This window comes from Mus caroli, unplaced genomic scaffold (assembly GCF_978045245.1).
Source record: "Mus caroli unplaced genomic scaffold, Mus_caroli_1 scaffold_12, whole genome shotgun sequence".
Lineage (NCBI taxonomy): Eukaryota > Metazoa > Chordata > Mammalia > Rodentia > Muridae > Mus > Mus caroli.
In genome coordinates, this window is record NW_028227267.1 from 33,848,178 (window position 1) to 33,920,266 (window position 72,089).

At 47.5% G+C, this 72,089-nt stretch overlaps 1 protein-coding gene across 2 annotated transcripts; it reads right to left on the bottom strand.

Moving 5' to 3' along the window:
• Positions 1-698: 698 nt before the first annotated feature.
• On the bottom strand, positions 699-59,581 carry Tspan14 (tetraspanin 14). 2 transcript variants are annotated; one of them, XM_021181719.3, is made up of 9 exons: positions 59,460-59,581; positions 27,845-27,942; positions 12,071-12,121; positions 10,236-10,382; positions 8,807-8,977; positions 6,805-6,930; positions 5,234-5,278; positions 3,775-3,894; positions 699-2,308 (listed from the first exon to the last, which is right to left on the bottom strand). In XM_021181719.3, the coding sequence occupies exons 2-9, from the start codon at positions 27,923-27,925 to the stop codon at positions 2,237-2,239; spliced, it is 813 nt and encodes a 270-aa protein (XP_021037378.1). In that variant the 5' UTR covers positions 27,926-27,942; positions 59,460-59,581; the 3' UTR covers positions 699-2,236. The 2 variants fall into 2 exon arrangements, with proteins under 2 accessions (XP_021037378.1, XP_021037379.1); XM_021181720.3 differs by lacking the exon at positions 59,460-59,581 and adding an exon at positions 58,672-59,406.
• Positions 59,582-72,089: the final 12,508 nt, after the last annotated feature.

Consider the following 72,089-nt stretch of genomic DNA (forward strand, 5'->3'; position numbering starts at 1 on the left):
CAGGGTATGCCAGGAAATGTTGCGGACACCGTTCCCCTCATCTTCCACTTCTGTTCATTTAGCCAGAGGAGATCACTGAAGTGGTCTCCTTGTTTTAAAAAATTAGCTGGGAAAGAAACCCAACCCTGAAAGCCATGAGTCCTAAACAGGGATATGTGACACAGGGCAAGACTCCAAATGGGCCAGTTTGCAAGTCTACAGGAACAGTAAGAGCTGCCCAAAGCCATTGGTGTCAACACACCAGCAGGGAATGTCTACTCACCATGGCCTCCAGCAGGGCCAATGACCATCCACCCTGCCTACTATAGATCACCAGCAAGTCCGCAGCTCGTGTAAGCAACAGTGTCCTGTCTGGAACCATGAACTTTTGCCTGAATAGGCAGTACTGCCAAGGCTAGACCGAATTTAACTGAGAATAATCATTCCTTGAGTCCTGGAGAGGAAAGTTACGCAGCTGATGCTTACAGTCAGGAATGGCAAAGCTGTAAGCCACCTAGTTTCAACTGCAGGGAGAATGTGGAGGATACATGGAATCTGTCGGAATGTGCAAATGATGGCTTGCCTCAACCACTGGGTTCCTGTACACCAGTCACACCTGACTCAGTGGCTCAATTTATCACCAAAATGCTTAATGCTTTTTTTTTTTAATAGTGATTGCAAACCAGAAAGGGAAAAAAAAAAAGACCCAAACAACAGCATTAATATAAAGATATATTCCATAAAAGAGTTTGGCAGGTCAAAGAGAAGCTGCACACTTCCTAAAAACACAAGCATTCTTCTTCCTCTAGTCTATAGAGAATTATTTAAAAAATTATAACATCATCATCATGAACACACACCCACCAGTATCACCAGTATACACCACACTAGAATGTACACTTCGGCAAGTAACTGAAGGTAGCACTCAATCCCTGAACGGTAAGGACAGATACAAGTTATAAAGAAGCATTAGAGAGTAGCCCAGCCCAAGGTGGACAGACGCCAGCATGCCTCGGAGTATCCAGTACGTAAGACAGACATCATTTTCAAGAGCAGCCTCAGAACAGTGCTGACAGTGAACACGGCATGTGGGTGGGGGAGTCACCATGGAAGTTAGAGATAAGATGCACTGAGCATTCCACACAGCACCTGCTGTCTGTGCTTGCCAGGGCCTGGCTGCAGGAGCGTTGCCCTCCAGGGACAGCACACTTTGGGCCACTAGCTGTATGTGGTCGTGAGAGGAGCCCAGTTTCCAGCTGGCAATCAGGAGCTGGGGCTCCCTGGAGGGCGGCAGGGAAGGAGAAAGGGTCAATCAGGATTCAAGTTCTGGTGGCCATTTCAGTAGCACCGAGACCAGAAGACAGTGAAGCCAAGCAGGGGCGCATGGAGGGAATGTGAACCAGAGGGAGAAGCTGTCACAGCTGGTTCTTAAGACACTCGGGGAACTGAAAAGGACAGCTTGGTCCCAGACACTGGGTAAGGCTGCTGAGAAAAGAATGCCAGACAGAAGAGGCTATGAAGATACGGTGAAGGAACACTCTTACCCCTATAAATAAACTATTTACACACTATAAGAACAGGAGAGCTGGCCCTCAGTAGGGCTTAATGCTATGGAGAAACGAGGCTGTTCTACCCTGGGAGAGCAGTGTAGGCTTGGAAGGCAGTGGTGATGTGCTCCCCAAGACTGGTTATGGCTGGCTCAGGCATAATTCACTTGGACATGGCTGAGGATTCTGCAAACCCCTGGCATGTTTGCACCACCATGAACCCTGCTGGCACAAGGGTACCACTAGACCACTCATCCCTCCTCATCCTTCTTGATCAGATGGAACCAGAAGCCTTGTCCTCAATGCTGGTCCCATACTGATGCTATACCCACAGAAGATACTAGCTGAGCATCTACCTAAGCCTTACTGAGGAGGTAGAGGCCTGCAGATGCTCTTGGGCTCCATAAGGGCCATCAAGCCTTTCCGGCAGCCATGGGAGCCATCTGTCCTCAGAGTTACTACTCCACATAAAAACACATTCTCTGTCTCTGGGCAAGCCCCTTCAGAGATGCCATGTCAAGTGTGGGCAGATGAGAAGGGGCCTTGGTCTTCAGCACCAGCAAGAAGAAACTGAGAGGTCATATCACGCTGATGCCGAAGACTGGGGTCTGGTTGTGGGTGGCTAATGTCGACTTCTGCTGCTGCTGCTGCTGGACAGTGAAAGGCTTGACCTCTACATGTGGCTCAACTCCATTTGCTGCATCTGCTTCTCAGAAGTGATGGCCTGCCTTCACTGCCTCGATGTCTGAGATCAGGGTCCTCGCCAGGAAGATGCCAAAAATCTGAAACCAAAGCCAAAGATCAGCGGTTCAAAATGAAGGCAGGGAACAGAGGTGAGCAGGTGGACACTACCTCCCCTCTCTTACCAGGTCAAGGGCAAGGTGGGAGCAAAGCTTGAACAAACCACAAAGATGACCCACCCCATGGAAAATGAACACTGGGGTAAGCTGTAGCATCCCTCAAGCATGGAAGAGGTCAGAAAAAGCATCACAGAGTGAAACAGATGCTCGCCCTGACCCCAGGGAGTAAAAATGCCACATACCAGGCGGGACCCACATACTTGAGCTCTAGGTCAAACTGTAAAATAACACCAACTATTCAGAGCCAGTCACCCTGTCGGCCCAATTCCCAAGAGAGTAATTCCCGGCCATGGCCCTGATATCTGCAGACACATCCTGACCTTAGCAGACAGGCATGTCATGAGGGAAGGGTGCGGTTTTCTGTCTACACAGACAACCATAAACATGGTAAGCTTGGGTGTGTGTGCTTGTCTGTCTCCCCACCCCTGAAGCTCTTGGCTTCATAACTGAGCGCAGTCTCACTTCACGCAATTCCTCTTTGCTTTTCCACAAGCTTTTCTCTAGTGTTCTGTTGTCATTCAATACAATGACACAGTGAATAGAGAAATATGGTGTGGCTGTACCCAAGTCCAGCTCTTGAAGGCAGAGCTGCCTAGCGTGTACTCTCCATGAAATCGCAGCCTTCACTGTGCCATAAGATGCGCAAAGGGAGGCAGTGCCTCGTATACATGAGCCCTAAGAAAACTGACAGTTTCCCTGATATAACTGAACTCTTGACTTTTTTCTAGATTTTCCTGTGGGCAGCAGCCACTCCACTCACCCCTGGGCCAGGCAGTGAGCCAAGGGGAGAGTCTGTGGTGAGGAAAGACTCCTGGAAGTCCAGCCAGGGGACAGGGACAAGGAAGTTCTGGGATAACTGCCCCAGTTAATAGTAAGAGACCTCCCACTCTATAGATTCCTGACACCTCCTTAATTCCTGCTACTTCCATCTGCCAAAAGGGAGGGACCTCAAAGTGGGCCAGTTCCAGGTCATGCATCCCAACCCCCTGACTACTACACAGGCAATACCATATAAAGATGTGGGCCCTAAAGAGAAGGACACAGCTGTCCCATTTGTCTGCCCTAAAAAGGTCTCCCTTCAGGTAGCAGACTGTGGGGACATAGGGACTATGACCTATCCTAGGCACAGCCTCTAACAACAAACATGTACAGGTGCCACCACACACTGTGTGTGTGTGCGCGCGCGCGCGCGCGCGCGCGCGTATGTGGGGATGCCTGTCCCAGTACACATCCCACTCTTACTACCTCATGTGTATGTACATACACACACACACACACACACACACGTTGTGTATATGCACCTGACCTTGGACATCCTATTTCCTAGGTCAGATTCCTTTACAGCATGCCACGTGTTAAGGGCCCAGTGCTTGAATTCTGGGTCATACCTGCAGCAGTGAGATGGCAATGAAGACACCAGCCACAATGTAGATGTTCCTGGGCAGCCAGCCTTCCAGAGCCTGGATGCATCCTTTTGTAAAGATGAACTCATCCCACTTGCTCTTCAGCTGTAGAGAAACAGCACAGTGGCTTCAGCCTGAGCACACACAATCCCTGCCCTGCCCCAAGACAGCCTAGCTCTGTATGGGGCAGCATGTAGATGATGGTCTAAGGGGGCTGGACGAGGACCACAGGAGAAACCCTGCCTGAGAAACACCCCAGTTCATATTCAGTCTGGGCCCCTCCCAGGGCAAGCAGCCATCCTGCCTATCTAACTAAAGGTTCTCAGCACCAAAGATGAATTCACTCTGAATCTCCACATCTGGAAGGAAAAATGTGTCTCTCAAGGTAGGAAAGGGGAGTCCATACTTTCGAAGTCACAGAAGGTGGAAGAAGGAAGGGCAGTGGCTCTTTAGAGTCTGTCTCCTACTGGTAAGCTTGGCTCTGGGAGACAGAGTCAGGCAGCTCCCTCTCTGTCAATCCCCCTAAGAAATCTGTCAGTGTATGGGGACACTGTCCCAGGACCCACCCCACTCTTTCTACCTCATAAGTGCAATCAACCCCAGTTTCTTTCCCATCATCTCCCTCCACATTAACAGAGATGTTAGAGGTATGATGGAATACACTGTGCCATCATGCTCCCACACTGAAATTCCAAACCTCTGAACCTCAGGTTGTGACTGTATTTGAAGGCGGGTCTTTACAGAGCTAGGTTTAAATGAGGCTACCAGGATAAGGTCTGATCAACTGACCTCTGTCCATACAAGAGGAGATTAGGACAGTGGTACACACAGAAGGAGTCATGTGAGGAGGGGAGATGTCCAAGCCAGGAAGACATGCCTGCAACAGATCCTTCCTAAGAAGCCTCAGAAGGACTCAACTCAGGTGACAGCTTGATCTTGAACTACTAAGTTCCAGAATTGTGACAAAATAAGTGTCATGTAAGCCTGCCAGTCTCTACATTTTGTTATGGCTGCCCCAAGTGGTGATGACATTCTTAACAGGACACTAGGTTTCATACAGATGCATCTCTCTGGTCTTTTGAGATGCTACAACAAAGTACCATACTGGCCTAACGTGGCAGGAACTTCTTTCTCACCACTATGGAGGCTTAAGCCTAACACCAAGGCACTGGCAGATTCAGTGTCCGGTGCTACATTCTGGTTAAACAGTGTCTGACTGCTGAATTCTCATATGCTAGAAGTACACGTGTATATGCACGTGCACACATGCACAGTAGGCCACCCAGACTCAGCTCACTTCTGGCTTAGATGGCACCTTCTAATCACACCTTCCTGTTTCTTCCCTCCAATCTGCACTTGTTCTAAAGCAAGAGATTAGACTATAATACTAAAGCGTAAGAAACGGTTCCTCAGATCCTTTAAGAGTGTGTGTTGGTATTCTTACCTGAATCCGGACATCATAGCCACACTGTGTGTTCACGACTTTTTGCTGTAGGAAAAGCAGAAAACTTAGTCACTCCAAAGACCTGTCAAAAACCCGGTGGTAGGAGGCACTAGAACAATCACAACTGAGCACCAAGAAACATGTGCAAAAATTACACAGAAATTACATCACAGCTCACACCCTGAGGTCAACTGCCTGATCCCCTTCTAGGCTAGCACAGGGGTCAGTGAGCCACATCTGTGTTGTTTCAGCAGTAAATTTTGTAGATGCAAGCTGTAGACCCAGGACTTATTGTACCTCATCAGCAAGAACACAGACTTGGACAGCACATAAGCTAGACTTGGACAACCATGAACTATCAAGCTTGGCTATAGTGCCGGAAAACGAAGGGTACTGGAATCTGAATTTCATACCAAATTCTCAGACATCACAAAATATTATCCTTCTTTTTCCCTTCAGCCATGTTTGAGTTTAGATGCAGAAAATCCCCAAAGTCTTAGTCCCAAATGCTGCTGTTGGGAGGCAGTAGAACCTTTGGGAAATAGAGTCTAGGTGGAAGGAAACAGTGGTCTTCTGTTTTGCTCTTTAGCCACAGAGCTGGCAGCCCATGTGCTCCTTGCTGTCTCCAACAGGTACCACAGCTCTGAAAGCATCCAGCACTGAGAGCCAGCTGACTCTTTTTAAATTCTAGGGATTAGTGTTAGGACTCCTTGCATAGTAAGCATGCATTCTTCCCCTGAGCCCACAAGCCTCTCCTCAGAGGGTTTGTTATAGTGATGCAAAACTGGACTACAATAACCACCAAAAAGTAATGGAAAGTATTTTGCCTCATTGGGCCTTGGGCCACAGTTTGTCAACCTTTCTGCTAGTAGATGACATCGCACTCAATACACTGGCTACACTGGTGTTTTTCAAACATTCCTGGACACCTCAGACACCACTGCACAACCTCAGCAAATAGGCCTCTCCCAGACCAAGGATCCTGCCCAGGTCCTAACAGTGAAGGCTTGCTTCTGGGGGGCTGTGACTAGGCACCACAGGGCTGTGCAGAGGCCTGCGCAGGGCAGATCTCTGCTCGGGTGAAACACAGTGTTTCTTCCCAGGTTACCCAAAGGGCTCAACTTCCAGAAGCTCAAGGATTTAGGCCTAAGGTTAGGACTGAAAGCAAGTGAAGAAAAGGCTAGAAAAGGATTAACCATGGAGCTGTTGCCTCCCAGCCCCAGCCCCACCACGTGTGATGTGCAACCTCACAATTCCTGAGAGCCTCTGAGCAATGAGGACACTGTGCGGAGAAGTTACGAAAGCAGGCAGGACTGAGCACACCGCCCTCGCGGTAAGGCAGAGCCACCTGAGGAAAGGTGATCTTTCCTTTTAGCTAGCGCAGAGCCTCGGTGCACCACAGAGAAGGGTTCCAGAATGTATGCACAGGATTTCAGAGTTGCAAGGACCCAGGGCGGTAGGAGGAAGCCAAAGGGCATGTACCATACAGCATCAGTGTGCTGAAAAGTAGCAGCCTGGAAGGCATTGGAAGTGGCAGGAGCTGCGGGGCTGCAGAAGCGGCATATACTCACTGCAGGATCTGGCACGCAGCAGGAGAAGGGTACCCCACATTTCTCTCGGCTGTAGCTGGCACCACTGCAGTTGAAGTAGACATTGAGGTCCCAGTCTTCAGGGCCGTAAGCCCCGCAGCACTGATTCTGAAATTATAAGTATTGCCAAAAATCACATATTGCCAGGATCTCTGACTCGACACAGGTGTTCTTATGTTCCCATTTACAGACAGTAAGGCTCAGATACTGAATGACACCCACAAATGGTAATGCTTTAAGAGGGAAACTGCAGCCATGCTGACTCCCATGGGGACCAAGTCTAGCTAGTCTAGCTAGCATGCTAACTCCCAGGCACTCCTTGGCAGAGCCCATGCAAGCTACACCCCTTCTCCATTAACACCCATTGATATGCCCCTCTCCTACCCCAGAGAACATGGCCGAAGTGAGGAACAGGCCTTTCTCCACAATAAAAGGCCATGCTGGCCCTAGTTACCTTCTTGGCCATTTTATATAAAGCAGCTGCTGATCATTTACAACAGGGATGAATTACAACTAAAGTGAAAGCAGCAGCACGCATTAACCACTCATTAACCATCTGCCTTGACCAGAGTCCCACCCTCCACTCCTCATTACCTAGGGCAGCTGACAAAAGCCCTCATCGGCCTACAAGTGTGCGGCACCCAGCACACTAAGAACGTCATCAATGTGACAGAATCACTCACCAGAGATCTATGATCTCTGCCGCCAAAACAAAGGCCAGCAGGAATCTCTGCCTCCCTCACACCCAACTTTCCAGTGGAAATCCAATCTTCGCCATTCCTACTCCTCCACTATGCAGGATGCTTTAATGACTTAATGACCACCTAATGTTTTATCACAAGCCCTAGAACTAAGTGGGTGCCTCTTACATTTTAGAAGATAGGAAGCTAGGCACGGTAGAGCACATTCCTCCAATTCCAACAGTCATGAGGTTGAGGCCTACAAGCTTGAGGGCAGCCTAAGCTACATAACAAGATCCTGTCTCACCTGTCTCAAAACAGACTGGGACAGACCGGTGGCAGGGATGACTTCTCTTAGGAAAGAGCAGGGGAAAGTTCGAGAAACTAGCAGACCCAAGGTCATTTGAACACAAAAGAAAAGAAAAAACTGAACAGACAAGGCGTAGCGAGGTCACTAGGATTCGGGATTCTCCCAAGTCAATAACAACACACAGGAGTCTCTCTGCTTATGTAAACAGATTTTCCTGGACCCCCATGCTACATGCAACAGGGTAAACAAGTTTTGGTTAATAATAGTGGGTCAGTTATTTTTAGTGCTTGCTGGTTTATTTTCTCTTTGGAACCAAGTGTTCCTTGGAAAAGGCATTTCAGAGGCCGGGCTTCTGGGAGAGGCAGATCAAAAAGGCCACGGTACCAGGGAGTAGTTTGCCCCAGGGGCTGGAGCAACCAGAGATTCAAGTTTCCAGGTGCAGCTGCAAGCAAGGGGAAGGGGCAGGAAGACTGAGGGACACCGCCCAAGCCTGCTTAGTCAGCTCCCTGGGGAAAGTTCCAGAGAGGTCACATCCCTCCATGGAGAAGGCTTCCCCAAGGCAGTTTGTTCTTCTCAAACAGGAAGGAGAAAAGGTCCCAGAGAGGAAGAATACAGGAATAGCTCTACAGTGAGTCACAGTCCTAGGGGGAGGAGCTCTGTCCTCTGTATCCCCTCTATATCCACAGGGCCAAGATCCTGGGGACGCCTCCGGCTAGCAACATGGCTACCATGAAAGGCTAGGGAAGACAGGACCCAAAAGGAAGGAATGGGAGATAGAGTTGTCTGGCTAGTCCAAAACGCTGGCTGAGAGGGAGCCCGAACTGCCATGCCAGCAGCTGAGCACAACGAGGCTGACCAGAGGCTGGGGCATGCTCCATACCTCCCTGCCATGCTGTGGCAGAAAAGCCATCTCAGCTGCAGGGCATCCCAGACTAAGCAGAGGTGGGAAGGGCGTGCTCTAGCAGGAGGCCTGTTGGGTGGGGGCAGAGCTTACGGCTTTCTGAAGGGAGTCAATGAGGTTCTGCAGGTCGATGTCATCCCGATAGGACCTGATGTTGCTCTCGAAGAATTCCCGGAACCGGTCTCTCACCCAGTCTTGGAATAAAAAGGCCAACACGGCCACTGCCAGTTCCAGGAAGAAGATGAGCACAATGGCCCCACAGAACTGTGAGGGCAAAGGAGAAAGGTAGTCATCATCCCCAGCCTGGCAGACGCTCAGACGCAGAGGACCACCTACTGCAGCGCGCCACCTCCTCAGTGCATGGGACTCACCACTACCCGTGCACATTGGCACAGCAGGTAGCTGAGAGAAGTGAGGAAGGAGGACAAAGCTCTGAACCATCACTGCCTAGGAGGTGGCCCTCCCCCACCTCCACCTGATGAGAAAAAAGTCAGTTGTTTTCCGTGTAGAGCCCTACCCCGGCACTGTCTGCCCCACCCTCCACTCAACCATCCTAGACATCGAGTCTTTCACTCCCACTTTACGGATGTGAAAACTAAGACTTGGACATAGAGCTTGTCTGAAACAACTTACACAGGACACCTAAGTTCCCTGCAGAGTTCATTACCACTCTGGAGGGACTAGTGCTATCAGTACCCACTCTGCTTGGGCAAGCAGGATTGTCAGCTACATACAGACCTCTCTAGAAATATGGCTGCCAGCTACAGGCCATGGTGACATGCTATTGGGAGCCTTGAAGCTTTGACACAGCTTGGAAATGTGAAGGAAGCTTTCCAAGAAAAGCAGATAAGAGTCCCAAGCATACGCAAGTGCGCACACAGCCTGCTCATGTGGAAAGGAGATACAAAACACAGTATTATTAAGGAGGAGGAGATCTAGGGAGAAGTGGGTGCTTTGCTCTCCAAATGAAGAAAGACTGACCTAATAAGCTCAACAAATAATAGACCATAAAGAAAACAAAAGTGTTTTCCTCACCAGGTGCTATTTAATTTTAACTGAATACATTTAAATATGAAGTTGTATCTAAATATAAAACTAAACTCTTAGTAATTTGTGATTCTGCCAGAAAATTAAGAACTACACTGCGCATCCAACAGATTCACACCCAGGAGGAGGGAAAAGATTTCTTAAAGCCATTGGCAACGTTGTTTGATCTTAGCCAGGAAGGACAAAGGTGAACAGCAGATAAACAATTCCTTTAGAACTTCTCAGGAGAGCCATAAAGCCAAGGAGGTGAGCAGAACCCCCACCCCCAACCCCCGCAATTAGCTGGCAACTCCAGGAGACCCCACTTCCCTATGGTGAGGAACCATCAGCTGGGCTTTTCTCCTTAAAATCTTCCTTCTTAGCGAGGCAGCAAGTTCAAAGAACTGTTCCCGCCTCTTGTGGCCAGAAAACAGATGTGAGCCGGTATTGGTATCTCTAGCATACATAGACTACGTCCCACTGCAGCATTACTTACAAACTTGAGCAGGCAGATGTTCTCTCGGAGGGCCCCGACACAGCCTGCGAATCCCAGTGTGAACATCACCACGCCCACCATCAAGACCAGCACGACGGGGTCTATTCCGTGCAACCGGGTCACCTTGGTGAGGTCGGACAGCACACCCTGAGAGAAGCAGAGGATAAAAGGTAGCAGTGTCCTTAGAATGGAGTCAAGGCCCTAGGGGCAAGTTATGTCAGCCAGCTGCTGAAGCCAGGGGTCTGCTTCACACAGCTCAGCTCTGTCATCAAGAGCCAGGCCAGAGTGTGTTCCTGCCCACTCCCTGGAGCCCCTGAGTATACAGTCCTTGTCCACTACAGCTCTTAGACAGTCTACATGAAGTTCCTGGTCCATACCGAGGCTGGGGGCTCCTGTGAGCACAGACCCAGCTTCCTCAGTGGCCTGCGAGGTGCCTTGGCCAGGCCTCGGAGAAGGGGAGTCCTAGGCTACGGTCCAACTGGCTATAAGCAGCTTCACAATGGACATTTTTGAGGAAACCGACCCAGCAAGGGCACATGAAGAGAGAGTGTTGCCCATAAACGTGTCTATGATCCTGTTAGCACCACCCAAAGAGAATCATTGGCTGTACGTGTAATAAAAACACTTGGAAAGAGGCTAGGGACAACAAGAATTGGTTTATCATTTTTATTTAAACACATATAGTCAGGGGCTGGTGAGATGGCTCTCAACAGGTGAAGGCACTTGCTGCCTTGCCTGGCAACCCGAGTTCAATCCCCAGGACCCACATGGTGGAAGGAAAACACCAAACCTAGGTAGGTTGTTTTTTACTTCTACTAAGCATATACATACCCCACCCACCCCACCCCCACCCAAAAAAAATCAGTAAAATTTTTAAAATACATATAGTTATAAGTGACCAGTGGCAGCTACAAAGGACAGATAGATTCTGTGGTACTCAAAGAGAAAAGAGCTGTCAGGCTAGGCAGCTGTGTAAACCAGCTCTAGGATTCAGGGCTCATCCAGGTCAAGTCTGCTGCAGTGCCAAATACAGCCACATGGTGGCGCTGTTATGCATGGTTGCTGTTTGCAGGTCACTGGGACATTGTACTCCAGCTTTCACATCAGTGGTGAACAGGTCTCTAAGAAAGGTGCACTGGCTCAAGAGCAGACCTTACTCTGTTCCTAAGACCATCACATAAAAACTCATAGACCAAACTGTGCTGCTTCCTTTTTCCTGGAAGCAGTGACAGGTTCCACTATAGGCACAGAGGGTGCTTCAGCTTCCGGGTTCTCCTTGGTCCTCCTTCCAGATCTCAGCACCTAAGCTACTAGCATTAACCTACCATGGGTAAGGTCAGCACTATGACTGCACCTTGCCCCTGGAGCTCTGACCCCTTAGAATACCAACTGCCCCTTTGTCTGTCTGCATAATAAGAGGCTGGGGTCCCCTCTGTCACGCAGGGGCAAGCAGCACATGGGGCACAAAACACAAAACCGAGTTCTACCCCCTTCTGTGCAGGCCAGCACAAGCACTTTGGGAGTAAACAAGACTGCTCACTCGCTCCCAGAGGCATATGACGGGTTTTAGGGGACAGCCCCAGGCTGGCCTTCGGGTTACTCGGGGCTTCTGGGAACAGGATGGGAGCAGATCCATACTCACAGAGCTCATAACCGCCCACCCAACTCTCCTAGCGCTGGCCTAGTGACCTCCAGCAACACACACAACCTCGGAGGCACATTCTTTCTGATGGCTAATGCTACAAACCCTCTCTGCAGCTAGTGACTACTCAACAGGCTAGAAGAGGGGACAATTCAAGTCCAATGGCTCTGGGCCTGGTCAAGGTTCCACCTACCTTTTCGCTCCATGCCCACAGCCCGACTCCAAGGAAGACAACTCCAGCCAGCTGGGGAGGGCGGGGGGAGGAGGAGAAGAGAAAGGTAAGGTCAGAAACCAGCACTAGAACAAAGTCTACATTCCAGTTGGGTGCTCCTGTGTTCTGTCCAAGGTGGCATTTGAATACTGCACATGACAGAAGCTCTCTACACCAAGGGACATGGAGACTGCAGATAACCAGCACCGACCTCCCTGTTACAGCTGACAGCTGATTTCTACTCCAGACACTGAACCACAGAGCGCTGAGGTAGCTGAGGTAAAGATCTCTAGGTCAGTCCTTGAGAGACTGCCACAGGAGACTGACTGTCTTATGCTGACAGAGAGACTGTTTCCTTCTTTCCTTCCTATCCCACAATCACCCTCAACCCACTTCAGTGTCAAGACACCACACCCCTGATGGCTGCCAGAGTTTATCAGCGGCTTCTGGCCCAGCTGAGCATCTTTATGGGTCAGACCAGCTGCAGGGCAAGGCTACGGGGAGAGCACGTGACCACCATCCTCCCATCTCAGCCCCAGGACTCAGACTCCACACACAGACAAGTAGCCACTCGGGTCATTCACTAGCCAGAGTGCAGCCTCCTCATCCCACCTACACATAGCATGAGGCTCACATGTGCTCAGGAGATACTGGGGTCTTAGCTGGTGAATTAAGCATAAGAGGGGCACTACATCACCCAACCTCCCTCCTACGGGCACTCACTACAGCCAAGAGAGCTGGACCCATCCATAGCACCACACAGTCCTAAGACAAAATAGTTGTTTTGCATATAAACCCCATGCTGTACAAATGGAACAAGCTCTGTTTTTGTGGTTGTTGTTGTTGTTGTTGTTGCTGTTCTTTATTTGAGCATCCTGAGCCTTGTGGACAAGTTCCCTGAGCCGCCCCACACCACACGGGTTTCTCAGTAGGGAAGGTCTTTGTTCTCCCCAGATGTCATACGTGATTACTTCCTCTCCTTCCCTTCAGTTTCACAATGGATGGCAAGAAAACCAACAGGCCACCCTACTACTCCCTAAGGTCCCAGTCGGAGGCCTTTTTCTCATCTGACTTCCTTAAAAGTGAGGTAGCTCTTGGTCATTCCTCTTCCTTCAGTCAGATTCAGAGACAGCAAGCACACACAGCTCGGGCGGGGCTGTCTTCCTCCCTTGCCTGCTTCCGGTCCTTCCCTTACAGACCCCACTAAATGATGGCAAACCTAACAGTGCAAGAACCCTTTGAGCAGTCAGGGGACTCAGGAATCCCACACCTTTAACTATTATCCATACCCATGATTAGCAGCCTTGCAGCTCTCCCCTGTCTCATGCCTACCATCTCCCTGCAGTCTCCAGGGATTCAGTCTATTTCTCCCCAGCTTCTTTTCCTTCATGAAACATCACCACCATCTGTCCACTAGCCATTTAGTGCTCCTTGTATTGTTTAGGGAATAATGGGGGAAAGGTCTTCTGTTCGGTACACACGGCTTTTATAGTGACTTCTGTCCTGGTTGGGTGAACTCAGATACAGAGCAGCTGGTTACTGAACATGGCTATGGGCAGGTCACTCCGCTCCTACAAACTCTCTAATGACTTACCCTCACCCCTAGGAGAAAATTAAGATTCTACCACAGCACATCATTCCTGGCCTAAAGGTTCTTCTCTGGTATCAGTCCCTGGCCTCCTCCTCCTTCATATCTAGATCTCCCTGAGATGTCCACCTTTGCCTTCTTATGTGAAGCTGACCCCTGTCCATCACTCAGAACTACCTGTGGCGTGGTTCTCCTTGTATCCCTGATCCTTAGCCGAATGGACCATGCCTACCATACAGCCATGTTCTCTACAGACAAAGGTCTGCTCAGGGCTGTTAACCCACTCACGCAGAGAAGGATGGTACAGAGTGGGCCCATTTGAGAATCCCACAAAGGAAGCCTAGGGTTCTTCCCACTCTCCTTCCAGGCATACTTCTGGGTCTCTCCCACTGCTCAGGGCTAGGCAAGAGCCTATCACATCCAAACCACATATACAGAATGGGGGCAATAAGACTGCAAGTATCTAACACTACTCTATCCACGTTCTCATTCAAAACCAAGCCTGCCTGCCTAACCACTTACGACAGTCCACCCACTTCAGGTACCATTTGCCCAGGCTGTCTTGAAACATTTGATCAATCAGTGACACTAGAACTCCCCCCCCCCTCCTCCCCACTGGGACCCACAGATTCCCATTTATTTTTTCACTACATTAAAGCAGCCTTAATGCCACATACACTTAAGTGTTACTGAACCCACGCTGAGTTGTATTGTTTGTTCATTTGTGACACATTCTCTCTATGTAACCCTGGCTGTACTGAACCTTGCTATGTAGAGCAGGCTGGCCTTGAACTGAGATACTCCTGTCTCAGCCTCCTGAGTGCTGGGATTAAAGGTGTTCACCACCACATCTGGCTTTTAGGTGCTGTTTTAATTCTTCCCTGGGGTAACCAAAGAGAAAGATGTTTGCTCTGACAAAGCATATATACCAAGCTGTGCAAATGCAGGCAGGCTTCCATTCATGTCTCACACATACACACACACACACACACACACACACACACACACATCCTCAAGACCTATAGGAGATTCCTTACTGTATCAGTCATAGCTTTGCAACAATGTTTTCTCTTACACTGACTAAGAATAAGAATACATCTTCTCTCACTGTCCTAAAGGAAGAAGTGAAGTTTAACTCATACCAGGAAGATAGGAACTTTACAGCCACAAATGAGAGCAGGAGTCACTGAATATTGCCCAAGGCAGGAACTCTGGAGACCAATTATGGTCAAGGACCCTGAAAAAGGACCAGACAAGGAAGTAACCTGCCCCTGGAAACACATAACAGCTCCAGGAGTGAATGTCTCTTCCTCCCCAGAACTCCCACACAGATGTAGAACAAATGTAGAAACATTTGTCCAAGGTCACACAGCTAGCTGGTGACAGACTTAAGAACCCCATCTGAGTAGCTGTACCCCTGACAACACATTCTCTCACTACCTACAGGTGCTGGGCCAGAAGAGCAAGCAGCATTCGGAGTCCCATAACCTAGAACATCTGCAGAAGACCCAGTGCGGACTCCACAGAGGAGCTTCCAGGCTGCACAGTTCTCAAACAACTACCTTATTCAACCAGATGTAAAGAATGCGCATTCTAAGAGTCTGCATCCCAACCAGAGCAGAAGGATCTCTCTGAGTCTGTGTGGAGATTCAGGAGCAATTACAGGAGAAGGAGGTCCCACTGGGACAATGGGTTAAAGAAGCTCCCAATAAAATTCAAGGAGTTCCAGGGCCTTGTTTATTAAGTAAAACTCTCTGGGCTACCTTCCCTAGAGTTAATTGATCTAGAAGGCCCCAGACACACACAATAATACAACAACCCCCTCTGTATTAGCATCTGTAGAGAAACAAAATGGATAGAATGAGTGAATATATAAAGGGAATTGATCAGAATGCCCTATAGGCTGTGGTCCAGCTAGTCTACCAATAGCTGCCTATCTAAAGAAGGTCCATGAATCTAGTAGTTGCTCAGCCCACAAGGCTGGATGTTTCAGCTGCTTTCAGTATATGTAGGAATCCCAAAGAAGTAGGCTCTGACGTCAGTGGGTGAAGCAATGGACTGGTCAGCAAGAGCAAGCAAGCAAGCAAGCAAGCAAAGAGTGAACGAAAGCTTCTATCTTCCAGGTCCTAATACAGGCCGTCAGCAGAAGGTGTAGCCCAGATTAAAGATGTTATCTTTCCACCTCAGAAGATTCACATTAAAAGTGGGTCTTCCCACTTGAAATGATTAAGAAAAATCCCCTACAGGTGTATGTACCCAACAGCTTGGGTTTTAGTTAATTCCAGACAGTCAAGTTGATGATCAAGAATAGGAACCCTTCCAAAAACAAAGAGGTCATAGTGGCACTTCCTAAGCTGGTACAGGTTTGCCTTATCCTGGAAGCCACAAGAATCCTCCTGCACTTTACCTAAGGAGGCTCAAATCTCAATAAAAGTGTCTAAGTCCTGCTGGAGAGAAGGAGGATAAAGTTCCGAATGTCAAGCAGGTCAGGAGCAGCCACCAGGACCCAAAGGCCTTGCCCCTTTGCATTAACTCTAAGTGTGTAGGAAACTCTTGTAGACTCCAGACATCTTGTCTTTCCATCAGTAGTCAGGCAACATTTTGAGGCTTTGGGCTCCTGACCTGTGGTTCTCAATCTCTTCACTAACTCGGGCTGATGACCAGGGCCTCCTTAGAGATATCTCAGAGATAAGCAGAAAGGAACTCACTGAAACACCATGCAGTCCAGAATAGTACTAAATAAATACACAGCACAGGTCAGCATCCCAGGGCCCAGGGTTCATTCTGCAACATTTTATCAAGTGGACCTCCTGCAAGCACAGGACCTTCCCTGCGCCTAGGCTTTCCTCCATACAACAGAGACCGCCCCTTCTAACAGGCTGAAAGGGCTGGTGAAAGACTGGAACAGAATTTGCTTACACAGAGGGAGCCCTGCTGTCCTGTGTACAGAACTGAGGCCTGAAGTGTCACTGGAGTGACTCCTCAAATAGCTGCACGTGCTGCCCTGAAGATTTTGTATGTCCCCAGTAACTGTTAATCTTCATCTCCAACCTGCATGATTTAGAATCAACTGAAGACACATGCATTTCCAAAGAGGTTTAACCATAGTTCCTCACAGAGGTCCTAGATGGAATGAAAAAGAAAGTGAAGTGGGTGGAATATCAATCAACACTCATCTCTCTTCCTGACTGTGACCAGCCACCTAATGCTCCCGCCGCCACCATGATGAACTATACACTCAAACCATGAGCCAAAATAACACTCACTTCTTGAGTTGCTTTTGTCAGATATTTTACCCCAGCATGGAGAAGGTAACTATTACAGCCTTACCCAGCTCCCAGACTAGTGTCCTAAGAAAAGGTCCCTGGTCTAGAGGCTCAGTTTCTGCCTCTGGAGAAAACAGAGATGTGGTATTCAGGAAGAGAAGCCAGGAAGAATAGGAACAGAAAGCTGGGGAGAGCAAGGGCCAGAAGAAATTATACTATCCAGTTTGTTCTTCACACATCTCAGGTCGCTGAGTGGCCATCCATCCGCTTCAGTAGCTCCATCTGACAATCAAGTACCTCCACTGGCTATGCTTTGCCACCCAAGTCCTGCCAGGTAGGAGGCAAAACCATGGTCCTGGCATACACCAGAACAGAAAAGCCCAAGGCGTGTAGGCTCACAATACCAAAGATACTTTAGACGCTTTCAGATGCTGATGATTCAACTAAACTTGGGGTCAGATTGGCCTCCAGAAGCCACAGACCCTAAGCCAGGGATTCTCAACCTTCCTAATGCTGTAACCCTTTCATACAGCTCCTCATGGTGTGGGGACATTCAACCACAAAACTATTCCACTGCTACTTCATAACTAGGATGTTCTACTGTTATAAATCATAATGTAAATACCTGTGTTTTCTGATGGTCTTAGGCGGCCCCCAAAACGGTCGTTCGGCCCCAAAGAGGTTGTAACCCATAGGCTGAAAATGCTGCCCTAAACGCAAGTTGACTTTGAAATTCCACCCAGAGGGCTGAATGTTGAATCACAGTGTATCTAATGGGGTTTACAGCCCTGCCCATTAAGAAACGGGGACCCTCAGAGCGGCAAAGTTCCCCTCTATCTCCACATGCACAGCATGGAACATGCACAGCATGGAACATGCACAGCATGGAACATGCACAGCATGGAACATGCACATGCAAGCACACACACACACACACACACACACACAGAGAGAGATATGCACACACACAATCAGTACTAATAAACACTCGATTTTAAAACTGTGAAAAAACCTGCCCCTCAAAGGAAGTTTGAAAGGTCTGAGAACCAGAGGGGAGGCGAGGGCCAGCTTCCTCAGCTTCCTCATTATGGGGGAAATGGGGCCCAAGGCAGGAGGCACCATGCCCAGGGTCACAAAGCTATCACACACCAGCTTTTCCTCTCTCCGGATGGGTGGCTGCTGTGAACAAGAAGCAGATGTGCCCTCTGCAGCCATGCAGGGGACCCAGCAAAAGGCCCAGAAGAAGGGCAAGGGCTGCTCCACTGTAACAGTGATAATTGGAGCCTGACCCAGTAACCGGAAGTCCAGGAATGACAGTGGAGGAAGAGTCATCCAAGGGAGGCTGAGGTAGCGTCCGAGCATGACAGTCTCTGCCTTCACTATTCCAGTACACATGATTAAAATGAGAAATCCAGGTTACTAAACCAGGGCCAAACAGTAAACACTCTCAGTGTCGTACGTTCTGTGAACTCTGCTGCAACCGTTCCACTGGCGGTGAATGATGGGAGAAGCCAGAGAGGACAGCCAGATGATGGATGTGGCTTCCTTCCAGTGAAAATTATGCTCAAAACAAGCAGAACCAGGTCTGACCTAAAGGCCCCAGGCAGCCAAGCCCAGCATGAAACTATCACACTAAAACCATCTGGACCTAGAGATGAAGGACAGGATTTCCTTTAGTTTAGTCACATAAATTCTGGGTATCTGTAATTTTGATATGTTTTTGTATTATTTTAGCAGGGGTTTTTTGGGGGAGGAGGAGGGTTGAAGACAGGGTTTCTCTCTCTGTATCCCTGGCTGTCCTGGAACTCTGTAGACCTTGCTGGCCACAACTCAAGAGATCTGCCTGCCTCTGCCTCCTGAGGGCTGGGATTAAAGGCGTGAGTCACTACAGCCTAACTGTTTTAGCAGCTCTTAACAGCTGACAACTGAGTATAATTCATGGCACATGCCCTTAATAAGATATGTTAGAACATCATACTATTAGAGAAGAATATGCTCACGAATAACTACCTGGAATCCAGGTAAAAGGTACTGAAAGAAAAAAGGGACCTGTCATAAGGTGACAGAAATAAACAGGGGACAAAGGGACAAAAGCAAAGACAGAATTAGCAAAGACTTGAAGACAAACACCAAATATACTGACATCGAATATAATGACTGACACCACATTCTCTGACTGACAGACACCACATACACAACAGGAATTCAGAGGAAAACCTAAGTGAGAAGAGGAAAGAAGCAAGGGTGCTCAGGAGGCAGAGGCAGGGGGATGGATCTCCGTGACTCCAACACCAGCCTGGCTACAGAGTTCCAGAACAGCCAGAGGTACATAGTGAAATCTATCTCTCCTTGCATAAAACCCAGTTCATGCTGAGGAAGGGAAACACACAGAAAGCACTTCCGGATACAAGTATAGGCAAAGATCTTCTGGGTAGAACTGTAATAGCACAAAAAAATAGGCTCAAGAAATGACAAAATCTCTTTCTCTCTCTCTCTCTCTCACACACACACACACACACACACACACACACACACACCAACTTGGGTGAACAGACAGCCTACTATAGAATGGGAAAAAAAAAACTTTGCCAGCTACATTAGACTAAGGGGTTTATAATATATAGTATTGTAAAAACATTAAATACAACAACAAAAAAAAAGTACCCAAAGTGTCAATCAATAAACAGGCCAATGAACTGAATGAACAGAACACAGGGTCTGACCAGGTATCTCTGGCTGGCCTAGAATTTGCCATGTAATTCACTCTGGCCTCAAACTCAAGAAATCTATCAGCGTCTGACTCCTTAGTACCGGGGTTAAAGGTGTGCATTAACACACCTGCCTCTTTCCCCTCAGGAAATACATGGTTTTTAGTGCTCAGCATCCCCAGACATCGGGGAGGTACAAATTAAAACTACTCTGAGACTACATGTCTCCCTGCTCAGAATGGCCAGTATGAAGAAAGCTAAGTGCTTAGGGCCCTTATACAATGTTGGTGGGAGTACAAACTGCTCAGCCAATATTAAAAATCGTTGTGGATTGAGACCAGGGATCCAGAAGGGGCTCATGAGACAGAATAAAAAGGCTTCACGACAGGGGTGTGTGGTGGCAAGAGGACACACACCATAACCTGGAATAGGCACAGGAAGGGGGACGAGGGCAGGGGATGGACCAGCGCGAAGGCTGGGTCAGAATGAAGTACATGTACAGAGGGCGTTAGTTGTCCGGGATGCCTTCCTTGTTCTTCACCTTATTTACCGAGCCAGGGTCTCCTGCTAGACCCAGGGACCCGCCTTCTGAGCACACACCCAGTTTTTGTGTGGATTCTGGGGATCTGAATTCCAGTCCTCACTTTGGCAATAGTGTGACTTATTCACTGAGCCCTCTCCCAGACCCTCAACAGAATTTTTAAAAGGGATTTCTGAAGAAGAAATAAATAAGAAAAAAACACAGTGAACAAGATGGAAGTGAGGAACTCCACACAGCAGGCAGGCCTCTGACAGTTACTACACCAGTGAGTCACTGCACAAAAGAGATAGCCACATGCACACACACACACACACACACACACACACAGAGGGGGAGGGGACTTGCATGAACCCTGTGGCTATGCAACAACCCCGTGCTCTGCACTAGCCTCCATGCTCCTAGGACAACCTTCTTCCATAAATTCCCTAGTAGTCTGAGCTTCACACATGGCTGAGGCTGGTGGAAATCAATATTCCACACCTTAGTTCTAGGGGAGTCCCTGACTAGGGCAGTCTTTGCCCTCTGCCCTCAGCCTGGGCAAGACTGAGACTGAGAATATATACACCCCTACCTATGCCAAGAGATAAGGCAGCTCACTTCCTGTGTACTGGGGCAGCTCTTCTGGAAAAGTGATTTTGACTGTTAAGTGTGTCAGCCAGGTCAAATCAATGTACACACCTTCTGACCCACTTAATCTCACTCCTGGGACTCCATTCCAGCAATAACTTCCCTCCCTTTCCTACAGGGAAGAATCTGTATTACATAAACCTAGTCTCTACAACCTTATCTGGAAGAAAGAAAAACTGAAACAACCTAATATCTCAAGTACAAGTTTCTACAAAAACGCAGCCAGCTGGACTGTGTGGCAACTACCTGAATGTGCCACACCACTGATGCTGATGTGATAATGCAGCCATCCGGATTTTGAAGATATTGTCCCCAAGGACATGAAACTACAAACATCTACAGAGACAATTGTAGCATGGAAGAGGAATGCAAGCTATCCTGGGACGCCCTGTTCAAGTCTTCTGGAACTCATGCAATTGCAAAAGTCCACTCAACAGTTCTTGAAAGAAAAGGTAATACCAAAACTCAGCAGTGGAAACAAAACTATACTGTATCTATTAAACTATTAAAGTAGTAGCCATGTGTCATTTGAAAGATGGAAGCAGAGGAGCTGAGGGCATAGCTCAGGTGATAGAATGACTGCCTAACATGCATGCAGGCCTGAGTTCAAATTCCAGCCCTATATAAAACAGGCAAGACAGCAAGTAGTCCATGCCAGGAGGACCATCAGAAATGCCAGGTCATTCACAGCTACAGGAGACCTTATCTTAGAGGAGGAAGAGTAGGGAGAGAGAAAACAAGGACACCTCCGATGGAAGCTGGGAAACCAACTGCAATCAGACCTGCGTCTCATTCATCTTGGTTCAAGCTCAGTGGGGGCAGGGGGAAGGACCAGTTCTCCATCACCTGGGGGATGGGTTAGGGCTGCACTTTCTACCAGGCTTCTTGCTGTCTCTCTGGAGAAGGGCAGCCACTGGTCCCAGAGTGCCGGAAGTAGCCTGAGGCTCATTTGTTGTTCTGGCAAAACTCTCAATACCCTCTCCCTTGTTCTTAGGTTTCCTGACCCAGACTATAAATTATCCTCACCCTACACATAGGAGGTATCAGATACCCTGAAGGACAGGGCTCTGGGTTATGCACAGAGCTCAGATACTCCTTCCCTCCTGTTCCACTGTCTCAGTCAGAAGTAAGGCTGCACAGTTAGGCTCAGAGCTATGGCTCAAGTGTAGTAAAGTCACTACGGATGTCAATGGCAGAGTGTTTTTTTTTTTTTTTTTTTTTTTTTTGGTAAGGTTTTTTTGAAACTAAAGACAAGCAGAAGTTTCTCCTTGTGGTGTAACACAGGCCTGCTGTCTGTATTTAGCAGGGATGGAGTCTTCATTTTAAATCTATCTTTGAAATAAGATCCAGGCAAGAGCTTTATCTGAACTTGTAGAGATTATGGCCAACGCTTATGGGGGAAAGCAATCCTGAGCTGCAGACAATACCCCTCAAGAACATTCAGGAAGCAAATCCAAAAGAAGTGCACATGATCTACAGAACTAGGCTGTGTGTGAACAAGGCCTTCCACGGCTCCCCCAGCCTTGCTCCACAGTTTCTCTTCCTCTGCCTGCTAAAATGAGACCTTTCTTTTTAAACTGCAGTGAAACACACATGATATAACTTATTCTAACCATGTTCAGGTTTCAGCTCAGTGGCATTAAGTCTATCAAAACAGAATCGGCCATCAGAGAATTTTTTTTTTTTTAACAATACAAAACAGAAACCAGACCCCTTAAACAACAATCTCCTGCTGTGGTTGGACTGTGTCCCTCAAGATCCATGTGTTAGACTTTGTCCCCATTGTGAGAGTGTTGAGAGTAGGACTAGGGATGAATGGAAGAACTCATTACTGCTAAAGTGGACTTGCCATAAAATGGAGTTTGAATGGTGCAGACAAAGCGCAGTAGCAAAGCGCTGACCTAGCACACACACGGCTCTATGGTCACCCCCAGAATTAGAGAGGGGAGGTGGGGGGAAGAAGAGAAAAGAGAGAGAGACAGAGAGAGGGAGAGACAGAGAAGCTGACTTTGGCCTCCCTTTTCCCTTTTATTCTCTCACCCATGTGATGTTTTCCACCAAGTTATGACCTCCCCAATCTTAAACTTCTCAGCTTCTGGAGCAGTGGTCCTCAACCTTCCTAATGCTGCGACCCTCCAACACAGTTTCTCTCATGTTGTGGTGACCCCTACCATGAAATTATTTTTGTTGCTACTTCATAACTGAAATGAATCATAATGTAACTATCTGATGGTCTCAGGCCGCCCCTGTGAAAGGGTCATCTGACCCTCAAAGGTGTTTCGACCCACAGATTGAGAACGACTGCTCTAGAATCATGCGGTAGAGAATCTCCTCTGGTTATAAAGACCCTTGCAGTGATCCATAAAAGCAGCACAAATGGACTGGGAGCCTGCCCGTTTTCACCTCCTCACTGCCAGGCAGCCAAAATCCACTCTCTGTGTCTATGTCTTTCTGCTGACTATTGTAGTTAGTCTGCAATGAGCCATACAGCCTCTAACCTATAAATGAAATCCAATCTGGAGTATTCTACTTAACATAATGTCCTAAAGGTTCATCTATACTCTAGCATGTGTCCTCGAGTGATTTAGGCTCTCAGATGCCACATTTCCTGGCCCTCTGATCAGCAAAGGCCACAGGTTGCTTCTATCTTTTGGCTGTGATGAGTAAGATGGCGCACAATGGTGTACAAACATCTGACATTCTGCTTTCAGTCTTCTGCATATTATATATCCAGAAGTGGGGTTGCGCATGGTAATGTCATTGCTAACGGGAAGTAACACCAGTTTGGCATCACAGATTATCACTTGCTTCCATGGCACAGTGTAGAAGGTCACCAATCTCTACACACCTACGCCAATATTTATCTTCTGCTTTTTTGTTTTTAAAAGAAAACACGTGACACCTTTGTGGGTATGAGGTATATTATACTGTGGTTTTAATTTGCATTTCCTTGAGTTGAACAAGACTCTGAACTAGAAACAGGTCTAGCACAACCAAAAAGTGATCAAAGGAAAAAAAGAAAAAAAAAGCTGTGTGTGTGGTGGGGTGTGCTCTCAAAGCACTAGGCTCCCAGGAAACAATTTTCTATACCATCCCTGTGTAAAAAAACAAAAGAAGCCTAACTCCGGTGCACAGACAGCAGCATCTACATCTAACCAAATGGATGCTGGTCTCTGGGAATCCCAGCCCCAAAGTCAGAAAAAAGAAAACAAACGTTCCTTGAATGCTACAGGAATCTGTCCACTAGAGAAAACAGTGTGGGAGCAATGGTAAGCGGCAGGTGGCTCAACTGCAGCCAGCCTGTCCCTATACCTTGACCTGGCTACAGAAACTGCCTTCTTCATACTCAACGCTGGCCTATTGAGCAGTTCTTCCCCACCCAAACAAACACAAACACTTGGTATGGAAAATGACCCGGGCTTTGATTCAAAGTAATCCAAAAGAGGTTGGGGAACAAAAGTGAAACAAAACCAGCTGAATTCATTTCTGAAGCTGGATGGTGCTACTGTGAAGCTTGATACATTCTTCTATTGTCTCCATCTAGAAAAACAGAAACTCAGAAGCCATACGACTTAGCACGCCACTTTCTCCTTTTTCTGAAGTTTCTCAGTGGCAACACCAGGCTTTTCAAGGTCCCTGGGTTCCGGGGAGAGCGCAGACTGTATCCTGGTGTGCAGAGCAGGCTGGCCTCACCGCACTGCACTCTATGTGAGCTTCCCAGGTCTCTGTGGATCTCAAAGCGTGGGACTCCCTCCACACTGCAGCATCCTGCCCAGGTAAAGTAACTTCCTGCCAGGAACAGTGGGACAGCGGCCAACACCAAGGGGCCCGGTCCCCCACGTCCATTCTCTGAGGGCATTTCCTAACTGTTCCTGTTTGTTCCCTCCTTCTGCCCCAGTGCTTACTAACAAAAATGATTAACTCTCAACCACATACACTAACTGCCAGGTCTGCAAAATCCTTCAAATACTACTCCATACTTCAGTCCAGGCTTGCCACAATTCTGGATTTGATGAACTGTTTGAATTTTGTGCTGCCAGTGTGTAAGCAAGTCCTGTCCCCTAAGAACCAAGAATTTGTTACGAAGAACCTCTGAAGGAAGAGGTAACCAGGGACATGACAATGAGGGTATTGTGCTGCCTGCAACAGTTAGGATGTGTCAAAGATCAAGTCAAAAGTCAAGCAGGCAAGGGGGCCCTTGCTTGAGGAAACAGGAAGCAATGTTCTCCAGATAGGGAGCAAATCCAAGTCTGAGAAACCCTACAACAGGAGGCAAGAGTGTTATACAGGTCTCTGTGACCAAGAACATACTGCTACAGTTTGCAGATCTCTGACTGCATGCCTATGATGGAGACTGTGGCATTCTAGCCCACTCCTTGCCTCCTGTGCCTTGAGGACAGCACTTTGCTGTCATACTCCACAGCTGACACCCCCACCAGAGCCTAAAGTCAACAGTCCAGGTGATCATGGAACCTCTTAGCCTCTCTCTCTCTTTTTTGCCTCTCTCTCTCTCTTTTTTTTGTTTTTTGTTTTGTTTTGTTTGTTTGTTTGTTTGTTTGTTTGTTTTTTGTTTTCCAGACAGGGTTTCTCTGTATAGCCCTGGCTGTCCTGGAACTCACTTTGTAGACCAGGCTGGCCTCGAACTCAGAAATCCGCCCGCCTCTGCCTCCCGAGTGCTGGGATTAAAGGCATGCGCCACCACACCCGGCTAGCCTCTCGCTTATAAGTTAGCTATCTCTGGCATTTTGTCACATAGGCAGAAGGTGAACACACACACTGCTGCCTAGCGATACCACATCGGGAACTAAGATGAGGCTGAAGAGTAAGCACAGGAAAAGTCTGGGGTGACAGACATGCCACTGCATTTCACCCTCTTTCTCTAGGACAAGAACTCCTAATCACACAGAGACATATCGCCAGGACATGATGCCAGAAAGCTGAGACTGAAAAGGTAGGAAGTGGCCCCCTTCCTCCATGGCCCCCAATGACCACTGTGCTTGCTGACAGAAAAGCTTCAATGCACCAATCCTTCCCCTCACCTTCCCACACAGTGCCAGTGTGTCTGCCTTGCCCTGCTCAGACTTGATGGCCAAACACACATTGTGGCTCCCCAACCCCTGACCAACTCCAGCAACTGCCCAGTTTTTCTGCTTTTGAGGCCAGAGTACTTGAAAAGAACTGTTGTTAGTCAGAATTTCACTTCTACACTTTTTGTTGACCTTCCCATCTCCAGCAACAACCAAGGTCACGGCTCTGTGACACGGCTGACTGCTCTTTTCTACCACAGAAGCTTCTGCAACGTAAAACCTCCTTTTTACCCAGGCTTGCGCTCATTTTGGCCAGGTCCAAGGGAGCTTCCCTTCTCCACCCCACCTCAGCATCTCAGACAATACTCCAGACCTCAGCAGGCACGCACACTCACGTTGATGTTCTCTCCCTCCCATACTGTCCTAAAATGCACCTCCAGGGTGCACCCACATACGGCCAGCCAAGGGATAAAACCTCTCACTACTCACAGACCCCACCAAAGTCCATCTCAGATCAGGGCTCAACTGACCTTCTCTCTCACTCTGCAGTCACTCTGCAGTCAGATCACACCACACAACACACACATAAAAGCTCCCGAGAGTTCAACAAAGCATAGAAAAGCAGTGTACAGCACAGACTCATGACCCCACCCACTCAGAAGGCTGAGACAGGGGTCCTAAGTTCAAAGTCACCCCGGGCAATGGTGTGAATGAGAGTTTCTGCTGCTGTGACAAACACCAAAAGTAACTTGGGGAGGAAAAGATGTATTTTACCTCACAGATTACAGTCCATCACCATGGGAAGTCAGAGCAGCAACTCAAGTGGGGTAGGACCTGGAGGCAGGAGCTGATGCAGAGGCCATGGAGGGATGTTACTGACTGGCTTGCTCAACCTGCTCTCTTATAGCACTCAGGTCCAACCAGCCAGGGGTGTCACCACCCACAACAGGCTGGGCCTTCCCACACCAACCACTATAGCTCTGCCTATGGGCAAACCTTATGGAGGCGTTTCTCAATTGAGAGTTCCTCTTCCCAAATGTTGCTTGTTTGTGTCAAACCTTAAACTAGTCAGGGTAGCAACTATCTGAAAATAAAATTTATGGGGGGGAGGAGGGGCGGGGGGCTACCTGAAAATAAAAATTTTATTACAATAAAAATTGTAGCTTTCATGACAGAGTGCACACCTGACAATGCACAAGGTCCTGGACTCAATTCCTAGCACAGCAAAAGAAGAAGTGAACGATACTCTCAGTGCACATGGAGAGCTGTCTGGCCAGACTTCTCGGGGTCCCTGTCCTCCTCTGTGTTGCCTTCCTCACTCAGCTCCAGTCTCATGAGTGCCTGTCCTGCTTTGTACACGCTGACCTCACTTCTGCCTCGGGATACCCAGCCAGACAGCCTCGGTAACTACCACTCTGACTGGATCTTTCCTTCTCAAAACCCACTGGGCAGCCTGTTCGGTGATACTCAGCTCACTCTCTGCATCCCAGGCTCACACACTCTGTTAAACACATACACAACAGCAAGGAGCTGCCCCACCCCCCCACCCCACCCCACTGCGATGCTCAGCAAACTAACGCCATTCTTAGTAAACCACGAATTTCCACAAGTGCAGGACTTCACGACCCTCTTTACAGCCTTCTCAGCTGGGTAGTGACTATCCCCTCCCAGGATATAGAAGACAGCCTGGCCTACAAGGCTGTTCATGTCGTACCAGTGCATTGCTGGGATAGGAAGACAGCACTATTACACCAAGAGAGTGACCAAAGGTTCCTGACCCACCCAAACTGGGCTGGACCCCTTAATTTGTCTTTCCATCACCTGAGCCCACCCATGATGATATTCCTGGCTGGTTCTATAAGGACGAGGACCATGGCCCCTGCCCACTGCCTCTTCCCAGGACCTCCCCAGAGTCTGGTCATCAGGAGTACAGAGAATCATGACTTGGTGATGATGGTCCCGATCACACAAGGGACCATGACCACATCTCTGGACTTACCCAAAAGACGATATTGTAGCTGAAGAGCAGGTACTTGTACCAGCAGCTGACCTCGGCGTTCGAGTATCTATAATAGTGCATCTTCTGAGAAGGAGGACCTGCAGGGACAGTGACTGATGAGGCACAGTCAGCTTCAAACCTGCTCCCCACATACAGAAAGACCAAGGCTCCCATTCAACTTCCTGAAATCTCCACTGTCCCATCATATCTGTCTGTTCATCCAAACACAGACCTACTATTATTAGTGCTAACTAAAGGTTAACCAACAACCAGGTTAAATAAGCTTCCAAAAACAAAAAACAAACAAACAAAAGATAGAATAACAATTTTTAAGTGTCTTCAACGTCCTAGAAACTCTCATTCGAGCTTTCTCCGCCATTTATCTCCTCCTCTTCTTAGCTGTGTGTTGATTGTTCCTTCTTCCCCATGCCAACAACACTGGAGTTCAGAAAGGTCATGTGACTACCTCAGGGGCAAGGGGGATATGACTGAGTGACAAAGAGCTGGACACGGAGCTCATACCTGTAATCCTGGCTTTTGGGAGACGGAGGTAGGAGCTCTGCTGTGAACTCCAGGCCAACTTAGGCTACACAGTAGACCTTCCCTTCAAAAATACATACAGAAGAAAGGAAGGCAAGGGCAGAGCCCAGAATCTGAACCATGGAGAAGGCATTCCACTGCCCACATTCCTTTAACCACCATAACCAACCAAGGAAATGAAGACTTGATCACAGGAAGCCATGGTAGAAAGAAACCTGAATGATCAGCAGGCTTACACAGAATCCAACTGTAATGGATCAACACAAAGACACCTTTACGGCTCCATGTTCATTTGCCTACTGTCTGAGACCAGCTCCCAGGCACAGTGTATACAGAAATGAGACGTGCCTGTTTGGGCAGTGAGATGCCTCAAAGCCCACAGCATTCACCCTAACTCCATCTTCCTATCTCCTACCGCTACCCACCATGAACATGGCTTGGCTTCCTAACCAAATACAATAAATCTGGACTATAGTGTCCCTTTGGGAACAGCCTTGGAGCTGCAGGGTAAACAGTGTATGTTGTTTCTTATCTGTCAGCCACAGAGCCAGGCCCACCAGTAGCACTTCCCACCCTCAGGAATAAAGTGCAAGTGAATGTTGGAACAGGGTGGGGTACTCAAGCTGAAAGAGGGGGCCGGGATCTGAGGCTCCAGACAGAAAGGGGTACTGCCATCCAGCCCTATGTACAGGAAGGGGTGCTACTCCCCCAAACCACACCGCACACACAGATGCAGACAAGGACACTGTCAAGGTTAGAAAAGCCCAGATATTGGACCAGGACCCAATTCCAAACAAGGCCACCCTGGCAGTGAAGAATTAATCCCTCTACCCAGACACCTGAAATACCCAATTGCTACAGCTTTCCTGACGACAAGCTATGTGCAAAATCAGTTTTAGAGATGAGCACGAATGTAGCTATAGGCTTGCCATGTTCTGAGAAAATGACACAAAGGAGCATGACTCCTCTACAAATGGGCCCTCCCTGTACTCAGCCATACCCCAAAGTATGCAATCCATGTGAACCATCCAGACCCCACCTCTCACTCCTTCCTCACCCTATCTGGGGCAGCTGCCAGGAGGCATGGGTGAGACAGCAGGAATGGCCCCTCAGCCACCCAGTAGCCCCACATCTATCCCAGAACCACCCACTACCAGAACACTTCCATGAAACTACCCTCCAAGAATGAGTGGGAATACACCATCCCAGGTGCTCAAGAGCTCTGAACATCAGGTTCATGGCCATCGGCATGAGACCACAGAATCAAACAAGGAACACAGGGAGAAGCCCCAGCTCTTTCAGATAAAGGCATAGATAGGCACCATCCTTCTCCGCATGGCCTGGCCCATCAAGTCCCTGCCCTACTCAGGCCCTTGGGGTCCTCACCTGAAACAGGGAACATATGACTGGTCCCGGTTGCTATGATGAGGGCCTTACCTGGGATCATCAGAATCAACCTCACATTCTTCAGAGTCCAGCCACCTACCACTCTGTACAGGACTGGTTGGGCTCTGCATCCGGGCTAACAAACTCCTTGAGTGGCTAGTCTGTGAAACTAGATCCATGCTTGGTGGAGCAGCTACTACACACTGAGGGGCTACCCTCTCTGTAGGGACCCTGAGAAGACAAGAGGATCTGCTGTCTGGATGCAGCACCCTGCATAGGTTGTAATGGGCCCCGAAGAAAGAAACCTAACCAGATGACATTCCTCAAAACATCCAGGTTGTCCCTTTCATTTGAGGACATCTGTGGTGGGGACAGAGATAATTAGAGATAGCTCAACTGTCCTGTGTAGGAGGAAAAAGTAAAGCTAGAACTCAATTAGAACCACCCAACGTAGCTATCAAAATGTGCTGTTGAGACAGCACAATGTCACAAGTGCTACCACTTGTTCCTCTTTTAGACAAGACCAGCCTGTCTTCAGAGCACCAAATGCATCCCTTCTTTCTTGAGGTTCATGGAGAAGCCTGGGAAGCAGGTCACATAAACACCCAGAAGTCTAGAACTCCTAGAAGGTACTCCACGGCTGCCATCTACCCGACTGAGGTTCAGAACTCTAAGGCTCCTCTGTCTTCTCACCAGCAAACATTGTCTGCTGTGCACGATGATGCTGACTGACTAGGTGCTCCAGCTCCAGACCTTCATGATCATCCTGTGATAGACAGCACAGGGACCATCACACTCCCAATCCTTGGTCTCCTTCAGCTCTAGTTCACAGGTCAGTGTGGAGAGCACAGACACACACAGGAGACCACACCGACACAGGGAAACCAGCACTCTAGAGTGTAGCAGATTCTCCCTATGCAGGTGCCATCTCCGTACCAGCCCCACAACCAAACAGGAAACAATTCTGTCCCCACAGACCAGATGCTGGGGTCCAAGCCCTACAGCATCAAAGAACTGCAACAGCCAAGATCTAAATTAAAAATCTTCCAACACTTGGCACCCACTAGCAGCAGGTTCACCCAGCAGTGACCACGCACTCCCTGATCATCCTGGGCACAGGGGATCACACTCACACAGCATGTTCCTCCTGCAACTTACAAACCAAGAGCATGCATGAGTGCGTCATTTCCTCTGAACAAATGACGACTCAGGCCCCGGGGTAAGGGCATCCTCCAGATGACACTTCCCGATTCCCAACTCCCAGACCAAGAAACTGTTTCAAGGGAAATAAAAAATTCAGCCTTTCTTCACCCTACTTCCCAGACCTCTCCCATAAGTCTCAGGAAGTGAAAATAAAGGGGTGGGAGTGGTAGCCTTGGGCTCTCCTGAATTCAGAGACCTCCTTTTCGATCCTGCTGGCCAGAAGACATATTTTATGACTTACACTGTAGAACAACGGGAACACTTTTTTCCAGCCCAGCATAAACCTCCAACAGAGCACAACAGGTCTTTCATCAGGGCAGAAGTAAAGTTAGGACCCAGCGCCTCAAAACCTCAGGGCAGAAAAAAAGAAGGAATGAGCCCTCGTGAGCCATTTGCCTGGGCACATTCACAGCTGTGATGACACAAGAAACTAGACCTGACCCCAAATGACTCCAAAGTGTCCAGGGTCCCTGGCCATCTCACCTTACTGGCAAAACTAAGACACATCAGTGAAACCAGAACTTAGCCATGTACCAACTGTTGATACCAGTACTCTTTACTTACACAGACAGACACACACACACACACACATTGAGAGAGAGAGACACACACACAGACATACAGAAAGAGAGAGACAGAGAGAAGCAAAGACAGAGACCAAGACAGTCAGACACCCATTTTGACTTCCTAAAATTCGGTAAACTTTTCAGACACCAACAGACCTAGCTAGCAGATTAGAACCTAAAAGCTACTTTGTATTGTTTAAAAAACTGATTAGTAATCTGGGGGGAAATTAAATACGCAAAAATCATTCCAAATATTTAAGGGGCATGGTACACATGCAGGTGCACACACACTCTGAAGAAGAGGGTGTTCAGGCCCATCTCCTCCTTACTCATCTTCTCTTTTGAGGCAACCGGGTAAAAAAGTAAAGTTTAAAATTGCCGCCAAATTCCCACATGATTACAAGTTACATTAAGATAATGTAAGAAATATAAATAATGAAAACTTTCTGAAGGTGCAGTCCTGGTAGAAGATCGACATTTGTAACAGTGATTCACACCCAATAAAACAAAACACTTAGGCTTAGGTAAATAAGGGCTATGGACAGAGGGGCGCAGCATCATTCACAGATGGAAAAATAGTCACTGTCACTGACAATAAAATCCCCAGACTACCCAGGGGCAGTTGTTCACGCTTTCATATGTAACAGAATGTCCCCACCACGAGTGTTAGGCATATCCATACCTTGCAGCAGATGCATATGTCATTACCCTTTGGAAAGCCAACAGTTACAGACATTAAATCTGGTTATATCTTTAATCTAATTAACTCATGACTAAGAATTTGCCTCATGAAAATAAGCCAGCGGAAGAAAGTGAATACGCATATAGTATGAACCGTGAACATCACGGTTTGTGACTACGGAACAATCTGTAGGCATGTGGGTAAAGGCAAATGGAAAAATCAGACCATGAAAGGGAGCGGCGGCGTGTGGGTCTACTGTAAGTGATTTTCCAGAAGAGTTTCCACCATGCTTGCCATCCCCACCTTGGCATTATGGCACTGATGGAGGCCACTGTAGGGGAGTGGAGTGGTGAGACCACAGTCATCAGAAACAGGGCTCCCTGATCTGACTACCGCATTCAAGATGCAACCATCAATCCCACTGACTTTTCTCAATTAAAAAAATTAGCCTCTGCTCAACTATAGAATATTTCCAACTCAGAAGAATGAAAGCAAGCTGACAGTGAGAGACCAGTGGACTATGGCTTTCAGTTGGCATGATTTGAACCTGGAATGTCTCTTGTGAGTTTTTTGGGTTTTTTTGTTTGTTTGTTTGTTTGTTTTTTAATTGGAAGCCAGGCAGTGGTGGTGCAAGCCTTTAATCCCAGCACTTGGGAGGCAAAGGCAGGTGGATTTCTGAGTTCAAGGCCAGCCTGGTCTACAGAGTGAGTTCCAGGACAGCCAGGGCTACACAGAGAAACCCTGTATCAAAAAACAACAACAACAAAAAAAAAAAAACCAAGCAAACAAAAAAAAAATTGGATATTTTCTTTACATTTCAAATGTTATCCCCCTCCCCCCCACCCCACCCACCCCTGGGAGCCCCCTATACCCTCCCCCTACTTCTATGAGGGTATTCCCCCACCCACCCACCCAATCCTGCCTCCACATCCTGGCAGTCCCCTACACTGTGGCATCACATCTTCACAGGACCAAGGGCTTCCCCTCGAACTGATGCCAGACAAGGCCATCCTCTGCTGCATATGTGGCTAGAGCCATGGGTCCCTCCATGTGTACTCCTTGGTTGGTGGTTTCGTCCCTGGGAGCTCTGGGAGGGTCTGGTTGGTTGATACTGTTGTTGCTCTGTCTCTTGTGTTTTAAGTAACTGTTCCCCCAGAGGATGGATCATTTGGCAAGGCTCTGGGGCCTTTAGGAAGTGGGGCTAGTTGGCAGGAGTAGGTCATTAGGGATTGGGGTTATAATCCCACTCAGCTTCCTTGTCTGCACATGCTCCTACTGCCAACATCTCCATCAAGCCTTCCTTGCTGTGATGAACTGGGCCCGCAAGGTGAATTAAGTTGCTTCTCTGTAATTTTGGTCACAGACATTAAAACAAATGTACCAACTGACTACAGTCCACTGAGAGGAAGGACTACATTTTATGCACTAGGGGCACAGGGCAGCACTTGCCTACCATCCCTAAATCCCAGAACTGCTGTGATGAATGAATGATGAAAGGACTGATGAACGGATGAATGCAGTGTGCATACAATAACTTACACTGTACTGAAACCCTGCTCCTTCCCACATGCTTTGCATTCCTTATTCCCTGTTGTTCTCATTTTATTTGCAAACAACAGAAGAATCAACTATCACAATACACAAGAATCAACAATCATGCTGAGAAAAAAGTGACAGGTCTTTCCTACTTTAGGTGGCATTACCTTCTAGCTGACTGTGCTGGCTTGTCTTATGTCAACTGAACACACAAACTAGAGTTATATGGAAGGAGGGAACCTTAGTTGAGAAAAATGCCACCATAAGACCCAGCTGTAAGGCATTTTCTTAATAAGTTATTGATAAGAGAAAGCCCAGCCCATTGTGGGTGGTGCCATCCCTGGGCTAGTATCCGTGGGTTCTAAAAGAAAGCAGGCTGAGCAAGCCACAGAAAGCAAGCCAGTAAATAGCACCCCTCTAAGGCCTCTGCACCAGCTCCTCACTCCAGGTTCCTGCCCTGCTTAAGCTCCTGTCTTGACTTCCTTCAATAGTGAACAGTGCTATGGCGGTGTAAGCCAAATAAACCCTTTCTTGCCTAACTTGCTTTGTGGTCATGGTGGTTGTTTGGTTCAGCAATATATGCCCTAAGACTCCGACTCTTCTCATTTACATCTGTGTGTCCCTCGTATTGACTCTATATCTATGCTTACATTACTATTCCCTCATTGTCACTTTTCAGCATCACCTGTTCGGTGCCCACTCAGGAAGATGGCAATTTAGCTCTATTCCTTAGCAACCCCATCCTTTCCTAAGCCACTCCCACATGCTTGTCCTAGTTCATCTCTCCATTCTAATTATAGTGAAGCTGTAGAGCTGGCTGTGGTCATTTTCAGAGTTGATATTATGATGACCACGTGAGCCAGAAGGATAAGCCACACAAACTGTGATTGTTTTTCTTCTCAGCTGTCAAAATCTGTGCTCAGTAAGTTATGCATCGGATGCTCTATTCCTATCTTCAAGCAGCGTTTCCGAGGTAGTAGACATGGACAGATAGATGCCTAGTTCTCTTTAGGTACTACTCACAGAAGATGCTTCGTGTTATGAGAAGTGCTGAGGTTCTTTAGGTGGGGTACAGGATGACCTGTGAGTAGAATTCTAGACTGGGAATCAATTCCATGGAGAAAGTGACATCATCCCTTGTCCTTCTATAATTCTAGAGAAGGCTGAATCTCTGTCCCTGATCTTGGACTGCAACTGTTTCTCTCTGTAAGATTTTGGGTTAACTGGTCTACCTATATCATCTAGGTGGTTCCACTGGCAGAGGAGCTTCCAAACTGAAGACAAGGACTTTCTTTTCTACCAAGTGTTTCCCTCCATGATTTGCCAAGCTCTGCTGCTTTTTAATGGATATGGGGAACCTGGACTAATCCTTCAATCACCCTTCCTTTCCTGCCCTATTATCCACCTCCTATCTCTAAGCACTGTTTTCTGGAAAACCACTTTAACTTTACCTCCTACTGATTCCTAATAATTCTATATTTTTGCTCAGCCCTTGCTTTTTTAAACAACTTTTTACATTCCAAATGTGCCTTTTAAAAATACTAGCTTGTTTTTATTTCACACTGCTGCAATTCTCTTAATCTAAGCAAAATGTCTGAACAGTTTTTCTCAAAATTCTCTTATCTTAATAGGCTGCCTCAAGATTTTTTTTTCTTTTGTTTTGTTTTGTTTTGTTTTGTATTGTTTTGCTGTCATTTATGGTAGGTACTTTCCATATGCTCAGTAATTCTTAATTAAGAACAAATAAAATGTTTGGAAACTGTGTCTGTAAGCAGGATGTATCTGTCCAGGATAATCTGGCTGAGCCACTTGCTAAATCCATGCTCCCAACATTGCAGGATTTCTAATTATTGTCTGTTTAGTTTTTGTTTGTATCCATTTAATTACCTCTCCCTCCCTGTGCCAACCCACCAGTGTTTTGAGGGCAGGGGGCAGGGAAATAGCCTGGAAAACTGAAAAAAATGTGGTTTCACCACTAATTCCCAACAATACCTGGGTCTCCTAGGCTCAGGTCATCCTACTGTAACGGCAAAGGGAGACGGAGAGTCCACGGAAAGAAGACTAGGATAACCTCATCCCACTCTTCCCCTCCCCACCCTCTTTTTATTTTGGTCTGAGGACTTCATAGAGGTGACCTTCTCCTCTCCCCAGAATCACCTGCCACCATCAATTCTTATACTTTTTTTTTTTTTTTTTTGGTTTTTTCGAGACAGGGTTTCTCTGTATAGCCCTGGCTGTCCTGGAACTCACTTTGTAGACCAGGCTGGCCTCGAACTCAGAAATCCTCCTGCCTCTGCCTCCCGAGTGCTGGGATTAAAGGCGTGCGCCACCACGCCCGGCTTCAATTCTTATACTTTAAACTGGACCACTCACAACTTATTTACGAATAATACATTTTTTGTTCCTATTACCCAGCCCTCCATTAATGCCAAACAGGTACACTGACTCCTTTTCTAAATTCCCCTTCACTCATACTGGGTTTTAAGAGAAAGTAACATTATGTATGTTTGCTCAATTCACATGCTTATCCAGTATACTCCTAGGAAGTAGTTTTCATTGGTGATATATATATATATATAATGTACTACCACATGAAGAGCAAAAGAAATTTTGTAATTCAGGCTACTCCGCAACTGGTCTTAAAATGGTTTGGTGCAGAACTGTCTCTGGACTTCTGTAGGGATAGCAAGGAAGCCAAAGCCTGGTCAGGTCCTCTCAAAACCGTGTAGAGCCAGCCAGATGGCTCAGCAGATAAAGGCACCAGCTACCAAACCTAATGACAGAGTCCTAGCTCTGGAATCCCCACAGTGGAAGGAAAGAACTGACTCCTGCAAGTTGTCCTTTGACAACCACCCACACAGACAAGACAGCTATAAGTAAATATACATATATATCCATGCACAAACGTGCACAAATAAATAAAATGTGGTTTTAAAAAGGTACTCTTTACTCAGTAGCTTATGCACATCTTCTCGAAATTTAAATCATCTCTAGACCACTTATAATGCCTTACATACTATAAATACTCTGTAAATTGTTGCTTAGTATATTGTTCAAGAAATGATGGCAAGGAAAAATATATGTCTGCAGACAGACACAACTTGTTTCCTGGATATTTTCAATCTGTGGTTGGTTGAATCCATGACTACAGACCTGTGGGTATGTAGGGATGGTTGCAATTACATAAGCCCTTAAAAACAAAGCTCCTTCCAAGCTGAGGGCAAAAAGAGAATTCAGAGACTCCCAACATAACCAGCTCTGTAGCACTGTTGCTGGCCCAAGGTAGCAGAGACACCTGTGACCAGAGAATATAGGAGTTATGGATGTGCACAAGCCTAGCTTACGGTTAACAGCAAAACATGGATCACTGTCCCAAAGCAGCAAAGACAAGATTCTGTAACAGCTGGGATGAGCCTGAAGGTGAATCTCCCCACCGAAGCTTCGGGAAAAGAGCACAGAGCTGCCAACACTATATAACTATATATTTAGAGACCCTACCCAGAAAAAACAACTGAGCTTCTGCAGAGACCATAAGACATCAAATGAAATATATGTGGGTTTAAAGCATCAATGAGGCCAGTGAAAGGCTAGAGACAAAAGCTATCAGCTCAGAAGAAAGACTGGATTATTGCCGGGCAGTGGTGGCACACGCCTTTAATCCCTGTACCTTGGGAGGCAGAGGCAGACAGATTTCTGAGTTCTAGGCCAGCCTGGTCTACAGAGTGAGTTCCAGGACAGTCAGGGCTACACAGAGAAACCCTGTCTTGAAATACCAAAGGGGGGGGGGGGGGACAAAAACAAAACAAAAAAAAATCCACTGGATTATTTATTACTTTACTATTATCGTTATTGCTGCTGCTGCTGCTGCTGCTGTTGTAGTTGTTGACAGGAACTTAACATGTCATCCTGGCTGGCTTGAACTTGAAGCAGAGATCCACCTGCCTCTGCTTCCCCAGTACTGAGATTAAAGGTGGAAACCACACCCAGCCTAAAAATTAGCTTTTAGGTAGAAGCTAATAAACATTTCATTGAAGTGCCTAAATAAAAGGTTAACCCATCCCTCCCCACCCTACCCTACCCCTAAAAAAATTAGTAGCCTTCCTATATACAAATGATAAGGGCTGAGAAAGAAGTCAGAGAAACAACCTCCTTCACAATAGACACAAATAATAATATAAAGTATCTTAGTGTATGAAAAGTCTGTATAACAATAACTTCAAGTCTTAAAGAAAATAACTGAAGAACATATCAGAGGATGGAAAGATCTCCCATGGTCATGGATCAGTAGGATTAACATAGTAAAAATAGCCATTTTACACAAAGCAATTTACAAATTCAATGCAATTTGCATCAAAATTCCAACACAGAGCCAGGTGCCAGTGGCACTCTTCTTTAATTCCAGCATAGCACTTGGGAGGCAGAGGCAGCCAGATCTCTGAGTTTGAGGCCAGCCTGGTCTATAGAGAGAGGTCCTATAGAGAGAGGGCAGCCAGGGCTACAAAGAGAAACCCTGTCTCAAAAAACAAACAAAGCAAAATAAAACAAAACAACAATAAAACTCCACAATTCTTTACAGATCTAAAAAAAAATAAAATAAAATAAAAAAATAAATCTCCAGGATAGCTAAAACAATCCTATATAATAAAGGAACTTCTGGAGGTATCACCATTCTGGATTTCAAACTAGACTACAAAGAAACTGTACTTAAAACTGCATGGTATTGGCATAAACATAGACAGGTAAATCAATGAAATCAAAACAAAGACCCAGACTTAAATCTACACACCTATGAACACCTGATTTTTGACAAAGAAGACAAAATTATACAATGGGAAAAAGAAAATATGTTCAACAAATGGTGCTAGTCTACCTAGATGTGTGTATGTAAGAATACAAACAGATCCCTACCTATCACTCTACACAAAACTCAAATCCAATGGATCAAAGACGTAAACACAAAGCCAGGTACACTGAACCTGAGAGAAGAGAAAATGGAGAACAGCCTTGAATGGATTGGCACAGGAGACAACTTCCTGAACATATTACCAACAGCTCAGGCACTAAGACAATTAATAAATGGGACCTCCTGAAACTGAAAAGCTTCTGTAAAGCGAAGGACACTGTGAATAGGACAAAAATGGTAGCCTACAGAATGGAAAAAGCTCTTCACTAACCCTACACTCAACAGAGGGCTAATATCCAAAATATAGAAAGAATTCAACAAACCAGACATCAACATACCAGGTACAGATCTAAACAGAGAATTCTCAACAAAGGATTCCAAATGACCATGAAACACCTAAAGAAAAGGTTCAATATCCTTATCAGTCAGGGAAATGCAGATCAAAACAACTTTGAGAATCTTGTACCTGACAGAATGGCTAAGATCAAAAACAAAAGTGACAGCTAACCTGGTGAGGATGTGGAGCAAGGTGAACATCCTCCATTGCTGGTGGAGGTACAAACTTTTACAACCACTTTGGAAATCAAAATGGCAGGGTCTCAGAAAGTTGGGAACTGATCTACCTCAAGACCCAACTAAGTTACTCCGGGCATTTTGTTGTTCAGCTCCATTCATAGAAGCTTTCTTCATAATAGCCAGAACCTGGAAACACCATAGATGTCCCTCAACCAAAGATTGGATAAAGAAAATGTGGTACATTTACACAATGGTGTATCATCATGAACCTTGTTAGCAAATGGACAGACATGTATGTAGTCTCTTATAAGTGGATACTAGCTGTAAAGGAGAACCATACTACAATCTACAGACCCAGAGATTAAGTAACAAGAAAGGCCCAAGTGGGACAGGGGGATGGATGGATGCATGGACCGCCCTGGGAAGGGGAAATAAAATAGAATTCATGGGTGGACTCAGGGCAGGTGGAGATAGGAACAGGGGATTCAGGTGGTGGGGAGTACTGGGAGAGACCACTGGAATTGGGGGCATTTTAGGGGGTGAAATAGAAACCTAGGGCAATGGAAACATCCTGGAATCTAAAAGGGTGACCTTAGTGAAGAAGACTCCTAGTGATGTGGGACATGGAGTCTGAACTGGCCATCTTCTGTGACCAGGCAAGACTTCCAGTGAAGGGACTGGGACACAAACCCAGCCACAAAACCCTTGACCTACAATTTGTCAGGCCTGAAAAATGTGCTGCAGTAAAAGTGGCACAGAACTTGTAGGAGTGGCCAACAAATGACTGGTCCAACTTGAGACCCATGTAACCAGACGTAGTCCACGCCTAACACTGACCAGGAACCAGAGGCTGGCTGGATAGCCCAGAGATCTAGGATGGAGCCAAACATGACTGGGGAATAAAAAGAGTCAATGGAATGGTTCCTAATGATATTCTGCTATACTTATAGACTGGAGCCTAGCATAATCATCATCAGAGGCTTCATCCAGCAACTGATAGAGCAGATGCAGGACCCACTGCCAAACATCAGGCTCAGCTGGGGGAATCTTTCAGAAGAAGGGGAAGAACTGTAGGAGCCAGAGGTTTCAAGGACACCACAAGAACATAGACCATAGAATCAACTAACCAGGGCTCATAGGAAGTCACAGAGACTGAGCCAACAATCAGGCAGCCTGTATACGCCTGATGTTGGTCCTCTACTATATGGTATATAACTATCTGTTATAGTTGTATAGCTTGGTGTTTTTGTGGGATTCCTAACAGTGGGAGTTGGGGCTATCTCTCTTGCTGCTTTTGGGACCCTTTTCCTCCTGTGTTGCCTTGTCCAGACTTGCTTAGGAGGGTACGTGCCGAGTCTCGTTGTAACTTGTTTATGCCATGTTTTTAGTTGATATCCATCCCTGGCAAGCCTGCTCTTTGCTGAAGGAAAAAGTAGGAGTCGATCTGGGTGAGAGGGGAGTCATGTGTGGTGGGGATGAGGAGTGGTGGTAGGGAGTAGCTTCGAAGGGAGGAGGGTGGGGAGGAGGGAGGAGAGACTGCAGTTGGGGTATAATGTACAGAAGAATGGATTAAAAAAAGAAAATCCATTTGGGGTTGAGAAGAGTTCACTGTCTGTTCCACTCATTTCCAGATCTGCTATCTGTCCTCAACTAGTAGTCAGAACTAGCTGTCTAGGGCCTGTGGTTTGTTGTTTGGCTGTGCCACACCCAAAAGAATCAAGGCCCGCCTCCTTCATGAATTCCTAGGGCCTCCACTCCCAGTGGCTGTCAGCTATCTCTTTCTTACTTGCCCTCTTAGGACAATGTGTGGTGTAAAAGCAAGCCCTGCCACCTTGGATCAGATAACACTACCAGGGACACGTGCTTGCCAGAAGTGCAAATTTCAGTCCCCCTCAATCTCAATCGGTATTTTAGTAAGATTAATGTTGAGAGGCTCTAATAGCAACAGCTCCTTTCTGGTAGACTACAAGTCACAGGAAGCAGCAAGAAAGACAGACGGGCAGGAAGACTGCGGCCAAGAGGAAAGGAAACCAGAGGACAGTGAACAGAGGGAACCAGCGCTGGGAAGGCGTGGCTACAAGTGTTCTAGCCCTACCTTGCAGAACCTGCTTAACCATACAGCACCAGCTCTTGTCCACTTAGGGCAGGCAGTACTGTGTCTGCCATCCTCCTGGAAGGCACATCTCAGAGCCTCTCTCCACTCCTACTCTTGGTTTCTGGTGCCACATATACTCTGACACTCAACCCTAATCCCCAAGCCCCAGGCAAAAACTGAGGCCTTGGGCAACCTCCCATGGTCCCTAAGGTATCTTCGTCAGCACTCATCCAGGCTGAGACATCTGCGAGAGCTGTTCTTCACTCCTCCCACTTCCTCCAGGGGACTGCTGCTCAGATCTTCCTCTCTCACACTTAAGTCAAGGAGGTCTCTAAAGCCACCTAACTTTCCTCTCCCATGTTTCCCTTTGTTTTCTCAACACCCAACTGACCTGGGTGACTTTACTCTTACTCCCAAGCTATAACTACCTGCCCAGCTTCACAGTTAACGATCCTTGCGATTTCCCCTCCCTCTCGTTCTCCAGAGCAGGCCATTAACCAAGATTCTACATTTTCACAAGGCCACCAAGGCTCCTAGCACTGCTGCCAAGCTGAACCAGGCCTTTCCCAAGGAAGGGTGGGCCGATTTGGTAGTGATATGACTTTTCTGAGTCTCCCAAGTAGCTCTGTTGGGCCCTGGATATTTCCAGTGAGGCGGCCTTGGAACTTACAGGGTAATAGGAAGGAAGGAACACTCATTTCCAAGCTGAGGAACAGGTAGGCCCAGGAGAGCAGACTAGGCAAAGGTAAATACAAGTGGGCACAGAAGGGGTGAGGGCTCCAGTAAAAGAGAAGCGTGTGACGACATGCCAGAAGAGCTGCCTCACTACCCACAGGAATCTCACAAAACAACTGTTTTATGCTTCAGCCCAAGGCACTGCTACTCTTCAAGCAAAAGCCAGGGCTTGGCTCTCTCTGACTTCCCTCAGAGTCAGAAGTGTCTATATCCTCTGCTGACCCAGTCCCCTACTCAATACCCACCCCGAAGGCATACCAGCCACTCACTAGGATCAAAATGTAGGGCTCTGCCTCAGGAAGACACTATTAGGCTTTAGAAGAGGTGTCTTCTTTTATTATAAGTATCACCCTAAAATACGCCGGCAGCAGGAGGAGAGGAGAGTCCCAAGTCTGACAGGCCCTCAACCACGAGAGCTTCAAGAGAAGCTACCTAGCTAGCCCTGAACTGCACCAGGCTTCCCAAGAAGCCCAGGATTCTGTGCCTGACTTCCTGTGAAAACACTAAACATGCCAAATTAAACACTGAGTTCTAAGAACCCACAAGCCCCAAGTGCACCGAGTGTCAGGAACAATGGGGCTCCTGGCTAACAGAGAAAGAGTCAGCTTTTGTCTGCTTTGGTGCTGGCTGCTACAGAGGGAAAGGTGTTAAGGGAGGGAGGATATGGGTCAGGGAAGGGGCACCACTGGGCCTAGAATGGAGGTCACCTAATTGAGGGGTTTTCAGGCTTACTCTTTTTATGATTTCTTTAAAGCTACAGAAGCCTTTGTTCAGAAAAGCTCTGACCCAGAAACCCAGCATGGTGGCAAGCAGAGCGGGTCACTTTTCTCTGCAGTTAGCTGACTCCATGGGGTGCCCACTGGAAAGGATGAGAGCCTGGTAAAGCTGAACCCAAACAGAACACGCTGCTGCTTGGTCCAGAAGATGTTTCCAGAAGGTTCCTTCATCAAGGACTAGGATAGACCTGGAAAGGCACTTTAAAAAGAAACAAACAAAGATGAATAAACAAAAGAGGAAAAAGCCAAAGGAAAACTGAAGAGGGAGTTATAAAATTAGATTCTCACCATCCAGTAACCGTAATGGATATAACCCAATCTGTCAAGATCCCTGCATTTTCAAAGGTAATAGCTCCTCCCCACAAGGTACTGACTAATTACACAGGGCAACCTAGTAACTTCCCCACAGAGAAACCAGCTGACAGCACGCTACTGCTCACGTCACCAACAATGAGTCAAACTGAGGCAAATCAGCCTCATGTGGTTGCACCTGGGCCAGACTGCCTCTGTAGGAGCTGTCGTGAGGAAAGTGCACAAGACCTGTCCCTAATCGCATAGAAACATCAACCAAACACAAATTATAAGTGGCTCCATAAAATAAGGGACCTCAAGTCAAAACACATTCTGTAGTCTTTTTCTCTTCTGAAAAAAAAAAAAAAAAAAGGAGGAAGAGGGTGGTGGTTGAGCGGGGGAGCAGGGGAAGATCTGCCCCAGCAGACAGAACACTAAGGCAACAAGAGTGTGGGCCAAGTAGAGGCTTTCAGAATGATTCATCTCACTGCTTATACCAATGCTTCGGAGCAGACTGCAGGCTCAGGTGAGGCAGGGTCCAGGCACCCCAAACTGCCACCCTGCACCTCCCTGCCTCACAAGCTTATTTCCCACATCACTTTCCCTCTGCCATCAAAGGCAAAACCACCCACTCACAGGGCACAGGCCTGGCACTGCCGTAGTGTTCTATGCCTGGTAATCTTCTGAAAATGTTAAGTCCAGACCAAAGGTCTACAAGATCACCCTGCAAGAGCACTAGAGGGCCTCAGCCAGTTGCACACAATGTGAAGAATCTGGGCCAGCTCACAGCACTTCAGGGAGGGATAAGAACTCAGAAGGCCATGTTGTACTCCAAGAACTCCAGAGATATAGGACAAGCCCTGTGCCAACCCAGAAATTCTCCAGCAGGATCCATACGGTTCCCAGACCAGCAGGGCTGAAGACAACCTGCTTAGCTTCCTCTTACTGCACAGGCTAGCTGAGAAAGCTCCTCTTTGTGTTGAAAGAGGACACTTCACAACTTGTTTGTGTTTCATCAGGGCACAGGCCACATAACCAATGCAGAAGGATTCCAGCTCCTAAACACAGCAAGTAGGCACTGGAAGGCAGACCAGGAAGTGCTCCACAGAGCAGCTAGTTGAAGTGTGGAAGCGGAGAAGGCAGCAGTTCTACAGGTACACAGACAACCTCATGGAACCAGATTCACCCTTCAGTGTATTTTATCAGCTGAGCCCCCTGTGTACCCCAGCTCTAGACTGGGCCCTGTGGACAGTACCTAAATAAAACCACACAGCTGCCTTTGTGAGACCAACATTAGGATGAGAGCTGCTCTTCAACTCTACGGACTCTACAGTTAGTCCCAATGAGGAGTGAGCCAAGTCTGGAGAAGAAAACTTTGCTCCAATATGGAACTTAACCAGCATACCCAATGGGGATATGAAGTGTGGGCTCTCTCTTATGTGGACAGCTCCCACACCCACCTGGCTTCTCTAACACAATGAAACAACACGAGAGAATTTTGAATCATACAAATTTATTCCTTGTCTCCATTTTTTCCTGCCTAAAAGTCATAATGATTATGGTTCAAAAATGTTTAAAACTTTGTCCATCCAAAATTGCATTGTATGCTACAATACACTATGTTTTGAACATCCAGACATCACTGTCCCCTCCCTAAGATGGCCTAGAGAACTCTTTAAAGATTGACTTAGTTTTATTTACATTGGTGTTCTGCCTGCATGTCTGTGGAAGTGTGTCAGATAGCCTGGAACTGGAATTACAGACAGTTGTAAACTGCCATGTGGGTGCTGGGAATTGAACCCTGTTCCTGTGTAAGAGCAGCCAACGCTCTTAACTGCTAACTCATCTCTCCAGTGCCCTGTCTTTTGAGAGAGTCACTTTCCAGCCCAGAGAGCAACCTGACTCTGGGCCTTCCTCAAGCAAGGTAAAGATTCTCAGGGAAGTAACAAGACAAGACAAAGCAAGCCAACAGAAGCTGTGCAGAAGTTCTAAAAGTGAAGCCTGCTGGGGAAAACCAAATAAAGCTAAGTACTCAGGACTATCAAACGAGAAAAGGACCAGGAGGAGCTCCTCAAACACTGAAAATGAATCGTGAGAAACTGAGGACAGGGCGAGCCAATCAGCTCCTAAAACACAGCCCAGAATGGGTCGAGGCAGCAGAGCAGCTGGGAAGGTGGGCAGTTGGCAATGCTTTCTCACAGCCCGTGACTAGGATGCAGAGGTTATCCAGTGCTGGAAACCCATCTCAAACATTTTCTTGAAAAACAGAGACTCCAGCCAGGGAAGCAGATGAGGGCCTTGCTCAGCCATCATCAGAGGGGCTTCCTCTTGCAGCAGATGAGAACTCATACAGAGACCCACAGCCAGACAGTATGCAGAGAGTGAGACACCTTGGGACACTCAGCCCCAACCAAATGTCTCCATGAAATCCCTCTCTGTGGGGCTCAGGGAACCCTATAGAAGAGGTGGCAGGGTGTATGATACCCTGGGGAGGACCCCAAGGAAACAAGGCCTTCTAAATCAACAGGATCGACCCACATGAAACACTGAGGCAGCATACACAAGGCCTTCATGGGTCTGCACCAATGAGATTATAGCACTGAAAGGAAAAGACTACACATGCCCCCACCCCAAACCCAGAAGCCATCTTCAATGCATAACCACTTGCAAATGAAAGTTTATCTTTTAGGGGAGTCTCACAGGGGAAACAAGCTACTCCTAAGGGTAGGCTGCACACCCAGCACTACACTGCCAACAGAAAAGAAATTCAACAGCATCTTTGGAGGTTTCCTGCCTCATAATGTCATGTTGGGGCTTTTTTTTTTTATCTATTATTTTTTTTTTCTTCTGTCTTTCACCCTACAGGTCCTTTGCATACATTGTATGGCTTCCAGTTTAGTAATTGAAGGGATTTCTGAATGTGCAAGAGTAGGTCTCTGTTTCTTGTGCCTCCTCTTAGGCTCTTCTCCTGTTTTGTCCAATTCCAATGTGCTAGCTTATTATATCTTATTTTATCTTATTTTACTATCCTTTTAAAAACAAACAGAAAATATCCATTTGTATTCTCTCTTCTTATTTGAACACCAATATATATCAAACACTTTGTCCCCAAAATGCAAACTACACCTTCATCCTGATTCTGACGCTGTCCTCCAGCTGGTACAGACTGAGGAAGACAGATGGGGTGGGGTAAGCAGTACCAGATGGCCCTGGGAGGCTCCAATTACCCACTCAGCTCTCTGCCCCAAAGATGACCTCAACAGAATGCTTAAGGGGGTTTTCTGGGTCTCAGCTCTACCTCCAGGCATGCAGCACCCAGGACACCTGGGATTCATGGCACACCTGAGTAATGGGGACACAAAGCTGGTGTTTCAGACCTCTTAACAGTGCATGACTTTCCAGGAGGCCAGAGGTAGACAGCAAAACCACAAAACACAGCCAATGTGTGAAAATAACAGGGAAGGAGTTAGGGTCAGTGCCTCTCAGACTTGAAAGTGCACATAAGCACCTGGGAATCTCTGTAAAGACAGGCTGTGGTTAGCTGATCCTAGGTTAACCTTCTCACCCTCCAGGTTCTGCATCTCAAAGGCTCCCAGGTGATGCTGATGCTGCTGAAGCAGGAGGCTGAGCAGCCTGAGCTGGCAAGCCATATACAGGTACTCGGGAGGGCAAATGGCCATTACAGCACAAGTACCTTCACTGTGTATGGACTTGCAGGGACCCAATACGCTTTCCTGGAGAAACGCCTCCACTGTGGAAGGAATTAGTATTTTAGTGTAGCTCACCAGCTGATCAAGGGATTTTTCTCTGTTTCTGTGGAGCTAGAGAAGGAAGCTAGAGGGACACCTGCACAGTGGGTAAGCTCTACTCCACTGAGCCACACCCCCAGCCCTCTCGGGTTATTTTTATTCCCATTTCACAGCTGTGAAAGCGGCTCTAAGCAAATGAGTGAAGCCTGCCTCCTCTGAGGCTCTTAGACTTCCAGGGCTGGGGGTACCTGTCCTGCCCACAAGGGAGGAAAGAGCAGAAACAGCAGATGGGTAGGGAGCAGGCAAGGCTGATTAGGCATGGGGACTAAGGGTAAGGCTGAATGGACAAAGGCAGATAAAATGCCAGAATCCCACCCAGAAGATGCCAAGGAAAGAATACTTTGCCTCTTGCTAATCAAACAGAAATAAAATTTAAACCCCTATACACCCATACACACACACACACACACACACACACACACACACACACACACTCGTAAGAAGCTAAGAAGTGTAGAGGAAAGATATTTAGGTATATCTCTACATTTCTGTATCTTACTTTGCTGGTATGACGTCACTTTGGTGAGGGGTAAAGCAAAAAGCTTTATTCTTTACAGATCCAACTTCACAAGAGAGAATACACCAGTAAACAGGAGTAAATTGGCATGACCAAGAAGAACCAAGCTGATACCTACAAACGACCTCACCAAAGAGGCACTGGTGTCCCTGCTCTGAAGAGCCCCTAAGACCGAGCAGGATGGCAGGGTGTACTGGGGCTCAGGGGAGTGTGGCTCCAACAGGAACCACAGGCATTCATTACCACCACCTGCCAGGGAGAGTAAAGAAAACCCGACTGGGAGAGTGAAACCTTCTGTCCAGCTTATTATCTATCTGACGGATTTTCTTCTACAAGATCCTAACAGAGCAAGAAACTTTCAAGACAGTGATCCGCCCTTTGGAGTTAAGACTCACAAAACTAAAACAGTCAGAGCTAGAACCTTGCACAGTTTGCCTGAGCAACCCTTTCCTCCATTGCCCAGTCGAAGGCCTATCTCCACCATCCCTGTGGTGAACTGTCAGTGGCCAGCACTGCACCTCTAGGATTCAAGCCCCACCTTCTAATTCCTGGGCTTTTGTCCTGAACACCAGTGCCATCGTTTTGTGTTGCTGTGATAACACAAGATAACACACCAAGACAAACGCAACTTGGGGAGAAAGGGTGGGTCACTGTTGCCCGTAGAGGGAAGTGAGGGCAGGAACTGAAGCAGAGGCTTGCTCTTGCTTCCAGGCTTATTCAGCCTGCTTTCTTAGATAACCTAAGACCACCAGCCCAGGAGTGGCATCATGTCTATCACTAGTCAAGAAAATGCCCCACAGACTTGCCTACAAAGCAATCTGATGGAGGCATTTTAATCAGTTGAGGTTCCCTCTTCCTAGATGACCCTAGTAGTAAAATAAAAAAATTTTTAAAAAATAAAAATTAAAAAAAACAAAAACCAAAAAAAACTATCCAGCACAACCAAGCAGACTGGACTGTGACCTTTCCAGAGATCATTTGGACGCATCTACCACACATGGGAGCCATGTTTTACACATGTAATAATGAAGGCCAGCACTTTCTCATCTGAGTCTCATGGATCCTATATCTGCTGCTGACACAGAGGCAGGCTAACATACAGGCTTCTGGGGCTGACTGTGGCCCCTGAATTTGAAAGACAGCTGACAATAGTCAAGTCAGCCAGCCAACCAGGCTCTATATGAAGATGGTAATTTCTTAAAGAGTCAAAGGAAATGTTCTGGACAAAAACCAAGCCAATATCCCACAGGCTAGTGTCTGTAACAGATCCTGGTGTGGCTTACACAGGAAACAGGACTGGCTGGGGCAGAGGAAACCCCAGGGAGAAAGGCTGGACCCTGAGATGGGAGTGGCCCTCCCTTTTAACCACCAAAAACTGGGGAGGGAGGAAAGAAAGACAGTAAGAGGAAAAGGAGCAGGGACTGTTTCCCTTCCGTTGGGAGAAAAACCGCAACCCTAAAGACCAAAATAAACTATCTGTCCACTTCTCCAGCACCCTCCCAGCCATGGCTAAGCGTTCTTCTGACAGGACTTCAAAGGTAATCTTACGATATTGTCACGATATTGTCAGGAGGTGCTTTTTCTTTGGACCAGAAGACCAATTCCAACCTACCTACCTATCCTAACACACACAGAAAGAAAGAAAGAAAGAAAGAAAGAAAGAAAGAAAGAAAGAAAGAAAGAAAGAAAGAAAGAAAGAAAGAAAGAGCAATGACCCAACACTGCCTGGTCCGCCCAAACCTGATGAGCACCCTTGTCCTCACTCTAAGAGTCACTGTGTGATCTGGTAAGAGGGTGCCAGAATAAAGGGAATGCTTGTCTTTGCTGGGAGACGGAGGTACAGCTAGGGAGCTGCCAAGCCTTTTGCCCAGTAGGTAGGTAGACTTGCACTGTGAAGGCTTCCGCTGGTCCCGAGCACACGCTGCCTGCTGCACACGCTGCCTGCTGCCGGCTTTTAAGAGCTCAGAGATGGCTGAACAAAGGAGAAGAGCAAGAGCGTGGCTCGGCAGTGGGGGTGGTTGCTGGCTGGAAAGCAGGTTTTTCTGCAGCTGAGAGCTCAAGGAGGGCCGAGGGACATGATATGGGGTGAGCACAAAGGAAGATGGGGGTGCCTGCAAGACTGACAGCAGCTGAGGCACGTGCCTGGCCCCCACCCAAGGGTGCAGCTGGTCAGTGAGAGTTCTGTGAACATGTTTCCCAAGGTGGTGGGCAGGCAGCTGACAAGCCAGAATGGGCATCCTGCTCCTTCCCAGCTGTTCTGACGGTTACCCAAGGAGCTCCAGGCAGACCACATGGCATAAAAGCAGAAAGGGATCCTAACACAGGTGCCCACAAAAGGCACAGGAAAAAGGCAGGGCTGCAATTTGAGAACCAAAGGGCCCGGTGACTCAGGCTCTCAGCAAAGACCTCCACTAGGCACAATGGGCTACAGCAGCCCTTAACAATAGCAGCTCTGGCCCCTCCCTCTCCTCCTCCTCCCAGTTTCTTCCCCACCCCCAAATCCACAACGGGAGGCATCGGGAAACCAGGGCAGAGCCCATGAATAGCTCCACTGTCAGTCCAGAGGCCCAGCCTTCTCAGCCTCCCAGGTCAGGCCTAGCTGCCACCGGATCACAATAGGAACCTCTGTGCTACAGAGGGCCTAGGCTCCCAACAACAGAGCCTCCAGCATTGGTAGCTCTGGGGACTCATGTCCCCATGGGGACTGCATGTGACTATACTGGTGAGGAGTCCTCTCTGCGGGAGGCTGGTAGGACAGGGGCGTAGGCCACAGAATCACCAGACTGGGGCTTAGAAAGGAGTCTCCCTAAAAGCTCCCTGCTTCCTGTCTTGCACTGCCCTCATATGGGAAGGCCCCACAGAACAGCTATGGCTAGATATGACTTCAGTGACAAGGAAACTGTGAGAAAACCTTAAAACTAAGTAGCCTGTGACCTCTGCCTCAATCCTCTGGACACTGTATAGCACAACCAGTTCCAGTTTGTTTAAAACACTACCCAGAGCTTTGCAGTTCAAACCTATTCAGCTTCTCACATGGCGCCTCCCACCTCACCGGCCCCTCAGGACATGTCTGGGTGCACAGGCCTCATGGACACAACACAGCCAAGACCTCCAAACATGTCATGGAAAGAGGATGGTATGAGTTGAGTGACTAGCAGAAGAGGACAGAAAGCATCACGCAGCACCCTTCCCCCAAACCCCCCTCCGTCAACTCTCACTGCAAAACTAGAAGATGGCCCTAGCATCAAGTCTCAGAAACTCCTCTTCCTCTTGGAATTAAAACAGCCATGCTTTGTTCCTGATGATCGCCTCAGTGCTTCACCTCCACACTAGCCACCTAGTACGTACTCAGGAAAAAGCACACACAGGGGGTGGGGTGTGCATGGGGTCTCCAGCCACACTTCACTATGCTCTGAATACCAGATGATGGAGGCTTTGGGCTTGGGGAGTGCGGCTGAAGAGGCTAGAAGTATGGGTTTCTATTATTTCTTCTGTGAATTTTATCTATTTTTTAATGACAAAAAGTTAAACTTAATTCAATACATTTAAAATGTCTAAACTTTGTGGCTAGAGGTACCAAAAAAACAGTTACCATAGCCAGGTGCACTTACATATACCTCTATAATCTCAATACTTAGGTGATTTGAGGCAGAAAGATGAATTCAGCGTCAACCTAGGATATGTAAGAAGATCTTGTCTCAAAGAATAAAAGAAAAGGAAGGAAGGAAGGACGGGAGAGAGAGAACGAGAGAAAGAAAGAAAAGTGGGAGGAGAAAGAGGGAGAGGAAAAATACTTTATGAATAGCTCTCTTTAGGCAGCATCTGGCATCTCCCTAGAACAAGATGTTGTGGGGGAGGGGAGGAAGAAGACACTAAGGAGGCCAGGGGAGGGCAGTACAGGCCTCTGAGCCCACTCAGCTCCGCTTATAACTTCACCCTAACCCCCAGTAGAAAGTTCTCCTATGAAAGAAAAGCAAGAAAATATTTTGATAATGACAGAAAGAAAACTAAGCTTTTCCACACCAAGGGCCACCTGTAGAAATCCAAGGTCCAAGATGAATAAGAGAAGGGCAGAGGGAGAGAGAGAGAGAAAGAGAGAGACTGTTTTTCTGTCTGTCTGTCCAAATGAAGGCTGAAGCCCCTCTCTTGCTTCAAGGGGCTAACACAATGGTGATTAGAGCCAGTGGAGGCCAAGGAATTAGGAGAGAGATCTGAGCAGCAGGGAGTGGCCAGCCATGAGCAAACACTTCTCCTGGGGCCTCCCCAGCAGCCAGCAAGGCTCCAAGTCTTAGCGTTATGAGCCCATCCCCATTTTAGCAGCTAAAGAAAGCTATTCCAACAGATTTCTAGGCCTGGCCCCACTCCAAGGACAAGCTAAAAACAGTTTCTACAAAATCTCAGCTTAAAACCTCAACCCCTTAGCCACTAAGCTGCATGTACCTTTCAAGAGAGGGAAACTGCAGCACAGGGCTGAGACATGCGTCCATGTGCCTGTTCTTGCTAAAGGGTTACATTTATTGTTTAAAAGCCCCCCTGTAATGGGTGTGTCAATAAATATTCTGCACTCAAAAGCACTGATGTATTTCCTTCACATGACTTTGCCCCCAAAGGAATAATATAAAAACCATCCCAGTCTCTCTTGCTGCAAGGGGCTAACACAATGGCCATTAGAGCCAGTGGGGGCCAAGGAATTGGGAGAGAGACCTGAGCAGCAGGGAGTGGCCATGAGCTCAACCCTTCCTGCAGACCATTTCAGCCCTAGGGACAATACAGCTGGCAGTTTCATAATGGCCTCAAGCTTACAACTGCCTAGGGCCCAGAGAACAGAGTGCCCGGCAGGGAGGGACAGAGTATGTTTGGTTCCCCTTTCTCTAAGATCCTCTCCTGACTGTAAAATTCAACAAATGCCTCACAAAAGCAATAGTACAAATGGGATCTCAAGGCTACTAGGACCACACCAGCACTTGGAGCTTGCATACCTTCCAGCTAAAAAACCGTTCCTGTTCCCTTGACAGGGCCCAGTGCAAGGTCAAGGCAGGTCCTACCAGGAACCCCACAAACTTTCACTGGACCAAGACCAGCCCTTCTCTAAGGTCACCCACCCCAGGGAGGTTCTGAGTCTCCAGGGCATATCCTGTTTCACCACACTGGTCTTCTCAGGGGAAAACTTCAGGGCTGCTTGAATTCAGAGGGGGCTCTGTGCAGAACTGCCACCACCACAATACCTAGGCCAGCCATCCAGAGCCCTGAGGCATGAACACCCTCCACTACCACTGACTTTTCTTGGCAACTGCCCCCCCTCCCCTAAACTTATCCTGTTTACACCACTGCTTGTATTTCACAGGAAACAATGAGGACAGCAAGAGACAATGACTGTGGGAGGCAGGATGCCTGCAAAGAACAGACATGGTCTCTATTCTTCCTCTGCAAGGACAGACACTGGTATGAGACCTTCCCCTGGAGGAAGTGAGTAAGCCCCTACCTGCAGCCAACAGGTTTTCCTGAAAGCAGAAGGGAGCCTTGCTCCTATACAGCTGGCTGAGACACAGCTTCAGGTGTTGACAGACTAGTAGGTCACCTACCTGCACCAGGGATGACCAATAAAAGAGGCCAAACAGAAAGCCAGAGGCACCTCCCTCTTGAAGAAGGAAAGAACATGCAGACCAGTTTTTGGGTTGTTTTTTTTTTTTAATTGTTTAGGCCCAGGAAATGGATGGGACCACATATGACCCCTTCCATGGACCCAGAGCAGACAAAATAATAGTGTCTTCTAAGCTGGTAGGAGGGGGTTGTACAGACATGACATGTTGGCAGAGCACAGGACAGGAACTCGGCTACAGCTGTGGAGGACTTCAGAGAAGAGAGTGGCTGTGGTCTCACAGCCAATAGATAAGTGCAAAGTTTGAAAATGGGAGCTGCAGGGACACCAGGTACTGTGTGCAGAGGGGAAGGAGATTAAGATGCAATGAACCAGTACACACTGAAATAAAAAGGCCAAAGTTGCTTGAAATGGCGACCACCTTCCTTTAGTTCTGAAGCCTTACTGACAGTGTCCTGGAGATGAGGAATACTCACAGCAGAAAATGCCACTCCAGAGAAACAAACATTAGCAGCCGTGAGCCTGGGTCAATGTAAAAACTTACAGGACTTAACACAGAATACTGAAGAGGATTTAGTCCTTCACCAAACTTTGGTCAAGTCCTCTGAGATTTCCATTCAATTAGCTCTGATCTTAGAGTTGTAAAGGTCCCGTCTAGCAAGAATCCTGCTAAGTCAATTTATCGCCAACATGTTATCAAATTCCTTATCCTTCTTTATCCCCCACATAGTATCTGTCCACTTGGCTTGCCTTCGGGAAGAATTCTGTCAGGTCCATTCAGCTAGAAAGGTCCCTACCTTCAGAAATTCTCTAAGATCAGAGCATAGTGCTCCATGGCTCTAAGTTCTTACTTTTCTTGTTATTTTGGAGCTGAGCCCAGTCTCTTTTCTCTACTTAAAAACCCTGCTGCAATAGTCCTGAATACTCTGCCTTAACATCTTAAGAAGTACCAGATTAATTTTTTTTCTTTAAGTCCAGAGTTCCTCTGTCTTCCAGGACGCCTCTTACCTTTCCCCAGAGAGTACCACCCACACTTGATACTCCTGTAGGAGGTATGGGCCACCTCCTGCCAGCCTCAGAAAGCTGAGTCCACGTGGCCCAGGAATACAGGACAGTCAGAAAACAGAGAGGGCCAGGAAGAGGGCATTTCCAACCAGTCAGGGAAGCAAAGCAGCACGATGGAGTAGAGCTGGACATCACCAAGACTGAGACTGTCCAGTTCTGATGCTGAGACTCAGTACTACCTCAGCAAGACTGAGACTGTCCAGTTCTGATGCTGAGACTCAGTACTACCTCAGCAAGACTGAGACTGTCCAGTTCTGATGCTGAGACTCAGTACTACCTCAGCAAGACTGAGACTGTCCAGTTCTGATGCTGACTCAGTACTACCTCAGCAAGACTGAGACTGTCCAGTTCTAATGCTGAGACTCAGTACTACCACAGCAAGACTAAGACTGTCCAGTTCTGATCCTCAGTACTACCACAGTACTACCACTTAGTACTACCACAGCAAGACTGAGACTGTCCAGTTCTGATGCTGAGACTCAGTCCTACCACAGCTTGATGGTGCAGCAGGTTTGGAGGGCTAAAGCTGAGGAAACTGTTTTCTTTATTCTGTGATTCTTTAAGAGAGACCCTGCAGGGGCTCCCTTGAGTATGCTAAGCCCCTTTCCCTCCCACACCAACTTCAGATACAGACAAAAGAAATTTCAGGGGACACTTATTCCTTCTAGATGCTGTGAAGACCTTCTCTTGGATGTCACAGCTATGAAATTCTCAAACCTCTATTTCTGATGTGTGTCAGGCTCTGTAGCATACATGATCACAGACTGAATAGCTGGTACCCATAACCAGAGAAAAGGTTCACCAGCCTCTGATCTGGCTCTTTCCCAAATGTTACCTACCATCTCAGCCCTGAAAGATAACTCGGGGGGGGGGGGGGGGGTGCTGAAGAATCTTGGCCACCATGAGCTAAACTCCTACCAGGATGCCTGCCAGCAGCTGCTTTAGCCACATAGTATACAGACCAAGACAAGAGAATCCAAGGAGAGGTAGCTATCCAGCTGATAAATGTAGGTGCTGGCTGCTTAAAGAACAAAGCAGAATAGGTCTTAAGAGATGAAGTGAAGATGCCAACTCCAGCCAGTCCAGGCTCACTTAACCTTGATTACCAGGCTTACTCCTTCCAAAGAGAAAAACCACAGCCCTGCTCAGCCCCACCCAATCCCACCCAACCCCACCCAATCCCCAAGGGTGGAGGAACCAGGGTTCCCAGAACCAGCTGTTGGTAAGCACTTGCGGGGAACTGCCAGAAAGATATCAGCTGTCCCAAAACAGTGTCAGACCCGACCCAGGGGCCTGAGACCCTGTTCCTCAAACCTGAAGTGTGGACCAGCTTCTCAGCAACCAAGGCAAATAAATGTGGCAGATCTGACTCTGCCTGCTTCACACATGAGAAAATATGCAACTTCAGTCTAGGCTACGCAGCTAGCAATTAGACTTCAGTCAAAAGCTGGCCTCCTTACTGCCCATCTGCATGCTAGACTGGGTTAGGCATGTTCACGCTGAGTGGGCAGATACAACAACTCTTGCCCAGAGGCCAGGTCCTGTACTGAACCACTGCAACTACTTGCTCTGTCTGAACCGGTACAAACAAGGATGGCGGAGAGCGGCCAGGAGACATGAGACCCCACAGTGACTCATAGTCAGAGACAGCACTGCTACGCTGCAGGAGAAGGCAAACCAAGCTGCTGTCTCTTCACCAGCCCAAAGACTCTGCAAACAACCAAGTATGCCTATACAAGGCACTGGTGACCAGCCAAGGGTAGCAGCTGCCACAGGCCTTTACACTTCCTGACATTCCACAGGTGGGAAAACAGAGGCCCTGAAAAAGCAGTAGACAAGCTGTCTGGTAGTGGTGCATGCCTTTAATGCCAGCAGTGGCAGAGGCAGGAGGATCTCTGTGAGTTGGAGGCCAGCCCTTGCAAGCTCCAGGACAGCTAAGGCTACACAGAGAAACTTTGTCTCCAAAAAAAAAAAAGAAGAAGAGAGAGAGAGAAAGAGCAAGCAAAGGCTGCAACCAGGCCTAAATAGGTCTCTGGCTGGATGTACAGACAGGCAACAGAACATAAAAGCAAAAGCCAGAGTGGCTAGAGAGAACCACATCTAACAGGCTTCTTCCTGGTTCTGTGGAAGCTACCCTACAGTCACCCTACCAAACTGTCACTCTCTTACCACTCTATTCCACACTCCCAGTCCTGCAGGCTTGGCCTCAGTAACCAGAGGAATTACTAAGAGCACAGCAACTAGGGGCGCCTCTACCTGCTCAGCTTCTAGGGAAACTAAGTCCACCTCCAGACAAGGATAGAAAGTCCAACATGCCCAAAGTCCACTGGCCAGGAGACAAGGTGGCCACACCCGCTTTCCTTCTCCCCTGGGAATCACTTCTCTTTAAAAGCACTAACACCCCGGCAGCAGGAAACAGGGATTGTCACCTCCATTCACAGGCTCTAGGCCAGGACTTCCTGCTTTTGAATAAACGAATGAACTAGCCAATGAGCAAAAGGATGCCCTTAAAGACCACTACCTCTCCCTAAGGCTCATTCTTGGTGACCAAACTTCTATCTTTCAAGAGTGGCAACTACATCTTTAAACAGGGCTTCTTGGACCAATTCACAACAATGTTCTTGGAGGCACAGAACCCAGAGCTTGAGAAGAAGCGACACGCAAGTGATAGGCATTCATGCTGTTCAGACTCTTTTTTTTTTTTTAATTCCTACCCCACCCCCATGTTGAGTGTGACTACGCCATGTGACTTGGTGCAACCAATGAAATGCAACGTAGAGGTAGATGCTTTAAAAGCCAAGACTCATCAAGGTATTTCTACTGGGCTAGAAATATGAATTGGCCCTACAATAATGGTAACACAAAGCAGATTGTGATGTCTATGTGGAGACAGCAAAAACAATCAAAACAAAAGAACAATAACAAAAAAGACTCATTGCTTTAAGCCTCTGAAATCTGAAGTTTGATCTTAACCACATCAAACCCTGATCTCTACAGAAAGCTCTCTAGTCCTATCCCCATCCCTACCCCCACCCATGCCATCCTCTGGCCTTGTGGGGCAGAGACCAGAGCATCAGTCAAATTAGCAGGGACTCAAGGTTGGCATGTAGCTATCATGCTAGATGGGTAAGACGCTTTGGAAACAGGGCCATAAGGAAACCTGTACTGAAGAACTCTGCCAGGCTTGTTCACTATGCTTAAGCACCTCCAAGAAGAAGGTACTGTCTAAATGAGAGACTTCCAGGAAATCACTCGGACCTTTCTGGGCCATAGTTTTCTCATTTGTAAAATCAGGTAGCTAATGTCTACCACATTGGGGTTGTTTCAGTTGTTTCAAGGATTAAACAATTAAAAGTAAGGCTGGGATAGTAGCTTGATATGTTTCCATAAATACTAAGAAGCCTTGAAAAACCCAGCATTATGCCATGTAATTTATGAACAAACAAACATGTACATGTATGTTTGTTCATAAATTCACTGGGTTTTAAGCCAGCAAGGTGCTTTCAAGACTGGCATACTGGCATTTCTAGGCACTGTAAAAATTGTGTTTAAATCTTGAGTTAAAGATAAACAAGGTCGAATCCCTAGGCACATGGTGGCCTAGGATAAGGCCCCCCAGAAGTGGTTTGAGAAGCCAGGGCTTCCCTGCACCCTGGCCTCTTTGTAACTTCACCTCATTTCTATAACCTGCAGGGCAAGCTCCTCCCCCAACCCACACAAGGCATGAATTTCATCTTCCATTGCAAACATGTGACAAGAAGCCCTCACCTGTCCTGAGAAATGAGCTGGCACAGCTGTCCTAAGAGACATCTTAGGAGAATCTGCCCATAGCAGCCAACCCTTCCCTCTCAGCAGCTTTTCTTGGGGACAGCCACAAACCTCTGGAGGAGCAGTGGCTAAGAATGTTTGACTAAATGAAGCAACTAAGCCTAGATCAAGTGCATATCAATAACTACCACTGAGCACCAACTGCAGGCCCACCACACAAGGCTTACAGATGTGAGCCCAGAGAGTATCGGCTGTAGCCCAGAGCACCCCACTTTCTGAAACACATTAGGTGATCCAAGAAGGAGACCCAGAAATGCAGAAAGGGATGCTATCAAGCCAGTCATCAACTAAAGGTGTATAACAAACGCACATTAAGGGTAAAATACATCTAGTGACATAGGTTTCCACCCCAAGAGACTGAGAAGAATCATGAATTCAAGGCAACCCTGGGTTACACAAGACCCTGACACCAAAAAAAAAAAAAAAAAAAAAGACTTGGGGACAGCTAAGGGAGGAGCCGGAGATAAGTCCGGGCTTCATTTTAAGGGTTCTAGGGCCCAGGAGGAGTTTTGAGAGAAGGGTGTCTCCAGCAACCTCTGAGCTGTTAGAAATGTGGGGCCCCAGATTTCCTTTCATAAATAAGGAAGCACTCAGCGGCACCAACTTCTACTCAGAAGCCAAGGGGCTGTGTGGAAACTGTCCCTTGACAGCCACAACTGTGTAGGATTTGGCAGGCAACTGACCTAAATCCACCAGTCCTTAGGGGTGACCACCTAGAGAGCTGAGATCACACCCGCTACAGGCTCCAGCCCAGCGTCCTGCACACGCTGCCCAACACACCTCAATGTCCCAGAACACCCGCGTCCTGATACAGTCACCGTGGCTCTGCAACCAGCTCCGGGCAAGCACTGGCTGAAGACACTGAGTTCTGAGGATTCTGACTGCCTCTCACTGGAGACCAAGTTTCAGTCCTCCAGACAGGAGTTCCGGTGGTTCAGGGGCCGAAGTCCCCAAATGTGCACTCTGCCCACCCTCTGCACTGCACGCCCGGGAGGGAAGGGAATACAGAAGCTCCAACCTAGGCTGAGCCAGAATCACAACTTGGCCAAACCTCGGGCTAGGTCAGGGGTCGGGCTCTGCTCCCAAACACAGCCTTTAGCGACCAGCACCGAGAAGCCAGGATCGCCACCTCCTTAAACTCTTGCCGGACAGCGTGGGACCCCAAGACAGCGTGCACACCCAGGGTGGGTGGGGGCTGGGCAACCGTCCCCTCATCCGGGACCGGAGCTAAATAAAGAGCCTTCCGCTGGGCTCGCAGGTGAGGACGGACAGAGCCCAGGCAGCAGCCGGGAGCAGACACACCTTCCGGGGAGCCCGCCGCGCCTCCCACTCGATACAGCGCCCCAGTTCGGCTCAGCGGGGTCCCGGCCGCGGCCTCCAGAGCTCGCGGGCGGTCTCAGCAGACAAAGCCCGCGCCACCCGCGGGGCCGCCCCCGCCAGCCAAGGGAGTCCAGGGGCCGAGCAGGAACGCGGGGAGCAGCCGCTGTCCCGAGAGGACGCTCACGAGGGCCGGCCCGAGACAATAAGGACAGGCCCGACGCTTCAGCGAGGCCACGCGTTCTACTTACCCGGGCGCGGCAGCAGCAGCGGCAGCTCGGCCCGGTTGGCCGAGGAAGTTAGAGCAAGTTCAGCAGCTCCGAGCGGGAGGGCGCGACTCGAGCGGTCCGAGCGGCGGGGGCGGGGCGCGGAGGGGCGGGGCCGCGGCGAAAAAAGAGGCGCCGCTTCCTCGCACTGCTCAGCCGCCCAGTGCGTCTGGCGCACCCAAGCCCCGCCCCCGCTCTTTGCTCCTCCTCATGCAGGAACCGCCCCATCTTTCGCTCCTCCCCCCCACCCAGGCCTGGCTCTCACCGCTCGCTCCGCCTCCCTGTGCTATCAGCCCACATCCCACCGCTGATTGCCCCTCCCACATTGATCACCACGCCTTCTCAACGCCCCGCCCGTGTTCCGCCCCCGGGTCGCTGTGCTCCCACCCCCTACCGTGCACCCCGCCCTACAAGTGGTCTTCCATAGGTAATGAGGCGGATCGCTGACCCGCCCCTTTGTCCGGCTCTGGGCGGTGCCCCAAACGGGATTTACCCGGTTCCGCCCTCTCTGTGGCTCCACGACGCTGGCGAAGTCGATCGCTTGTGGCCGCAGAGTTGAGCGCTTGGCCAAGTTACGCCGTGCAAATGCCCCTCTGGTATTGGCTCTTAACCAGGCGGGAGCCGAGCCAGGGAGAAATGCGAGTTACAAGATGCCTGTCTCAAGGGATGCTCGAGGTGGCTGAGAGGTGGAAGAAGATTGGTGAAATGGCTGGTTTTAAGATGGAAGGCATTCCTGCCCAGCCTTGGGAGCCAGTAGTGGGGGTAGTTTTCTAGAAACGGGTGGTTGAGATTTCTTTACAGCTGAGCCGTAAACACTCGCTCCTTCCAGTCTCGGTGCTAAAAATACCAAGCTTCCTTTGGATGGCCTGCTGAGATTTGCTCATCACCTTTATGCTGAGGAGATGGCTGGGCTGATTCTTGGAAGTGGAAGGTCACAGGACAGGCAGATAGATTTACAGTGGTGTCCACACTGCGGTGATAAAAAGGCCGATCTCGTCCCAGCCTAGATCTGCTTGTCTATAGAGCAAAGCACAACCTTGTCCTGCATGGTAAACTCGTGTAGATTTGCGGGAGCTGAGGGACAGATCTGCTCCTCCTGGGCTATACAAAGTGGATAAGACTGGGGCTATGTTTTAACACACGCAGCCAACAGGTTAAGTTCCTTGTAAAGAGAAAAGGAAAACCTGGAAATAGAGTGTCCCTTTCTGCTGCTAGTTGTGGTTATTTAACAATGGGGATGTCACCTGTTTCTAGAATACCCCAGATAGCTCAAGGACCTCTCTGGCAAGGAAACCTGTCCATATTGTCACCTCTAACTAACCAAAAGGCATGATTGGGTGTCTGATGTGTGAGCACCAGATCTTGCATTATCCTGGGGAGTGCAGGAGCCTGAAACCTCTCCCTCCACATAGTTACTTTTTAGTAGAAAAGACAAATCATTTCAAGATGAAATCAATGCTGAGACAAGACAAAAGGCCAGGGATAAAATGAGGATGTGGTAGGGAAAGGTGAGAGAGAATTGATGTTGAAACTGAAAGCAAAGGAGTGAAGAGTTAGAAGAGGGGTGGGGGTGGCATTTGGTCCAGAAAGTACAAGTGGAGAGCAGAGGTGCCAAGGCTTTGATAAGGGCACGCTCAGATGTGTCAAAGGAGCTGAAAGAAAACTAGATGGCTATTGTCAGGTTACTGGGGATGGAGTGGAGACCAAGACCAGGACAGAACAGGCCTACACACTGTGTCAAAGGACTGAGTATCTTTTGTTGTTGTTTTTTGTTTTTGTTTTGTTGTTGTTGTTTAGTTAAGCCTTTGAAGGGTTTATGGAAAAGACCAGCAGTCTGATTTGCTGCTGTGGGGAGAGTAGATGTAGTAGTTGTCAGACAAAAAATTAAAAGCAGCGAGCCAATTAAACTTTTGCCTTAATCCAAGCCAAGTATGGAGGAAGTTTGAAACTGAAGTGGCATGTTAAGATGAATACCTGAGAGATACTGTTTTGGATCTAAGACCAAAAAGACCAGATACAGGAGGAGGAAATGTAAAAAAAAAAAAAAGAGGAATAGCTTTTAAGTGTCTTTCTGTGAGTGGGAAAACAGTGCCTCATTTATTGGGTGGGCTGGCCTGGAAGAAGACCACTTTCAGGATAACCACCAACAATTTTGTTTTGGCCATATTGACTTAGCAGTGCCTGACACCCAGGGTTGTTGTCTAGTCACTAAGAGCACAGAAGAAGGGTGTGGGCTGAAGATGCATTTTGAGAGCTCATGGGGTCTGAGAAGGTCATCTAAAGGAGAAAAGGAAAATGCAGAAGAGAAGGTCCCGTGGGGACCCAGGGAATAAGAGGGAATAGAAGGCAAGAAAAAACCACTGAGAGACAGGCTGGGAGGCAAGAGAACAGAGGATGCTAGATGCCTATGCCCAAGATGCAAAAGGCTGTTTCCAGAAAGGACTTAGCTGTTAGCTGCTGCTCGGGGCTCAGGTAAGATATGGACAGATAAGTGCTTTTGGCAGCATGGAGCCATTGTTAAACATGCTAAGGGCACTGGGTATAGTGGGATGGAAGCTACTGCACATTAATAACCCAATAGGGAACAGAGAACCATGAGTGGTCATGAGTGGTAGAGATGACTAGGCAGCCCTAATAGCCATATCTCATTTTGCCTTTCCTAGCATAATTTCCAATTCTATCTGGCCACATACATGGCTTCCCAAAATAAAGGCAAATGTTTCTGCTACATATGACCATGTGACTCAGTTCCAGCCAAGAGGAGTGAAAGGGTCCATGTGCAGCTTCTAAACTAACTTTAAAGGGAAGCAGTGTGCTTTCCTTGGTCAGCATTCCTTCCAGGAATATACTTATGAAAGATATGGCTCCAGTAGCCATGGGTGTCTGTAGCAGAAGTCATGTGGTAACGATGTTGACAAACCAAATTAGGATAACTGGGTTCCCAAGGTCTAGAGAATCACCTATTCTGAGCTATCTTCCTATTTACTGTGTAGATGAAAGGAAGAAAATTATCTTATTCACATTTATCTACTTTCCATTTTAAATTTTTACTTATTTATTTATTTATTTTGAGAAAAGGTCTCTCTGGAGCCCTGGCTGGCCTGGAACCTCCATGTAGATCAGGCTGGCCTCAAACTCCACAGAGATCCACCTGGCTCTGCCCTCATAGTGCTAGGATTAATGATACTTCCAGCCCACTTTTTTTTTTTTTTTCCAAGACAGGGTTTCTCTGTATAGCCCTGGCTGTCCTGGAACTCACTTTGTAGACCAGGCTGGCCTCGAACTCAGAAATCCGCCTGTCTCTGCCTCCCAAGTGCTAGGATTAAAGGCGTGCGCCACCACTGCCTTGCCAGCCCACTCTCTCTAACTTTAATTTGTGTTAACCAGTTGGGGAAGGAGGATTTAGGCTACAGAGAAAACTATGGGAGATTTGTATAGTGATGAGAATGACCTGGGGGAGGAAGGAGTAATGATTTGATGAGCAGATGAACGAAGTTGGGTTGCAGGCACAAATCAGAGTGGTTGGTCACATGACCTTTATTAGCTACAGGTCTAATGAAGTTATATCTGTCGTTGTAAAGAAGAGGGTATAAGGCTACGGAGCTGTTTCCAGTGAGGGACGTGATTATATTCACCTGATGATTTCCTGGTTGTGGAGAAGGTCATGACTGCAGACAAGATGGCAGAAGAGAGAAAAGCCAACACTGTGACCCAAAGATCGGGTGATATCAGAGGTCCTGGAAAGTGAACAGCCTCTCTAGGCATTCCCCTTCTGAAGCAGTTGGCCACAATGCTGAAACACAGGAAGGGGATGGGATGTCTACAAAGTCAGCAAGGCACACCTTCCCTCCCTCAGCAGGCCTCAGTGGTCAGAGCTGATGCTTTCTTGCTAGCCCTAGCCATCTCATGAGAGGTTTGTTTGTTTGTTTGTTTGTTTCTTTCTTTCTTTCTTTCTTTCTTTCTTTCTTTCTTTCTTTCTTTCTTTCTTTCTTTGTTGTTTTTAAGACAGGGTTTCTCTGTGAAGTCTTGGCTGTCCTGGAACTCACTCACTCTGTAGACCACGCTGGCCTTGAACTCAGAGATCCACCTCCCTCTGCATCCAGTATGCTGGGATTAAAGGCATGCACCACCATTGCCTAACTGAACCTGAGGACTTTTTGTGGCAAACAAGAGGACACCACTTAAACAACTCTAGACAAATACAGAGAAAAGTGATGTTACATTCAGGTCACTGACAGCATTGCAAGAGTTTGAAATCAGAATTACTTTTGGAAATTCAAGGTAATTGATCTTCGGCTAATATAACCAAATTCAAAAGAGGCTTATAACTCGTACAGCTCTGGCCACTTGCCTATTCTCACATGAACCAATCACTGTGAAGGAGGTGGGATAAACTATTTGAACAAGGCCTTGTCCTATGCCCAAGCCAAAGTCCCATGGCCACAGGGACTATGCCATGAAAAGGAGTGATGTGAGCAGAAATCACATAATAATTCCTGGCAGAGTCTGGTCTACCAGATACCTTCAGGTTCTGGGCACTGGCTGGAAAGTTTTAGACAAAACAATGACACTATCACATTTGTGCTTTCAGAAGCTCTCTAAGGCCAGTAGGGAGAGTGGCTCACGTGGAGCAAAACTAAATGCAAACACGTAGTTGTGAAGGAAAGTACTGCAGTGGGTTAGGAGGAAGAGTAAGAGAAACTGGAAAGAGGTGGGCAGCTTCGCCATGCACTTAGAGACAGATCTGATGGGGATCAGTAGATAGGAAAGGGAGGAATAAGGAGATGTCATATTCTGCTGCATGGACAGTGGCATTAGTTACTGAGTGCTCTGTGTGTGTATGTGTGTGTGTGTGTGTGTGTGTGTGTGTGTGTGTGTGTGGTGAGAAGTGGTGGCTAACATCTCATCCTTTTGAAGTACTCCTGAACAAAGGGGAGCAATCTATTGTTTTATAAAGTTTAGAAAAGCTACCTCAGGAGCTTACATTTTGAGAGTTTTGTATCTGTTGGGGATTGATGCTCACTTCTGTGTACATGTGTTTGCATGTGTGAAGGTACATGTATGTCCATGTGCTATGTTGATGCCAGAAGACAACCCTGTGTATCATTTTCATTCAGGTGCCATCCACCTTGTGTTTGTTTTTTTTTTTTAAGATTTATTTATTATTATATCTAAGTACCCTGTAGCTGTCTTCCGTTGCACCAGAAGAGGGCATCAGATCTCATCACAGATGGCTGTGAGCCACCATGTGGTTGCTGGAATTTGAACTCAGGACCTTCGGAAGAGCAGTCAATGCTCTTAACCGCTGAGCCTTCTCTCCAGCCCCCATCTTGTTGGGTTTGTTTGTTTGTTTGTTTGTTTGTTTTTGTTGGTTTTGTTTTGTTTTGTTTTTCAAGACAGGTTTTCTCTGTATAGCCCTGGCTGTCCTGAAACTCACTTTGTAGACCAGGCTGGCCTCCAACTTAGAAATCCGCCTGCCTCTTTAATCCCAAGTGTTGGGATTAAAGGCTGTGCCACCATGGCCTGGCCCCCATCTTGTTTTTAATACAGGGTCTTTCACTGTCTTGTGGCTCTCTGATTAGATAAGCCCCAGATATTAACTTGTCTTTGCCTCCCTAGCACTAGGATTATAAGCCAATACCACCACATCTAGCTTTTTTGTTGTTATTGTTAATCATGGATACTGAAGATAAAGCACAGGTCCTCATGTGTTTGCATAGCAAGTACTTTACAGACTGAGCCCTCTTCCCAGCCCCAGAATTGTGCTTCCTTATTACAACAATGACTCAACAACTAACTAAATTATTTTTGTTGCTAGTGGTCACTGCAGTTGTTGAAAACAACTCTGTCATGGCATAGTGAGACACCTAAAGGTAAGCATTGCTGTGCTTGACATCTCAGCAGTGTCACTCTGGTTACATACATAGCCACTGGGCTGAGCCAGCCTGGCCCAATGCAATAGGCAGACTCCATGCTCGTCAGGGTCAGCTTTCAGCCATATATTGGTTGCTACAGTTCCAGCTTCTTAAATAAAAGGAGAAAGCAGGAAAGAAGACAGAGCTGTTCCTGTCGCAGGAAAGAAGTACCTCCCACAGAGAGCCTCACAGTCTGCTGCTCGTGTGTCACTGACCAAGACTGGTTATGCGCTAAGACTCTATTCTCAAACAAGGACAAGGATCAAGGACAAAACCTGGATGGCACAGAGAAATACAAGAGGACCAAAGAAGAAGGAAGAGTGGTTACTGAGGTAGGAAGGGAGCCAGGAGGATGATCTGTATGACAGGTAAGAGGTGATGAGGGTTTTCAGCAAGGTGAGAGTGACGCCAGAGAGGCCTGAGAGACAGGCTGAAGAGGGCATGGTTTCTGGAGTGGGTCACAGAGCCTTTCAACAGTGAAGCTAGTTAACAACGGGCAAGACATGTTAACTGGAAAATATTGCCTGGAAAATGATGAAGGGAAAGTGTGTTTTGAAAGAAGGTCATGAATATGTGTAAATGATGAAGAGAAGAGGCAGAGAGGAGAGTGAAGAGTGTGGGCAAAGGTCCAGCAGAAGCTTGCTGGGACAGAGTGGGACGAGGTGGGCTTCTGAAAAAGAAGGCAGCCACAGACTGGAGAACAGCGGCACCTTCCCTGGAGGAAGAGAAGGAAGTGAAGGTGCAGACGTCAGTGGTTAGGCTCCTGAGAGGCAGAGGAATGGCCATTCATTGAAGGTAGTTGACTAAATCTAAGCATACCAGAGAAACTGGGGTGAGAAAGAGATAACACTTCTGAAAACAGACAGGCAAGAGTTTTAGGGAAGAATTGTGAGTCTGACTGAGATGGGATGCATTCATCCCAGACCACGTGGCCTGCTCCAACAGTCCTTAGCAATGGGGGTGGGTGGGTGGGGGATGGGGGGTAAGCACAACTGCAGAGATCATGAACAGTAGGCTCTAACCAAGGTTTGGTGGTTCTGAAAAAGGGCACACTAGAAAAACCAAAGCCCAGGGCTGGAAACGTTCCCGGCGTGGTGCTTAGAATTAAAGTCAGGTCGTCATGCTTACATGGAAAGCACTTTACCAGCTTAGCTATCTATCGCCAGAGTCCCCAGCCCAGATAGTGAGTATTGGCTAGTGGGAAGAAAGATTAGCAGAAGTGGCCTGGGAGAGACTGGGAGAAGAGAAGTGGGGAGGGTCTGAAGGACACTTAGTATGTGAAAACGGCAGGTATGGTGACATGAAGCTATGATCAAGCAGAGGCTTGTATCAGTGGGAGTGGATGACCAAGAAGAATAAGAAGAAGGGGTTAGTGGCCTAATGGTGAAGAGGTTAAGACCAAGAGGCCAGTTTGAGGGTGAGTGAGTGTTATCTCACCAATGTATGGCAGGATGTAGGGTGCAGACAACGCCAGTTGCCAGGGGTTTTGATGGGCCTTTCTCTCCAAGATCCGTTTTGAATTACTGTTGCCCTTCGTAAAATAAATCATGCCCCTTAAGAAAACCAAGCAAAAGAGAAATTTATCTCTTGACTTGTCATACAGTGCCTATCTGATTTACTCTAGAATGACTCTTTGTTAGCTTATTTGTTTTGATTTGTTTTTCCACTTTTCAAGACAGGTTTTCTCTGTGTATTCCTGGTTGTACCGGAACTTACTATGTAGATGAGGCTGGCCTCAATCTCACAGAGATCCACCTGACTCTACCTCCTGAGGGCTGGGATAAAAGGTGTGTGCCACCTTTAGAATGATCTTAAAACAACCACAAAAACAAAACAAACAAAACCCACAAAATAAGAACAACAAAAGAGCATCCAAGCAGCCAGCCACCTCTTACTCTGATAACTGCAGCTGTAGCCATGGCACCTCTGCCCTCTAATGGTTCTCCCTACAAAAGAATTGTATTTGTGATAGGAGACCATGTGTGAGCATAGGACTCAGAGGAGCATGCTGTAATGGTAGAGGCTGGAAGGGAGCTAGCACATGGTGGTGACAAGTAGTCCACCATCTCTCAAACCTGGTATCCCATTCACAAACTTTGCTCCAAAGGGGAGACTATAGTTTATCCAAAAAAATAAACCAAGGAGGAGATCATATAAAATGTCATAGGGTGACAGATCATAAAGGTTAGAAATGAGAGCCCAAGAGTGAGGCTGCTCAGATTCCCCAGCTGTGACCCTAAAAGACTGCTCATTCACAGCTGAGTTGTTTGTGTCCCCAATCATGGAACTATGGGATATGCTCAGACGTGAAAGCCACTGGACAGTGAAAGCATGTTACACTTAGAAGCTCTGCATTAGTAAGCTAAATGTGGGAAGGATTCCCTGAGGAGTCATGCCGTCCACAATGGTAGAACCAGGACTATCTACGTTGATGTCCTGGAATGGAGTCCTGTCAGTCTTACACTCAGATCTTATACCTGAAGATCTGCATGTTCAGACCCTACCAGAAGAAGAGACCCAGGAAGCACCCCCTGCCCCCACCCAAGAGGTGAAGAAAGGCACAGATGGCATCACAGGTGTCCTTCTCTATCCCTCTCACAAAGAGTGAGTGGGGCATAGCCAGCCTCTTGGGACAATTTGTAGTGAGCATATGTTGATAGTAGTAGATGTCTCATGTGCACACTGCCACCTAGGGGCCATTCTCTGAATCTCTGAATTTATCAGAAAGTGTGTGTGTATGTGTGTGTGTGTGTGTGTGTGTATTACAAAAGGAGAAAAGAAAAGTCTTCAAGCATTATTTTATGGCACTCCCAAGACCACGACTCCTCCCCATTTCTAGGACATGCTGCACTTCCCAGTTCCAGCCCTAGCTCTATACCCCATTTCCACAAACTGTCTGTGCTCTCAAATTCATGTGTCTTTGGATAACTTCTATAAACCTGACCAGGCCATGACAGACTTCATTTCTCAACTACCACCCCTAGTCCATCTTTAGAACAAAAACCAGATCACCAGTCTCTCGCTCCTACTGAATGCCAACATCTTTCTGTGTTCCACAAAGGCTGAGCAGGCCAGGCCTCAGAATGGGCTGTAGCAACCACATTCTGACGGCAAGTCTCCTCATACTTCATGACCCAGGGTCAACATCTTCCAGGTAATGGCTGCATAAATAAGGCCTAGAGTTTGAATTCGGTAACTCACTTTGAATTGTGGTGGAAGAAGGAAGCAATCCAGCCAGACTCTGCTCCAGTCACCACCATTGCCTCCTATCTATATCCACTCACAGGCTGCTGGGGCGATGTTACAAAGCCTCATTTCCCAGCAGCTTATGAGGTCAGTGAGGCCTCGTAGCCTCATTTCTTTCTCCACCGCCTCCCGCCTCCCTTCCTTCTTGCACACCCACCTCTGGAACAGTCTGCTTCCTGAATGCTTGGTCTCCTCACATGCTGTCACCTTTCTGTGTTCCCTGTGCCCAGGTCTCGGGGAGGTAGGAAGCCTTCTGGAACAGCCCCACAGCAAGGGCTGTGTCTAGCACTGTCCCATGTCACCCACTCCCCATTGCTGGTCTCTGTTTTTACTACCCCAGCAGTTTCTGGCTACATTCTCACTCAAGATCGTGCCATATTTGCCCATCGCTTCCTAGGTGGGTCATTGGTCTCTGGTCCCTGCTCTTAGGGGGATCCATCCCATAATCAGCCTCCAAACCCAGACACTATTGCATATGCCAGAAAGATTTTGCTGAAGGGATCCTGTTATAGCTGTCTCGTATGAGGCTATGCCAGTGCCTGGCAAATACAGAAGTGGATGCTCACAGTCATCTATAAGATGGAACACAGGGCCCCCAATGGAGAAGCTAGAGAAAGCACCCAAGGAGCTGAAGGGGTCTGCAACCCTATAGGTGGAACAACAATATGAACTAACCAGTACCCCCAGAGCTCGTATCTCTAGCTGCATATGTAGCAGAAGATGGCCTAGTCAGCCATCACTGGGAAGAGAGGCCTCTTGGTATTGCAAACTTTATATGCCCTAGTACAGGGGAATGCCAGGGCCAAGAAGTGAGAGTGGGTGGGCCGCAGGGCGGGGGGAGGGTATAGGGAACTTTTGGGATAGCATTTAAAATGTGTATAAAGAAAATATCTAATTAAAAAAAGGCCTCTTAAAATATATGCTGATCACTCAGGCCAGCCAGCAGCATATGTGTTCCTTCTTGGACAAACTGTTCTTGTTGGGGGTGAGGGGCAGGAATCAAATTGTAGCCCAGGCTGGCCTCAAACTTGTATCAATCTATTGCCTGAGTGACCCAAGGGCTACAATTATAGGTAGGAGTCACTACTCCCATCATTACAGTTCCATCCACTGTAACCAGAGTGAAGAACGTGTAACAGAACCATGTGTGTGTGTGTGTGTGTGTGTGTGTGTGTGTGTGCGCGCATGCAAGCTAGAGGTCAACATTCAGTGTCTTCCTCAATTGCTGTCAACTGTATTCCACTGTCTTCCATTTTTTGAGACAAGGTCTCTGGTGGTCTGAATGAGATGCACTGCAGAGTCTCCAGCTTTTGAACCTGTGTTCCCCATTTGGTGGGGCTGTTTGGGCAGATGTAAGAGGCGTGGCCTTGCTGGAGGAAGTATACCATAGCAGGTTCTCCCCTAGGGCCTATCACCAATTTAGCCACAGGTTCTTGGTCCTGATACCAGTGTCGGTATGGGGTTGCCTATTATAGATTGGGCCTTAAAGCCAAACAGAGAGTGTTTGATTCCTCCTATAACAGCTATGTTGCTATCGCTCTGGCGGGCACCACCCTGCCAGGTCAGACATCACTGTATCTCATGGGATCCATGGCTGGGTAAGACTGACAATTACCTTTCTCCTCTGATAGTGTGCAGTGTACATTCCGGCACTATGAAAGCTAAGCAGTGGGGATGAAGTTCCCAGGTCAGTACCGGATTGACGTCTCTGCATTCTGTGACTCAAGTGTATGGTGTCTTCAGCAACAAGGTCTTATTGTCAAGTTCTGGTCTGACTTTAAGTTTGGTCAAGATCGTCAAGAGCAAGGACAATAGTCTGTAATGCCCGGGAGATGGGGAGGGTCTTTGGGATGCCACTGGCAAAAATCTCCAAAGGAAGCTCCCTACTCCTGGAACTGGACATCTTATTTGCTGGCCTATAGTACGTAGCAGAGGAATGGGTTATTAGCTTTATAAAGACATGGCACAAAATTGGGAGAGTAGAGGAAACTGAGGAATTAAGGGGGAAAGTTGGGGATGGATATAATCAAAATACATTGTATGAAATTCTCAAAGAATTCTAAAGTTATAGAAGAGAAAAGAGAAATGAAATTATGAAGTTTGCAGCTAAACGGATGGAGCTGGAAAGAGTCATCCTGAGTGAGGGAACTCGGATTCAGAAAGACAAATATTACATGTTTGTGATATGAATGCAGACCTTGAATATTTTAATATGTGTGTTTCGTTTGGAATAATCACAGAGATCAGGAAACTAGTAAGGGTGTCTTTCAGGGGACACGAGACAGCATGCAGTGATATAACAGGGAAAATGTGAATCATGGGACAGGAAAGTTTTAATGGAGTCAAAGTGGGCATCAGGGTAGAGGAGGGCATTAATATTAAGTACATTTCAAAATGGGAACCTACTACTGGAGAAGCATCCTAAAATATATACATATACATAAATAAGAAGATTAAATAGAGTTACCCTGTGACAGGGCATTCAGTGATTGACTTTAAGAACTGTTGTTTGAGTTTAGTGGCTTGAATTTCATAAAAGAAATAATTAGATGGGTTTTGGCTTGTGTCTGGGACAGTATTTTCAGCAACTGCTCAAATGGCCCTCAGCATTGATGACTATCAAGTAACAATGTGAATCAGCTTTGAAAAGCATCAAAGATGCTCAATGTCCTACAGCCAAGATTTAGATCTTTACATAAGAACAAACCAGCATACCATCCCATCAGTGCCCTAGTTGCTTTTCAGAATGTAGTAATAGTGTGTACGTGCACACTTGGGTGCTGGTGTGGTGGTTAGAGGACAATGTTAGGAGCTGATCTTTTGTTTGTTTGTTTTTTGTCTTTTGAGAGGAGCTGATTTTTAACTCACCCCCTCCCCACCTCCACAGGCCCATGCCTTTCTTGTTCCTACCATACTTCATCCTCCAGACTAGCTGACCCATGAGCTCTGAAGGGTCTCCAGACTCCCATCTCCCGTCTTGCTATACCAGTGCTGGGTTAAGATGTGCATTATTGTATCCGGCTTTTTATATGGGTTCTTGGGATCAAACTCAAGTCATCAGGCTTGTATGGAAAACACTTTTACCTACTAAACCATTGAGCCAACTACCAATTTGTTTTTTATGCGGCAATTTACCTGGGGTCTTGTAAAATAGTTCCAGTAAAAGGCTACAAATGTAGAGAAGCAGCCCTGACACTGAAGAACATGGAGAGTCTAAGTGGGTGGGGCTTAGCTGTACCCAGTAGAGGGCAGTGATGGACAACACATGGGTATATCTATCCGGTCTGTCTCTCCTGCTCCTAGGATTGCTAATGACAAGGCATAGCAAAGCCTATTCAGCACTGTGCATACCAGCACTGTAAGCAGATTCAGTGAGTCCATTGATACAATCTTGCAATGATTATGCTGTTATTTTCAACATTTAAAGGTGCTTGGGACATTTTATAAGACTCTA

Coding starts and splice junctions, on each gene's coding strand:
- Tspan14 (XM_021181719.3), bottom strand. CDS start 27,925: ATGCACTATTATAGATACTCGAACGCCGAGGTCAGCTGCTGGTACAAG. Junction 12,122..27,844: donor GCTACAATATCGTCTTTTGG/GTAAGTCCAGAG, acceptor CGCCCTCCCCAG/CTGGCTGGAGTTGTCTTCCT. Junction 8,978..10,235: donor ACATCTGCCTGCTCAAGTTT/GTAAGTAATGCT, acceptor TTGCCCTCACAG/TTCTGTGGGGCCATTGTGCT.